The sequence below is a fragment of the Trachurus trachurus genome, assembly GCF_905171665.1.
Source record: "Trachurus trachurus genome assembly, chromosome: 6".
Lineage (NCBI taxonomy): Eukaryota > Metazoa > Chordata > Actinopteri > Carangiformes > Carangidae > Trachurus > Trachurus trachurus.
This window is the reverse complement of record NC_139897.1, coordinates 32,166,920-32,239,008: the sequence shown is the minus strand read 5'-3', so window position 1 is coordinate 32,239,008 and position 72,089 is coordinate 32,166,920. Positions and strand designations below refer to the sequence as shown.

At 41.7% G+C, this 72,089-nt stretch overlaps 5 protein-coding genes across 5 annotated transcripts; all 5 read left to right on the top strand.

Moving 5' to 3' along the window:
• Positions 1-5,259: 5,259 nt before the first annotated feature.
• Positions 5,260-6,771, top strand: LOC310987233 (E3 ubiquitin/ISG15 ligase TRIM25-like; the record flags this gene model as incomplete). The annotated part of the gene is made up of 1 exon (XM_083973423.1): positions 5,260-6,771. The coding sequence occupies one exon, from the start codon at positions 5,260-5,262 to the stop codon at positions 6,769-6,771; it is 1,512 nt and encodes a 503-aa protein (XP_083829549.1).
• A 10,559-nt stretch (positions 6,772-17,330) lies between these two features.
• Positions 17,331-18,476, top strand: LOC310987232 (E3 ubiquitin/ISG15 ligase TRIM25-like; the record flags this gene model as incomplete). The annotated part of the gene is made up of 1 exon (XM_083973422.1): positions 17,331-18,476. The coding sequence occupies one exon, from the start codon at positions 17,331-17,333 to the stop codon at positions 18,474-18,476; it is 1,146 nt and encodes a 381-aa protein (XP_083829548.1).
• A 12,005-nt stretch (positions 18,477-30,481) lies between these two features.
• Positions 30,482-32,396, top strand: LOC310987954 (zinc finger protein RFP-like; the record flags this gene model as incomplete). The annotated part of the gene is made up of 2 exons (XM_083974423.1): positions 30,482-31,588; positions 32,253-32,396. 2 exons carry the CDS (start codon positions 30,482-30,484, stop codon positions 32,394-32,396), a joined length of 1,251 nt encoding a protein of 416 aa, XP_083830549.1.
• Positions 32,397-33,330: 934 nt separating this feature from the next.
• LOC310987952 (E3 ubiquitin-protein ligase TRIM39-like) lies at positions 33,331-70,537 on the top strand (the record flags this gene model as incomplete). The annotated part of the gene is made up of 10 exons (XM_083974421.1): positions 33,331-33,435; positions 41,249-42,753; positions 57,842-57,897; positions 58,045-58,128; positions 63,412-63,507; positions 66,569-66,659; positions 66,760-66,860; positions 68,052-68,119; positions 70,037-70,115; positions 70,229-70,537. The coding sequence occupies exons 2-10, from the start codon at positions 41,256-41,258 to the stop codon at positions 70,535-70,537; spliced, it is 2,382 nt and encodes a 793-aa protein (XP_083830547.1). The 5' UTR covers positions 33,331-33,435; positions 41,249-41,255.
• On the top strand, positions 34,525-36,156 carry LOC310987953 (E3 ubiquitin-protein ligase TRIM21-like; the record flags this gene model as incomplete). Its single annotated transcript, XM_083974422.1, has 1 exon — positions 34,525-36,156. The coding sequence occupies one exon, from the start codon at positions 34,525-34,527 to the stop codon at positions 36,154-36,156; it is 1,632 nt and encodes a 543-aa protein (XP_083830548.1).
• Positions 70,538-72,089: the final 1,552 nt, after the last annotated feature.

The window sequence follows — 72,089 nt, the reverse complement described above, 5'->3', positions numbered from 1 at the left end:
AATGGTGGATACACACTGGGGACACTGGAGCTTGGGTCCATACCGGGCCGTTACTGGCAACGGGAGTGTTGACTTGTGACTGAAGTTGGGCGGGATCTGTTTGCCTCACACACTTGCCGATACAAGTCTGTACCCCATCACACACCAACAGATTTCTGCACCAGCTAGCCATGTTGTCTGTCCCCAACTAGTGCTGACTGGTGCAGACTAGACCATGACTGTGAATCATGGGTAAAATTGGGCAAAAAACTGTGTAGTATGTGTCCCCAAATTTATAGAGACAACTTCGCACACACATTTGAACCTATAGACAATTTGGAGTCACTAATATCTTTATTATCTGTTTGGGAGAAGCCTGAAAACCTGGAGACAACACTGAAACTCCAAACAGAAAGTTCCCAAGCCAAGAGACTGAACCTGAAACCTTCTTGCTGTGAGGTGACAGTTCCAACCCCTCGATCACCATTGACAACAGGATGTCACAATGAGACACATTTGATTTCATCACAAAAAAAGCTCAACATCATATAATGGTGGGGTTGTACAATATTGATATCGTTACTCTACTGATTTTGATTTTTTTGTTTTCTATCACATTGTGCTGTAATATGTCACATTGCTTCTTTCTGATATCTGTTGCAGTCTTCAATGTAACTACAACCTCTTCCACTAATATTAAATAATGTGATGTAAGATTACCTAATGTTATGTAAAAGTTCTAGTTTTGGTTTAATTGTTCTTTAGCAAGTGATGTGAAAACTGAACCATTGGTTGTACAAGCTGAGGTCGCCCTCTGGTGGAGTTAATCACAAACTGCAGATGGAGTTCAAACAAGGCCAGGCAACACAGTAACTGTACATCAGACTGTTAAAGAACTGAGTTTTAATGCAGCAATTTAAATGTTTGTTGCTTAAGTGTTCTGTTTTGACTTGTTCATTAAAGTTATTGTCTCCAATGAATAAAATAGTAGACTTAGGGTCTGCACAGTGTCCATGGATCAAACTTCCACCATGTTTGGTGCAAGCATAATGTTAGTGAGTGTTGATGGGTGTGACAGTCTCTTTGAAACAGGTTTAACCTGACACTCAAAGACGTCACATGTCCTCATGTGAAGGTGAAAGTTCGTCTGAACAACAGCAGAGCAGCAGCCGGGACGAGTCTGTTTCTCTCAGGAAAAACTAAACTGAATCCAACTGCTTTTTCTCAACAACACAGCAGAGTCTGAGCAGAACACTGGTGAGTACAAGAGATATTTGTACTGTGCTCAACATGTTACTGATGTAAAACTTCAGCTCTAGTATCTGGGCAGTCACACCAACAACCAACAACTTCAACCAACAGCCATTTTAACTGAGTAATCTGAGGAGTTGTTGAGAGAAACTGTTAAAATTAACTTTTATCTTACACAGATTTCATCCGTCTGTTTCTGTGTCATCGTCCTAACCCCAACCCACTTCAGGCTGAACTGCTGATTTGTATTTCTTTTCTTGTACAGTTCAGTTCTAGCGACTGCAATAAACAGAATCGAAGGTCGACAAGAAATGATGATTAATTTGAACCAAAGTTTTAAGCTCCCCTTGTTTCAGAGACCAAATATGTCAATAAAAGTCTGTCTACTGAGCTGCACTCTCTGAGGTGGAGCTATCAATCAATCAATCAATCAATCAATCAACAAACAACAGTCTCATCTTGTAGCTTGGCATGTCACAAAGTCACAGAATGGTCCAATCGACAGAGAGCAAAGTCCAGTGTACTTATTATTTGTTGGGATGGTGTGAGAGCCCTTTTTTGCCATTTTCTTTTAATCATCCATCTCCTCTGCAGCCTTCGCCGCGCTTAACCTCGCCATGTAGATAGTTATGGCCATGTCAGCTCGCAATATTGACATGAATTCACGAACTGCTGTGATGTCGGAACGCATCCCGACCACAGCACTTCGAGTAGTGGCGTTGTCCGCCCTCGCATTGCTCTGCTCAGAGGCCATCTTCCTCATTTTCCGATATTGCATGAAGATTCCGCATCCCAGGGTGAACATCCCAATTGTCATGAACGTGAATATGTACACGTCCTCGACATCCTCCACATCCAGTGCGGCAAGGCAGAGGACTCTCCACTTTTCCCATCCATCCAAGATGTAGCCGGAGATGAAGGTCCCGTCCGGGCATTTGGGTTCACCAGAACCTGCACGCCTTGTTGAGAACACTCTGTCAATGGCATTCAGTGACCAGCTCAGCAAATCCATCGTGGACCAGTTGATTGAACTCAGCTTGTCGATTTACAGGGCTCAGTTGAATTCTTCAGTACTCTGATCTCTCACAGTCATGTTACAGCATGCATTAGTACCCTAATTTATCTCCACCTTGTTGATAGACATTATAACAACATCCTGCACAAACAGCCTGGCTTAGACCTTTGACATACAATTTTCTCTGGTTAAACGTATTGTTTGGGTACAAAATGTTTTTTGTTATGCTCCCATGCCGTCTCAGCACAGTGTCTGTTGATTCGTGTCTCTGACCTTTATCAGCCCTCCTGTGTTATTCTGTACCGGTTAATAGTTGAGTTGACATACTTTCTCTTGAAGACATTCAGTGTCTGATTTTTTAACTTCATCTTCTAATGCATTCCATTGTTTGACACAGGATCGACAAGCAAAAGGATTTTAACGTAGTTCGAACCTTTCTTTGTCTGAGAATCTTGTTCCCTCTAAGATTGTGTCTCCCCTCTCTTTCTAGGAAAAGTATTTGCAGATTTATTGGGAGGCTTTTATTCGCGGCCTTGTACATCATTTGTATTGTGCGGTAATTTATCAAGTCATATAGTTTGAGTATTCTTGAATCCACGAATAACTGATTTGTGTGTGCCCTGTAGTTGGCATAATGCAAGATTCTCAGAGCTCTTTTTTGGAGTATTAACTCATTGAGTGCCATTGACGTCTATGGACGTCAATCAAAATCCAACGCTTGAGTGCCATTGACGTCCATAGACGTCAAATGCACTTTTCTGCGGCTGGTAAATGGGGACGCCCTCGCGGGGGACAGCTCTCCATTCCGACACCCCTCCACTTCGACACCCCGCTGTTCCGAAATAGCCCCACTTCGAAACACCGCTACTCCGACACCCCCTCCTCCCCCCCGCAGCTGTCCAAGGTGCTGAACCGCGTGACGTTGTTTACATTCTGCTTTGTGGCTTGTCTGTGAAACGTGCGCTGCTCAGGGACTGGGCAGATCTGTCCCACTTGCTTTCTCCCCGACTCCGTTGTTGGAGATCTCCCACACAGTAATAGAAATACACTTTTTTTCTTTTTCTCCCCCCCCTGCTCCGCTCGAGCACGGCTGAAGCCGGCTTGAGCTCACACGGGCGCGAGGCTGCTGCAGCCGCCGCTCGCACTGACAGCTGACTGAGGGAGATGCTTTGGTTGGGTTTAGGCAATGAAGAAAGGAGTTGGTTAAGTTTAGTAAAAAAGACCAGGTAGAGGCTTGACAGGCTAGAAGCATAATGAACATTAGGCTATATGTCATTAATATGAAGTATTTGCTTGTTTTGCAGTTAATTATGCACATGATCCGTTTGACCCCAAAAAGGAAAAAAGGATCAATGCGCACTGCGCACTGGGGGTTTCCCCCAATAGCCTTTTCGGAGTAGCGGGGTCTTTAGAAAAAATAGAAAACCCCGCTATTACGATGAATGGAAGTCTATTGTCGGAAAGGCGGGGCTTCGGAAAGGCGGGGTGTAACCGCCCTCGCGCACACTGTGAGTAATTTTGGGGCTTCTGGGATGTGTAGAACGAAGAAGACTGTAGATCAGAGCAAGAAGTGAAGAAGAAGGAGAAGACGAGCGCGATCGGTACAGAGATAAAAAAAAAAGTCGGAAAAAGTCTCTATTTCTAGAGGAAAACGACGGGCAGAGCCTGGAACAAGTGTAACGTGGAGCTGGAGGAAAGCTTAGCCACGGATGCTATTAGCATAGCTCCAGCATGAAGTGATCAGAGGAGGCAGGAAAGGTAAACTGATCTAGATGATCAGCACCAAAATGCCGAAGCGGAGGCGGATCGCGGAGTCAGTTTCACCAGTTGCTGTAAACCGACGTGACGACGAACCGAGAGATCAGCGCGGTGAGTCGCTGCCGCGGCCGCGTCCAGCACAGAGGCTGAAGACGCCACGACGTCTCCCTCCCTCCTTCAGAGACGAGGGGAAGCAGCAGGAGGAGAAGTAGGAGAGGGGGGGGAGGGGGAGGGGGGCGTAGGAGAGGCAGCAACTGCTCGTACTTGTTGTATTTTAGTCGTTGTTGTTGTTGTTGTTTTCTTGTTTTTTGTTTAGGCCTTTTTTTTTGGGGGGGGGGGGACATGTGAAATTTAATTTTCAGATGTCTTACATGTTTTTGAAGCCAAAATTAAAACGGATAAATCACTGTTTTTCTTGAGAGACTCTCTTTCACAAAAATGCATTTTTCTCAGCTTTCTAGAAAAAAAGTGGTCTTTTTGGTGCAACCAGGCTCTATTCAACTTAAGATAAATCAAGAATGGAACAAGGTACAAACAAATGGTTTTTTCCCTAGTTGAATAGAGAGTCTCCTCTTTCCTTTGAGCTGTTTGGTGTTTTCAGAGTCATAGTACAAAATACTCTCTGGGTCTTGACATATTACTCAGAATGCCCCAAAACGCTGGCACCTGGCACTGACCATTTTATAAAAGGTCTGGCACTCAATGAGTTAACAAGGGATGAGTGGAGCCTTTATATGTGTGACCCCACACCTCTGCACAGTATTGCAGGTGTGGAGAGACTAGTGCCCAATACAGCAGGTGAAGTGCTTTTTGATTTATTATTTTTTGTGCTTTCCGCTACAGTGAAAGATAAAGAGAGCTTCAGTATCAAGTCAAAGTTACTTTGAGTGTCAGCAGAGTCAAGACAAATCTCTGTTTTCTATTTCTAGGAAAACAAAACTGAGTCCATCAGAGTTTTCCCAGCAACACAGAAGAGTCTGAGCTGAACACTGGTGAGTAGCTGAGTAGATTCACTGGTACTGAAGCAAAACCTCATATGATCCGACCTGAACTGATTTGGTGACGACATAGTAGAGAGAATCTTCCTCCAGTACAAATTTTGTGTGTCACTGTCTTGCTTGTGTTACCCCATTACCTAATTGGATCGTCAGTGTGTTCTTCAGTTTGGCGCAAAAGCAACAGCAGATATCAGGCGCATTTGAATCTTTTGACAGTTTTGTTTTGTTTTCTTTGTTTTTTGTCCTCAGTGTGTAAACATGGCTGCTGCGAGCTGTCTGCTGACTGAGGATCAGTTCCTCTGCTCCATCTGTCTGGATGTGTTCACTGATCCAGTCACCTTACCATGTGGACACAACTTCTGTAACAGATGCATCACTCAACACTGGGATAGCAATGATCAGTGCTTTTGTCCCAACTGTCAAAGGCTTTACAACACAAGACCTGAGCTGCATGTGAATACGTTCATCTCTGAGATGGCTGCTCAGTTCAGACACTCAGTTCAACAGAAACCCAGCAGCAGCAGCAGCAGCTGCAGCAGCTCAGAGCACCAAGCTGCCAAACCAGGAGAAGTTCCCTGTGACGTCTGCACTGGAACCAAACTGAAGGCCCTGAAGTCCTGCCTGGTGTGTCTGGCCTCCTACTGTGAGACTCACCTGGAGCCTCATCTGACAATGTCAGGTCTGAAAAGACATCAGCTGATGGAGCCAGTGGAGAACATGGAAGACAGAGTGTGTAAGCAGCACGAGAAACTGCTGGAGCTGTTCTGTCGGACCGACCAGACCTGTGTCTGCATGTTCTGCACATATTCAGACCACAAGACTCATGATGTTGTTCCTCTGAAAGAAGGATATGAAGGAAAGAAGGTAGAGCTGAAGAAGACAGAGGATGAAATCCAGCAGATGATCCAGAAGAGACAACAGAAGATTGAGGAGATCAAACACTCAGTGAAGGTTGGTGAAGAACGAGCAGACAGAGAAATAGTAGAAGGTGTTGAGATCTTCACTGCTCTGAAGGAATCTGTTGACAGAGCCGTGGATGAATTCATCAAGACGGTCAAAGAGAAGCAGAGAACTACAGAGGAACAGGCTGAAGGCTTCATCAATGAACTGGAGCAGGAAATCACTGAGCTGAAGAAGAGAAGCACTGAGGTCAATCAGCTCTCACTGTCTGAAGACCACCTCCACCTCCTCCAAAGCTGCTCCTCCCTCAACACGGCTCCTCCCACCAAGGACTGGAAAAGGGTCAGGGTTTGTCCTCCATCATACAAGGGGACTGTGGTGAGAGCTGTGGATCAGCTGCAGGAAAAGCTCAATGGACAGAGGAAGAAGTTTTTTGTGGCTGACTTAAGGAAGATCCAGCAGTTTGCTGTGGATGTGACTCTGGATCCTAATGAAGTCCATCCCTGGCCCCAGGCTGATGAATGTAGATGTGTCTTATCAGCGCCGGGCTTCACTTCAGGAAGATTTTACTTTCAGGTTCAGGTCAACAGGTGGATTAGATGGACTTTAGGAGTGACCTCAGAGACCAACGTGAAGGGAAAAATCACACTGAGCCCCAGCAATGGTTTCTGGACTGTCAGCTACAAGCGCAAAGGTGGGTTCTTTGCTTCGGGTGACCAACCAGTCGCTCTGAAGTCTTGCCCTCTGAAAATGGGAGTGTTTGTGGATTATGAGGAGGGTCTGGTCTTCTTTTATGACGTTCATACTGCAGCTCTGATCCACTCCTTCACTGGCTGCTCCTTCACTAGAAAACTCGGTAGCACTACATAATACGGCCCGCGACTTACAGCGTACCTACCGCTCTCTTGCCGCGTAGGTTGCCGCTTATTCACACAAGTACTGAGTAACTGCAGCTCACTTTCCCCCCTGTTTCCCCCGTGCATTTACAGTGTAACTAGGCTGCGTCTTAGCGCGTAATTTACATCCTGCTTCACACCAACTTCCACAGAAGTAGAGGGTAACTCTCGCTGTTTTACAGTTTAACTAGGCTGCATCTTGGCACGTAACTCCTGTCCTACTTTACACCAAATTACACAGTAACTCTCGCTCACTCCGCCAATAATTACCCCGCATTTTACAGTATAACTAGGCTGTGTCTTAGAGCGTAACTCCCGTACAATTACGTCCTACTTTCCCCGGACTTACAGTGTAACTCCTGCCAGGTACATTAGAAATTAAATAGTCTACTATACAATATGAGCACAGTTGCAATCCATGTTTTCCAAAAGTGTCAGCAGCGACATTTCACCTCTATTTCAGAGATTTATTATTCATTATTTAATTGTATGGTTTGGAATAGGTGAGAAATGGGTATAGAGTGTGGACATTTTCCAATACAGTAACAGGCTGGCTGGTAGCAAACTTACCTCTCTAAAATGCACATCTATGAAAGTCTAGTTCTGTCATCCAAGGGCAAAACACAAACAAACAAACAAATACAGTAATACATCCACAATAATGAGTCATTCGGAGAGTTAGAAAATGTTTTTATTATTTATTAACCAGAAAACACATGACACATCCACATCCATGATCATTCATAAACTTTAAGTAGGCCTACAGTAAGTAGCCTACTGTAAGTGAGCACTGTTACCCCTCCTTAGTCTGCACCTATACAGTAGCTGTCATGCACCTACACACTACTTGTCTTAGAGTTACCCAGTAACTAGAGGGTAACGGGCTGTATTATAAAGTAATGGCTGTTACTCCCTCCTTAGTCTGCACCTATACAGTAGCTGTCATGCACGTACACACTACTTGTCTTAGAGTTACCCAGTAAGTAGAGGGTAACGGGCTGTATTATAAAGTAATGGCTGTTACTCCCTCCTTAGTCTGCACCTATACAGTAGCTGTCATCCACCTACACTGTACTTGTCTTAGAGTTACCCAGTAACTAGAGGGTAACGGGCTGTATTATAAAGTAATGGCTGTTACTCCCTCCTTAGTCTGCACCTACACAGTAGCTGTCATCCACCTACACTGTACTTGTCTTAGAGTTACCCAGTAAGTAGAGGGTAACGGGCTGTATTATAAAGTAATGGCTGTTACTCCCTCCTTAGTCTGCACCTATACAGTAGCTGTCATGCACCTACACACTACTTGTCTTAGAGTTACCCAGTAAGTAGAGGGTAACGGGCTGTATTATAAAGTAATGGCTGTTACCCCTCCTTAGTCTGCACCTATACAGTAGCTGTCATGCACCTACACACTACTTGTCTTAGAGTTACCCAGTAAGTAGAGGGTAACGGGCTGTATTATAAAGTAACGGCTGTTACTCCCTCCTTAGTCTGCACCTACACTGTACTTGTCTTAGAGTTACCCAGTAACTAGAGGGTAACGGGCTGTATTATAAAGTATTCTTTGTTATTCCCTCCTTAGTGTGCAAATACACTGTAATTGTCCTGCAACTACACTGTAGTTGTCCTAGAGTTACCCAGTACCTTCTACTACAGCTATAACTACTGTCTAAGTAGACCCAGTAAGTTAGAACAGTTTGTTTCACGAGATAACATCATCTGAAAGTACAGTAATACAAAGACAAAACTAACTGAAGTGCCCCTGACATCATAAAATAACAGATTTCTACTGGCTTTTGTTATTTACATTAAAGTTCAGTTTTGTTCATTCTGTTATAAACTGTTTCATTTAGTTTTGATCCATCTGTCTGGTCCTTCTAGGTCTAAAATAGTCAGTCAATTCAGTTTCATTTGACAAAATGTACTTTCTAAGTTAGAAGAGTCAAGTTGAAAAGATCGTTGTGATACTACTATCACACCGGAGTGTGACACTCAGTAATGGAGAATGGATGGGCTCCTCCATAAAAGGTGATCTTGATCTTGATCCAGCTCCTTGGGTCAAGGCAGAGATCAGGGTCATGGGTGGCGTGCCATCTCCCTCGTCAGGTACCATTTTCATGGCATCTCAAAAACCTCACCTGTGTAGAAACATAATTATATATTGTATCATCAACTTCATCACATAAATGCATCACTGTAAAACAAAGTGAGAAAATTAATAACTTTGAACGGTACAGTTTTTCTCATCATGGAATACTTAATCCCGGTTTTACCTTTCACATCATGAATCATTAGCCTTTTAAACCATAACTTGTGATTTTTAAGCATATTAATCAATTACAAATTATACATATTTTTTTCTTTAACTATTGAGTAAATATTTTAACCATTTAAAAATCTTCAATTTTACAAAATCAATGCTATTACTGTTTCACAACTGTAGGCTGCACCAGTACATTGACTGTTAATGTTACTCTTGACTGTATTCATCATAACATTCATGACCAACAGTAGGCTAACGTTAGCTAATGGAGCTAATGTGTACAGTGCTAACACAAATACAACCTCAAAGCAAAACAACCGCAGCACTTACAGTTCCCGGTTAGCTGGTGCAGGGGAAAACACACACTATTATCTTTAGCACAAGCTAACATTGCTAGCTGCGTTAGCATAGCTGCTTAACTCACCAAGAGGTTGATAACGCGGTGAAACTGCCGTCGCACAGGTCCTCGGTTCATCCCTCACGTCTCCCGGGGTGTTTGCTCTGTGTTTATATCAACATATCACATCGTAGACATTGCATAATTTCCCTCATTTCTCCACTTCGTCTCCTCCTGTCGTCCCTGTGGCGGTGTCAACAAGCTCCGTCCTCGCTGTGGGGTGGGACTTTCTACCTTCTCAACAGGCAACCAATGAGAAGTGAGCAGCTTCTGGTCTGACCAATGACAGATGGTCAAAGGTGAGCGACTGTGATTGACAACTTATTTCATCCTATTTGATTCTAACCTGTCTAACTACGCTGCTCATCATTGATCACATAAATTGTCAATCACAGTCGCTCACCTTTGACCATCTGTCATTGGTCAGACCAGAAGCAGCTCACTTCTCATTGGTTGCCTGTTGAGAAGGTAGAAAGTCCCACCCCACAGCGAGGACGGAGCTTGTTGACACCGCCACAGGGACGACAGGAGGAGACGAAGTGGAGAAATGAGGGAAATTATGCAATGTCTACGATATGATTTGTTGATATAAACACAGAGCAAACACCCCGGGAGACGAGAGGGATGAACCGAGGACCTGTGCGACGGCAGTTTCACCGCGTTATCAACCTCTTGGTGAGATAAGTAGCTATGCTAACGCAGCTAGCAATGTTAGCTTGTGCTAAAGATAATAGTGTGTGTTTTCCCCTTCACCAGGCTAACCCCGGGAACTGTAAGTGCTGCGGTTGTTTTGCTTTGAGGTTGTATTTGTGTTAGTACTGTACACATTAGCTCCATTAGCTAACGTTAGCCTACTGTTGGTCATGAATGTTATGATGAATACAGTCAAGAGTAACATTAACAGTTAATGTACTGGTGCAGCCTACAGTTGTGAAACAGTATGGTAATAGCATTGATTTTGTAAAATTGAAGATTTTTAAATGGTTAAAATATTTACTCAATAGTTAAAGAAAAAAATATGTATAATTTGTAATTGATTAATATGCTTAAAAATCACAAGTTATGGTTTAAAAGGCTAATGATTCATGATGTGAAAGGTAAAACCGGGATTAAGTATTCCATGATGAGAAAAACTGTACCGTTCAAAGTTATTAATTTTCTCACTTTGTTTTACAGTGATGCATTTATGTGATGAAGTTGATGATACAATATATAATTATGTTTCTACACAGGTGAGGTTTTTGAGATGCCATGAAAATGGTACCTGACGAGGGAGCTGGCACGCCACCCATGACCCTGATCTCTGCCTTGACCCAAGGAGCTGGATCAAGATCAAGATCACCTTTTATGGAGGAGCCCATCCATTCTCCATTACTGAGTGTCACACTCCGGTGTGATAGTAGTATCACAACGATCTTTTCAACTTGACTCTTCTAACTTAGAAAGTACATTTTGTCAAATGAAACTGACTTGACTGACTATTTTAGACCTAGAAGGACCAGACAGATGGATCAAAACTAAATGAAACAGTTTATAACAGAATGAACAAAACTGAACTTTAATGTAAATAACAAAAGCCAGTAGAAATCTGTTATTTTATGATGTCAGGGGCACTTCAGTTAGTTTTGTCTTTGTATTACTGTACTTTCAGATGATGTTATCTCGTGAAACAAACTGTTCTAACTTACTGGGTCTACTTAGACAGTAGTTATAGCTGTAGTAGAAGGTACTGGGTAACTCTAGGACAACTACAGTGTAGTTGCAGGACAATTACAGTGTATTTGCACACTAAGGAGGGAATAACAAAGAATACTTTATAATACAGCCCGTTACCCTCTAGTTACTGGGTAACTCTAAGACAAGTACAGTGTAGGTGCAGACTAAGGAGGGAGTAACAGCCGTTACTTTATAATACAGCCCGTTACCCTCTACTTACTGGGTAACTCTAAGACAAGTAGTGTGTAGGTGCATGACAGCTACTGTATAGGTGCAGACTAAGGAGGGGTAACAGCCATTACTTTATAATACAGCCCGTTACCCTCTACTTACTGGGTAACTCTAAGACAAGTAGTGTGTAGGTGCATGACAGCTACTGTATAGGTGCAGACTAAGGAGGGAGTAACAGCCATTACTTTATAATACAGCCCGTTACCCTCTACTTACTGGGTAACTCTAAGACAAGTACAGTGTAGGTGGATGACAGCTACTGTGTAGGTGCAGACTAAGGAGGGAGTAACAGCCATTACTTTATAATACAGCCCGTTACCCTCTAGTTACTGGGTAACTCTAAGACAAGTACAGTGTAGGTGGATGACAGCTACTGTGTAGGTGCAGACTAAGGAGGGAGTAACAGCCATTACTTTATAATACAGCCCGTTACCCTCTACTTACTGGGTAACTCTAAGACAAGTAGTGTGTAGGTGCATGACAGCTACTGTATAGGTGCAGACTAAGGAGGGGTAACAGCCATTACTTTATAATACAGCCCGTTACCCTCTACTTACTGGGTAACTCTAAGACAAGTAGTGTGTACGTGCATGACAGCTACTGTATAGGTGCAGACTAAGGAGGGAGTAACAGCCATTACTTTATAATACAGCCCGTTACCCTCTAGTTACTGGGTAACTCTAAGACAAGTAGTGTGTAGGTGCATGACAGCTACTGTATAGGTGCAGACTAAGGAGGGGTAACAGTGCTCACTTACAGTAGGCTACTTACTGTAGGCCTACTTAAAGTTTATGAATGATCATGGATGTGGATGTGTCATGTGTTTTCTGGTTAATAAATAATAAAAACATTTTCTAACTCTCCGAATGACTCATTATTGTGGATGTATTACTGTATTTGTTTGTTTGTTTGTGTTTTGCCCTTGGATGACAGAACTAGACTTTCATAGATGTGCATTTTAGAGAGGTAAGTTTGCTACCAGCCAGCCTGTTACTGTATTGGAAAATGTCCACACTCTATACCCATTTCTCACCTATTCCAAACCATACAATTAAATAATGAATAATAAATCTCTGAAATAGAGGTGAAATGTCGCTGCTGACACTTTTGGAAAACATGGATTGCAACTGTGCTCATATTGTACAGTAGACTATTTAATTTCTAATGTACCTGGCAGGAGTTACACTGTAAGTCCGGGGAAAGTAGGACGTAATTGTACGGGAGTTACGCTCTAAGACACAGCCTAGTTATACTGTAAAATGCGGGGTAATTATTGGCGGAGTGAGCGAGAGTTACTGTGTAATTTGGTGTAAAGTAGGACAGGAGTTACGTGCCAAGATGCAGCCTAGTTAAACTGTAAAACAGCGAGAGTCTCTACTTCTGTGGAAGTTGGTGTGAAGCAGGATGTAAATTACGCGCTAAGACGCAGCCTAGTTACACTGTAAATGCACGGGGGAAACAGGGGGGAAAGTGAGCTGCAGTTACTCAGTACTTGTGTGAATAAGCGGCAACCTACGCGGCAAGAGAGCGGTAGGTACGCTGTAAGTCGCGGGCCGTATTATGTAGTGCTACCGAAAACTCCACCCATTCTTCAGTCCATGTCAGAATGATTGCAATGCACTGAGTTGGCTTTTAGGACTTGGATTGCATAAGGTGGCTATATTTTGATTTCCAAAAAAGAGGACAGTCGACCTGGTGGTGGGTGCAGGGGGGTAGATCACAGACAGAGCCAGCCCAAGGTATAAGCAAACTAAGCACGCTTAGGGCACCATGGCCCCCAAGAGCAATAAACTTTGTGTAACTTCTGACGATCCCTTGGGAAATCCTGTGTATTAACAAAAACCCTTAATTGTTGTGGTTGTACTTTAAGTTGTTGTTTCACATTGGTGTTGCAGTTTGTTTAAAAGCAAAAAGAAATGATGACATGTTTACAGCAAATGCATTGGCTATTGGTTTATTTTGTTACTTTAGTAGGCCCATATGACATTTAGTACTAGGCCTATGTCACTTCAATTTACTGGAGCTTGGGCCCATACCGAGCCGTTACTGGCGGTGACTTACGACTGAAGTTTGGCGGGATCTGTTTGCCTCACATACTTGCCGATACAAGTCTGTACTCCATCACACACCAACAGATTTCTGCGCCAGCTAGCCATGCCGTCTGTCCCCAACTAGTGCTGACTGGTGCAGACTAGACCCGACTGTGAATCATGGGTAAAATTGGGCAAAAAAACTGTGTAGTTTGTCCCCAGATTTATAGAGACAACTTCGCACACACATTTGAACCTATGGACAATTTGGAGTCACTAATATCTTTATTATCTGTTTGGGAGGAAGCCTGAAAACCTGGAGAGAACACTGAAACTCCAAACAGAAAGTTCCCAAGCCAAGAGACTGAACCTAAAACCTTCCTGCTGTGAGGCGACAGTTCCAATCCCTCAACCACCATTGACATTGTGATGTCACAATGAGACACATTTGATTTCATCACAAAAAAGCTCAACATCATATAATGGTGGGGTTGTACATTATTGATATCTTTACTCTACTGATTTTATTTTATTTTTTGTTTTGTATCACATTGTGCTGTAATATGTCACATTGCTTCTTTCTGATATCTGTTGCAGTCTTCAATGTAGCTACAACCTCTTCCACTAATATTAAATAATATGTGATGTAAGATTACCTAATGTTATGTAAAGTTCTAGTTTCGGTTTAAAGTGATGTGAAAACTAAACCATTGGTTGTACAAGCTGAGGTCGCCCTCTGGTGGAGTTAATCACAAACTGCAGTCACACAAGGCCAGGCTGCGTAACATAGTAATCAGACTGTTAATGAACTGAGTTTTAATGCAGCGATTTAAATGTTTGTTGCTTAAGTGTTCTGTTTTGACTTGTTCATTAATGTTATTGTCTCCAATTAATAAAATAGTTGAGCATTCCCACATTTCATTGGAATAAACAGCAACACACTCACTTGGCATAGATTTAAAACATGTCCTGGATCTGCTTGTTTATCATTTAAAAAATCTTCACAGGTCCATGGATCAAACCTTCACCATGTTTGGTGCAAGCATAATGTTAGTGAATGTGGATGGGTGTGACAGTCTCTTTGAAACAGGGTGAAACCTGACACCCAGAGCGTCACATGTCCTCATATGAAAGTGAAAGTTAGTCTGAACAACAGCAGAAGCTGCAGCCGGGACGAGTCTGTTTCTCTCTGAGGAAATACTAAACTGAATCCAACTGCATTTTCTCAACAACACAGCAGAGCCTGAGGTGGACACTGGTGAGTACAGCAGATTCAACATGTTACTGATGTAAAACTTCAGCTCTAGTATCTGGGCAGCCACACCAACGACTTCAACCTGCAGCAATTATAACTGAGTTGATGTCTGACGAATTGTCTAGACTAGGGTTTCTCAACGGGGGCGGTACCGCCCCCCAGGGGGCGTTCTGAACTTTGTGGGGGGCGCTGGGAGCGTGAGGGCTGAGAGGGGGGCGCTCAGGCAAAAATGGGGGGCGCCACAACTTGGCTTGTACAAAGTTCATTTGAGCTCTACTTTTTTAAATTTAATGGTTCCCCAACTTTTTAAGTGCAAATAACTGACATAAATAACCTATTTTTCAACTGATTTAACCCGCAAATCTAACACTCATAATGCAGGAAATTTCCAAACCAACCATAGTGCACACTACAGGAGCGCTGCGTCAGACGGTCTGACTTAAATGACACACACACGTCTTTGTTTGTATAGGCTAGTTTACCTGTACTGAATGAAGTTGGATGAATTTTTTTAATACCAAGTAGCCTACAGCCATTAGTGTAGGCTACAGGATGAAGAGAGAGGATCAGCAGAGCTCCTCTGACAGCCCGTCCCTGCGAGGAGCAGGTGCGCCGTCCTTTTTTTTTTTAAGCGGCGCCGTCTTTACAGGTGAAGCACACGCACATGTCCGCCCGACTTTACCCGACAGGGTTTTCCTGCCGATCTAAAGTGACTTTTGGCCGCCACCTTAATAGTTACAGCGTGCATGTGGGGTCGTTCGGATTGAATGATGTTGCGTCTTGCACAAACCCCCGTTTGATGAGGGAAGCCCGTAAAGACGTCGCCTCCAAGATGTGCATTATAGAAGAGAAACACAGATTTAAGGACCTCTGACTTGTATCATTAGAACAGGTCATGTCCTGTGATTTCCACACTACTTTCATATTTAATAGAGGGGGAACAATATCATAAAGACTGACACTGAGTTTGCGAACTGAAAAAAAAAATTTAAAAAATTGAACCGCTGTGTATGTAGTTGCAGCAGGGCCTGATCAATACCCCCAGGGGCCCCTGTCCCCCCTACATCCACACCCTTAACCATCTGAGGTTCGAGGCTATTTTCTAAATTTTTTCCATTAAATTCACCTTTTTAAAGTACTTGCAGATGTAACAATACCTGGGTCGTCAAGTATACCCCCGCAGCCCCCGCATAACCACCCCTGCCTGTAAAGCTAGGTTTCCACCAATCAACAATCTTTTTTTCTTCTTTTTTTTTTTTACCGCAACATAGGGTTCACCTCATGATATCGTTTGTATTTTGAGCATTAAAACTTCCATAGTCCATAGTTTTCTTTGTTTGATATGTCAAGAGACTTTTGGTTAAGTAACCATGGACAGCTCCCTCATCATTACCATCATTACAGGCCATTTTTGTTCTAGAGAACTGTAGAAAATAAATAATTTGGGCCAAATTCTGGAAATTTGATGTCCGATTTTTGAAAATGTTCAAATCCCTTGTGAAAACACACCTTCAGTCATGAGGACGAACTGTTTTGGTGCTTGAAATATGTTTACCAGAGTCTTAGCTTCACAAAAGCAGTGAAATATAAATAAAGTAACAGATAAGTGTAGAAAACAAGTTTTGTAACAAATTGTTTGGTTTTTTTGGGGAGGGGGGCAGTCATAGGATCATGGTATGGTCAGGGGGGCGTTTGTTCAAAAAAGGTTGAGAACCACTGGTCTAGACAAACCTTTTTAGTTGTGTTCTACTGACTACAATACATAGAATCAAAGGTCAACAAGATATAATGATTATTTTGAACCAAATGTTTAAGCCCACCTTGTTTAAGAACACTGGTGAGTACAAGAGATATAATTGTACTGTGTTTCAACATGTTCAACACATGTGGTTGACTTCAACCAGCAGCCATTTTAACTGAGTCATCTGAGGAGCTGTTGAGACAAACTGTTAAAATTAGCCTAACTTTTATCTCACACAGATTTAATCTATCTGTTTCTGTGTCATCGTCCTAACCCCAACCCACTTCAGGCTGGACCCCTGATTTGTATTTCTTTTCTTTTACTGACCTCTTAAGTTTAGTTCTACCAACTGCAATAAACAGAATCGACGGTCGACAAGATATAATGATTCATTTGAACCAAAGGTTTAAGCTCACCTTGTTTCAGAGACCAAAGATCAATAAAAGCTCATCTACAGAGCTGCACCCACTGAGGTGGAGCTACAGTGAAAGATAAAGAGAGCTTCGGTGTTCAGTCAAAGTTACTTTGATTGTCAGCAGGGTCAAGACAAATCTCTGTTTCTATTTCTAGGAAATCAAAACTGAGTCCATCAGAGTTTTCCCAGCAACACAGAAGAGTCTGAGCTGAACACTGGTGAGTAGCTGAGGACATTCACTGGTACTGAAGCAAAACCTCATATGATCCCACCTGAACTGATTTGATGACGAGATAGTAGAGAGAATCTTCCTCCAGTACACATTTTGTGTAGCAATTCACTGTCTTGCTTGTGTTTCCTCATTGTCTCATTGGATCGTCAGTGTTTTCTTCAGTTTGGCGCAAAAGCAACAGCAGATATCAGGCACGTTTGAATCTTTTGACAGTTTTGTTTTGTTTTCTTTGTTTTTTGTCCTCACTGTAGACATGTCTGCTGCCAGCTGTCTGCTGACTGAGGATCAGTTTCTCTGCTCCATCTGTCTGGATGTGTTCACTGATCCAGTCGCCTTACCATGTGGACACAACTTCTGTAACAGATGCATCACTCAACACTGGGATAGCAATGATCAGTGCTTTTGTCCCAACTGTAAAAGGGTTTACAACACAAGACCTGAGCTGCATGTGAATACGTTCATCTCTGAGATGGCTGCTCAGTTCAGAGCCAACAGCAGCAGCAGCTCAGAGCACCAAGCTGCCAAACCAGGAGAAGTTCCCTGTGACGTCTGCACTGGAACCAAAGTGAAGGCCCTGAAGTCCTGCCTGGTGTGTCTGGCCTCCTACTGTGAGACTCACCTGGAGCCTCATCGGACAATGTCAGGTCTGAAAAGACATCAGCTGATGGAGCCTGTGGAGAACCTGGAGGACAGAGTGTGTCCACAGCACGAGAAACTGCTGGAGCTGTTCTGTCGGACCGACCAGACCTGTGTCTGCATGCTCTGCTATGTTACAGACCACAAGACTCATGATGTTGTTCCTCTGAAAGAAGAATATAAAGGAAAGAAGGCAGAGCTGATGAAGACGGAGGATGAAATTCAGCAGATGATCCAGAAGAGACAACAGAAGATTGATGAGATCAAAGATTCAGTAAATATTGGTGAAGAACAAGCAGACAGAGAAACAGTAGAAGGTGTTGAGATCTTCACTGCTCTGAAGGAATCTGTTGACAGAGCCCTGGAGGAATTCATCAAGACGGTCAAAGAGAAGCAGAGAACCACAGAGGAACAGGCTGAAGGCTTCATCAAAGAGCTGGAACAGGAAATCACTGAGCTGAAGAAGAGAAGCTCTGAGGTAAATCAGCTCTCACTGTCTGAAGACCACCTCCACCTCCTCCAAAGCTGCTCCTCCCTCAACACTGCTCCTCCCACCAAGGACTGGACAGATGTCAGAGTCTGTCCTCCACCATACAAGGGGACTGTAAGAAGAGCTGTGGATCAGCTGCAGGAAAAGCTCAATGAACAGATGAAGAAGTTTTTTGAGGCTGATTTAAGAAAGCAGTTTGTTGTGGATGTGAAATTGAATCCTGATACAGCTCCTGTCAGAAAATTCCAGTCTGACGCTAGACAAAAAAAATAAAGATGATAAATGTAGATGCATCTTATCAGAGCAGGGATTCACTTCAGGAAGACTTTACTTTCAGGTTCAGGTCAGCATGAGGTCTAGATGGACTTTGGGAGTGACCTCAGAGTCCAATGTGAAGAGAAGAATCACACTGAGCCCCAGCAATGGTTTCTGGACTGTCAACTTCCACCACAACCTTGGGTTCTCTGCTTCTGGTGACCCAGAACCACTTCTCTCTCTCAAGTCTGATCCTGAGGAGGTGGGAGTGTTTGTGGATTATGAGGAGGGTTTGGTCTCCTTCTATGATGTTCATACTGCAGCTTTTATCTACTCCTTTACTGGCTGCATCTTCACCGGAGAACTCCACCCATTCTTCAGTGTATGTTGGAACAATGATGATAAAAAGCATTTAACTTATGAAACCATTTCCGATTCCACATGGAAAGCCGCGAGAAAGTGCTTACATGCTTACCAGGAGGTAGACAGAAATAAGAACAAATACCGACTGGCTTCAGCTGATTTTTTTAACATGACTGGGGATCATAATGACTGCGCCAAATGAGGGATCAGAGCGTACATGGTTTGTCAAAGCAACTGAAGGCAAGAAAATGCACCAAACTCTCACGAAAACCTTCACAGGAGTGAAAGTTTTAATGTAGAGTCTGTTAAAGGGCTGTACGATCAATCGTATTTTCATTGAAATCGCGATGTCAACATGCACGATAAACACATCGCAAAGGTCGCCTGAAACGTGATGATATGTTTTATTTACTTGAACACCTCATGCAACCTGAGCTACACCGCTTGACGTAATGTAACAACAACCGACTTTGGTTGGGTCCCTCGTATACTGTACCTGAAACACATCCACGCGGCATCAGTTGGCATATTTGTCCTGACACGACTTGTATTTAGTCAACTCATAATGTTCGGAGTTTGTTTACAGCTGGGAAGCTAACCCCCTCCCTGCCCCTGACAACAGTTGTCAGGACTAATGCATGTTCAACTGGTATCATATTGAACTCTTCTCCCCTTCAGCCTTCAAAGTTCTCCTTTGAATATTTGCTACCACCACCAAGACAGAGACTGGATGCTGTCAAGCCGGGAGAAATGGTGGATACACACTGGGGGCACTGGAGCTTGGGCCCATACCGGGCCGTTACTGGCAACGGGAGCGTTGACTTGCGACTGAAGTTGGGCGGGATCTGTTTGCCTCACATACTTGCCGATACAAGTCTGTACCCCATTACACACCAACAGACTTCTGCTCCAGCTAGCCATGCCGTCTGTCCCCAACTAGTGCTGACTGGTACAGACCAAGGGGGCAGTTGTCGGTCTGAGAAGTGAAGCTCACTTCCGCGTTCAAAAAACTGCAATCCCCTCGGCTGTCGCTGGGGGCTGGCTCCAGAAGGGAGCAACTCCAATTGAGCCCCATGTTAAAATAGCCGACTTTACAGCTTAAAAAAACATATTTACAGCCTGGTACATTTTATTTTTTTGGTCTCAATCGATAGTTTCTACCCCCGCACACACTCTGAGGGGGGTGAATTTTTTTAAAACTCTACCGTTTTACTGTTATTAGGTTTAAAATTCTGGTCAATTAGGGCGCGGAAACGTTGAGTGACAGGTCCGGAGACCGCTGCTTCGAGGCCAGTGGGTGGGCTCTCGGCCGGCCAACGGCCGCACCGCTCCAAATATGGCAAGTAGAATCCAACATGGCGCGGTTCAAACCCCTGTAGTAGCGGCACAAAACAGACTCCCCCAAACCAATGGGTGACGTCACGGGTGCTACGTCCATTCTTTATACAGTCTATGGTACAGACTAGACCCGACTGTGAATCATGGGTAAAATTGGGCAAAAAGAACTGTGTAGTGTGTCCCCAAATTTATAGAGACAACTTTGCACACACATTTGAACCTATGGACAATTTGGAGTCAGAAACAACTTTATCATCTGTTTGGAAGGAAGCCTGAAAACCTGGAGAGAACACTGAAACTCCAAACAGAAAGTTCTCAAGCCAAGAGACTGAACCTGAAACCTTCTTGCTGTGAGGTGACAGTTCCAACCCCTCGATCACCATTGACAACAGGATGTCACAATGAGACACATTTGATTTCATCACAAAAAAGCTCCACATCATATAATGGTGGGGTTGTACAATATTGATATCTTACTCTACTGATTTCATTTTTTTTTTTTGTATCACATTGTGCTGTAATATGTTGCATTGCTTCTTTCTGATATCTGTTGCAGTCTTAAATGTAACTACACGCCCTTCCACTAATATTAAATAATGTGATGTAAGATTACCTAATGTTATGTAAAAGTTCTAGTTTTGATTTAATTTGATTTAGCAAGTGATGTGAAAACTGAACCATTGGTTGTACAAGCTGAGGTCGCCTTCTGGTGGAGTTAATCACAAACTGCAACTGGAGTTCACAAAAGGCCAGGCTGTGTATGTAACACAGTAACTGTTCATCAGACTGTTAAAGAACTGAGTTTTAATGCAGCGATTTAAATGTTTGTTGCTTCAGTGTTCTGTTTTGACTTGTTCATTAAAGTTATTGTCTCCAATGAATAAAATAGTAGACTTAGGGTCTGCACAGTGTCCATGGATCAAACTTCCACCATGTTTAGTGCAAGCATAATGTTAGTGAGTGTTGATGGGTGTGACAGTCTCTTTGAAACAGGTTTAACCTGACACTGAAAGACGTCACATGTCCTCATATGAAGGTGAAAGTAGTCTGAACAACAGCAGAGCAGCAGCAGGGACGAGTCTGTTTCTCTCTCAGGAAAAACTGAATCCAACTGCTTTTTCTCAACAACACAGCAGAGTCTGAGCAGAACACTGGTGAGTAGGCTACAAGAGATATTTGTACTGTGTTCAACATGTTACTGATGTAAAACTTCAGCTCTAGTATCTGGGCAGTCACACCAACAACTTCAACCAACATCCATTTTAACTGAGTCATCTGAGGAGTTGTCGAGACAAACTGTTAAAATTAACTTTGATCTTACACAGATTTCATCCGTCTGCTTCTGTGTCATCATCCTAATCCTAACCCACTTCAGGCTGGACCCCTGATTAGTATTTATTTTCTTGTACTGACCACTTAAATTCAGTTCTACCGATTTCAATAAACAGAATCGAAGGTCGACAAGAAAGAACGATAATTTGAACCAACGGTTTAAGCTCACCTTGTTTCAGAGACCAAATGTTAATAAAAGTTTGATTACAGAGCTGCACCCACTGAGGTGAAGCTACAGTGAAAGATAAAGAGAGCGTCAGTGTCAAGTCAAAGTTAATGTGAGTGTCAGCAGAGTCAAGACAAATCTCTGTTTCTATTTCTAGGAAAACCAAACTGAGTCCATCAGGATCAGGGTATTCCCAGCAACACAGAAGAGTCTGAGCTGAACGCTGGTGAGTAGCTGAGGAGATTCACTGATACTGATGCAAAACCTCACATGATCCCACCTGAACTGATTTGGAGATAGTAGAGAGAATTTTCCTCCAGTACAGATTTTGTGTATCACTGTCTTGCCTCTCTTACCTTATTGGATTGTCAGTGTGTTCTTCAGTTTGCACTGACAAAAGCAACATCAGATATCAGGCGCGTTTGAATCTTTTGACAGTTTTGTTTTGTTTTGTTTGTTTTCTGTCCTCAGTGTAGACATGTCTGCTGCCAGCTGTCTGCTGACTGAGGATCAGTTTCTCTGCTCCATCTGTCTGGATGTGTTCACTGATCCAGTCACCTTACCATGTGGACACAACTTCTGTAACAGATGCATCACTCAACACTGGGATGGCAAAGATCAGTGCCTTTGTCCCAACTGTCAAAGGGTTTACAACACAAGACCTGAGCTGTATGTGAACACCTTCATCTCTGAGATGGCTGCTAAGTTCAGAGCCAGCAGCAGCATCTCAAAGCAACAAGTTGCCAAACCAGGAGAAGTTCCCTGTGACATCTGCACTGGAACCAAAGTGAAGGCCCTGAAGTCCTGTCTGGTGTGTCTGGCCTCCTACTGTGAGATTCACCTGGAGCCTCATCTGACAGTGTCAGGTCTGAAAAGACATCAGCTGATGGAGCCTGTGGAGAACATGGAGGACAGAGTGTGTACGCAGCACGAGAAACTGCTGGAGCTGTTCTGTCGGACCGACCAGACCTGTGTCTGCATGCTCTGCACATATTCAGACCACAAGACTCATGATGTTGTTCCTCTGAAAGAAGAATATGAAGGAAAGAAGGCAGAGCTGGATAAGACAGAGGATGAAATTCATCAGATGATCCAGAAGAGTCAACAGAAAATTGAGGAGATCAAACGCTCAGTGAAGATCGGTGAAGAACGAGCAGACAGAGAATTAGTAGATGGTGTTCAGGTCTTCACTGCTCTGAAGGAATTTGTTGACAGAGCCCGGGAGGAATTCATCAAGACGATCAAAGAGAAGCAGAGAACCACAGAGGAACAGGCTGAAGGCTTCATCAAAGAGCTGGAACAGGAAATCACTGAGCTGAAGAAGAGAAGCACTGAGGTAAATCAGCTCACACTGTCTGAAGACCACCTCCACCTCCTCCGAAGCTGCTCCTCCCTCAACACTGCTCCTCCCACTAAGGACTGGACAACGGTCAGAGTCCGTCCTCCATCATACAAGGGGACTGTCAGAAGAGCTGTGGATCAGCTGCAGGAGAAGCTCAATGAACAGAAGAAGAAGTTTTTTGAGGCTAGACAAGAGAAGGTCCAGCAGTTGGTTGTGGATGTGATCCTGATATAGTCCATCCCAGACCCCCCTGGTCTGCCGCTAAACAACAGGCAGGCCTATGTGAATTGGGTGACTGTAGATGTTTATTTTCAGAGCAGCCCTTCACTTCAGGAATATTTTACTTTCAGGTTCAGGTCAGCAGACAGTCTAGATGGACTTTAGGAGTGACCTCAGCGTTCAACATAAAGAGAAGAATCACACTGAGCCCCAGCAATGGTTTCTGGACTGTCAAGGTGGGTTCCACTCCTTCACTGACTGCTCCTTCACTGGAAAACTCCACCCATTCTTCAGTCCTTGTGAGAATGATTGCCACGCATTGACTTGGTTTTTAGGACCAGGATTAGTTTAGTTTTAGTTTATTTATTTATTTCATTCATTTGTCAAACATAAAAACAAAAAATAAAATAAACAGTGACAATACTGTAACTCTTGAATGAAAGGGGGTAGAAAGAAGCGAACTTATATTGTCTACCCCTTGTTACAAAGAATTAATTCACAAATTAGATAGTACCTACATGCAGTATAGACACATATATGAATTTACTGTCACATGCGCACATGCGCACATAAATAAATACATAAACACCAATATCTGTGTATAAATCCATACAAACAAAATTTTCACACCTACATGTACACACGCAGACACTTATGCACATGTGTATACACCTTTACGTGTGGTTTTATTACATTTACACCAGGTCATATTTCTGAATCATGTTATATTTAACAATTTTTTTAAATATACTGTTTGATCTTGCTTCTTTGGTTTCCTTGTTCAGACTGTTCCATAAACTGACTCCTCTCACAGAGATACAATGTTCCTTCAGTTTAGTTCTGAATCTTGGTTTGTTAAATATCTCTGTTCCCTTTAAATTATAATGATTTTCTCTTTTTACAAATCTTTTCTGGATTTTAGTTGGTAATATTTTTTTGTGAGCTTTAAACATTATTTGGAGTATACTATAGTCAACCAGATCCTGAAATTTCATCAAATGTAACTGAAGGAATATTGGATTTGTGTGTTCTCTATAATGCTTCCTACTAATTATCCTTATGGCTCTTTTTTGTAAAATGAAAACTGAATGTATAAATGATTTGCAGGCATTTCCCCATATTTCAATACAGTAAGTCAGATGTGGAACAATCATGGAACAGTATAAAATATACAATCCTTTCTCATCTAACAACTCTTTTGTCTTATGTAGCAGAGCAATAATTTTTGACAATCTTTTTTTTGTATAGTTGATCTGTGATTTCCAACTCAAGTTCTCATCAACCATGACACCTAAAAATTTTATTTCACTGACTCTTTTAATTTCTACACCATCTATATTAATTGGAGCATTTATACTTTTTTCTCTATTGCTGAATATCATAAAGTTTGTTTTATCAAAGTTAAGTGATAATTTATTAATATCAAGCCAAGTTTTTATTCTTTCAAATTCTTGTCTAACTACACTCAACACATGTTCTAAATTTTTACCAGAGTAGAAAAAAGTGGTATCATCTGCAAACAGTATACAATTTAATATCTTAGATACATTAACAATATCATTGATATACAATATAAACAATTTTGGTCCTAGGACCGACCCCTGGGGCACACCACAGATTATATTTAATAATTCAGATTTGACATCATTTATCTGTACAAACTGTTTTCTGTTGTCTAGATAGCTTGATACCCATTTGTGTGCAACCCCTCTGATTCCGTATTTGCTCAATTTTTTAAGAAGTATAGTATGATCAATGGTATCAAAGGCTTTTTTAAAATCCACAAAAATGCTCACAAAGTAATCCTTATTGTCTATTGCAGTGGATATTTCTTCTGTTAGTTCTATGATTGCCATTGCTGTAGAGTGATTGGTTCGGAAACCATACTGACTATTGCTCAAAATATTACATTTGTCAAGAAAATCATCCAACCGATTTACAAATAATTTTTCTAGTACCTTGGAAAATTGAGGAAGCAAGGAAACTGGTCTGTAATTGGAAAAAACATGTTTATCCCCATTTTTATAAAGAGGAATTACTTTCGCTGTTTTCATACTATTAGGAAAAGTTCCTGTTGAAAAGGATAGGTTACATATATAAGTGAAAGGTACAATGACAGATTCAATTATGTTTTTCACTAGAATCATGTCTAGATCATCACAGTCAGTTGATCCCTTGTTTGCACAACCTTTAACAATATTCAATATTTCCTCCTTTTCAACCTTTCCAAGAAAGATGCTATTTACATTGTCCATGATTAGACTTCCATCTGTAGTATCACCCTTTGTTTTGGGGATGTTAGCAGCCAACTTAGGACCCACATTTACAAAAAAGTCATTAAAACTGTTTACAATTTTATTATTATCTTCAATGCATACATTTTCTTTCTCAAAATAATTTGGAATAATTGGTTTATTTTTGTGGTTTTTTATTACATTATTAATTACTTTCCATGTTGCTCTTGTGTTTTTTCTATTTTTATCGAGTAATTTACCATAGTATTCCTTTTTATGCTTTTTTATTATCTCTACTAGTTTATTTTTATACTTCTTATATCTGTCTTCAGCTTCTCGTGTCCTTGATTTTAAGTAACATTTATATAGATAATTTTTCTTTTTGCAGGCATTTCTTAACCCTTTAGTCATCCATGGTTTGTCAATAGCATCCCTCTTGGCAAAATTCATCAGTTTACAGTTTTTGTCGTACAGCACAGAGAATGTTTTCATAAATAAATCATATGCTTCATTGACATCATTAACATATATTCCATCCCAATTTTGATTTTTAAGGTCTTCTTTTAATCCCTCTAATGCTTTTTTAGATCTGTTTCTTGTTAATTTTTTTTTTTTTTTGGTTTCCTTGACATTATAGCAATAATTTTCATGTACAGCAAAAACAGGTAAATGATCACTCACATCAGTAATTAAGATCCCACTCAGTACTTTTCCATCAATTATGTTTGTAAATATATTGTCAATTACAGTTTCACTCTGAGAAGTGATTCTTGTTGGTTTAGATATCATTGGAAATAAACCCAGACCATACATTGCATTTGTAAAATCATATAAAGAGTTAAGTCCACCAGGATTATCCATATCAATGTTGAAATCACCACACAAAAACACTTCTTTAGTATGGTTTTGATCAAACAACTCTGTTATAATGTCAGTAAATGACTCCACACTGGTTCCTGGGGCTCTATAGACGCAGCTCACAAATACATTTTTTGATTTCTCATTTACTATTTCCACAGTTATAATTTCCATTACGTTATCAACCATCGCTGTCATATTACTAACAACTTTACACCTCAAGGATGAGTTGATATACAAAGCTACCCCCCCACCTCTTTTATTTCTTCTATTTACATTATATAAGTCATATCCTTCAATCTGAAGTTCATCCAACTCATCATTCTTTATCCATGTTTCAGACACAGCAATTATAGTAAAGTTTTCTTTGAACTGTTTTAAGTAGTCTTTTATTTTGGGTAAGTTACAATTTAAACTTCTGCTGTTAAAGTGGATGATAGATAGGTTTCCCTTCATCACTATTTTATCCATAAATTGGTTCTCAGTGTAATAATCACATCTGTTGTTGTCGAGGATTGATAAATTGTGGTCTGTGTCCCTATCTATGTTGTATATCTTATCATCTAAATCATCCACTATGCTAGCACAAGTGTCCATGTTTTAGTGTAAGTATCATTACTCTATCAAACACAGTTAGAACTCTGGCAATGATACTCCCTGGTGACCTCAGCATGTTCTCATTTATATTGTTCAATATATATATTATATTTACACTCGTCATCAGACTCATCAGAATGTGTGTCTTGAGACAGTTCACATTTTGGTATGTTCTCTATTCTGCTAATATATTTTGTATCCACAATGAAATAAAATTAAAAAAAAAAAAATAACGCTTCAATTTTGCTTCATTTAAAATTGAATAAGTTCTCTTGGGTAGAAGAGACACTGAGTTTCACAGGCACAAACATGGAACAAAATGGAAATGTTCTCAATATTATTTGTGTTTACACCCTTGTTAAAGTTTTTAAAAAATGCTTTTGCAAGTAAGTCAGTGGTCTGGTTTAGATACTTGAAATGTATTTGTCCATGAAAATGATAAATAAAAACAGAAATTCAGAGTTCTTCAAATTATCACAACTTCACAGCCTGGGATGAGGACACTTTCAGAAAAATATTCAAGACTGAAAACAAGGGACTTTTTGCTGAAACTCAAACAAAATGTTTTCATCAGGACGACACCAATAGCAAACAAGAACCAACACCCACACATCTGCACAATTGCAGGACTGCCTTACAATGTTGACTAATGTCACTCATGCATCATGTGAAGTAAGTCAATAAGTGGCAGTTTGTCGCCCTCTGGTGCAGTTACTCACAAACTGCAGCTGGAGGTCACACGAGGACAGGCTGTGTATGTAACAGTAAGTGTACATCAGATTTTAATATTTTTGCTTTATCATTCTGTGTTGACTAGTTCATTAATGTTAAGGTGTCCAATGGATAAGGGTTAGGTTTCTTCATAAAAAATGTCTTGAATCTACTTCTTTATCATTTAAAAAGTCTTCACTAGCCCATGGATCATACCTCAACCATGTTTGGTGAATTTATGCATAATGTTAGTGAGTGTTGACCAAGCATGGGTGTTGAGACAATCTCTTTCTCACAGGGAGAAACCTGACACGGAGAACAGCACTGAAAGATAAAAATAGCCTCAACATCACATGTCCACTGACAAAAGTGAAAGTCATTCTGAACAACAGCAGAGCAGCAGCAGGGGCGAGTCTGTTTCTCTCTCAGGAATGACTAGACTGAATCCACCAGCTTTTTCTCAGCAACACAGCAGAGTCTGAGCTAACGACTGGTGAGTACAGCAATTTTTACTGTATTTTAACACATGTTACTGATGTAAAACTTCAACTCTAGTGTCTGGGCAGCCACACCCAAGACTTCAACTAGCAGCAATTTTAACTGAGTTGATGTCTAAGAAGTTGTTGAGAGAAACTGTTAAAATTAACTTTTTCTTACACAGAATTTATCCTTCTGTTTCTGTGTCATCCTCTCAACCCAAACCCACTTTAGGCTGGACCCCTGATTTGTAAGGCAAGGCAAGACAAGGCAATTTTATTTTATTTTTTTACAAACAGTTAGTCTCAAAGGGCTTTACATGGCATCACAACAACATCCTCTGCCCTTAGACCCTCACATCGACCCTTTTAACAGGGAAACATTGGAGAAACCTCAGGGTGAGCAACAGAGGAGGGATCCTCCTCACCCAGGATGGGCAGACGTGCAATAGATGTTGTTTACAGACAAGAAAACAGTTTATAACACAGAATGTGGGAAACATGGAAATGTTTACAAGAGCTGAAGGCAGTTTCTAGTGGGAGGAAAGGCCGGGAGATCAGGCCAGCTTAAAGGGATAGTATCATTTTTTTTAAAAGTGGGGTTGTATGATCTACAAATAGCCCCTAAGTACTTTAATTGCAGTAGAAGACTCTGCACTCCTCCCGTTAGCAATGCCAGCCCATAGCCCTGCCCAGAGATTTACAACATACATTGTTGTGAACAGACCCAAAGAAACGGCCTATTTTCACGGCCTAAAAAGGGTTTTAAAAAAATAGACAGTTACATTGTTCGCTATAATATAATTTTTTCCAGCCCCTCAAAGTGCAGGAAAAATGCAGTTAACCAACTGCTGATCGGCGGGTGCTAACCCTGGGCGGAGGGATACGTGAGGTCCAAATAAAAACTGCGTTTTTCCTGCACTTTGAGGGGCTGGAAAAAATTATATTATAACGAACAGTGGAACTGTGTATTTTTTTTCAGGTAAAACCTCTTTTAGGCCGCGGAAATAGGCAGTTTCTTTGGGTCTGTTCACAACACTGTATGTTGTAAATCTCTGGCAGGGCTATGGGCTGGCGTTGCTAACGGGAGGAGTGCAGAGAGTCTTCTACTGCAATTAAAGTACTTAGGGGCTATTTGTAGATCATACAACCCCACAAAAAATGCTACTATCCCTTTAACAGCAGGGGAAAGGGGGGATTGGGCGATGCAGGCAGGTGGTTGGGGCAGAGAGATGGAGCTCCGGTGGATCTGAGGAAACACAGAGAGAGGAGGAGAGGAGAGGAGAAGGCTCCATGTAACCAGATGTGTCCCCCAGCAGTCTAAGCCTACAGCAGCGTAGCTAGCCTATAAAATGGTTCAGAGCTACCTGATCCAGCCCTAACTAAAAGCTCCGTCATAAAGGAAGGTCTTAAGCCTGGACTTAAATGTAGATTTATTTCTTTTCTTGTACTGACCTCCTTTGTCTTCTACTGACTGCAACAAACAGAATCAAAGGTTGACGAGAAATAATGATTCATTTGAACCAAAGATTCAAACTCCCCTTGTTTCAGAGACCAAAGGTCAATAAAAGCTACAGAGCTGCACCCACTGAGTTGGAGTTGAAGGAAAGATACAGAGAGCTTCAGTGTCAAGTCAAATTAATGTGAGTGTCAGCAGAGCTGCAGTCAAGGCAAATTTCTGTTTCTATTTCCAGGAATACAAAACTGAGTCCATCAGAGTTTTCTCAACAACACAAAAGATTCTGAGCTGAACACTGGTGAGTAGCTGAGGGGATTCACTGACACTAATGAAAAACCTCAAAAGTTCCTACTTAAACTGATTTGTTGACAAGATTGTTGAGAGAAGTTTTCTTGGTACAAACGTGTGTAGCAATTCACTGTCTTGCTTGTGTTACCTCATTGTCTCAGAAAATATCAGGTGGATTTCATTTTATGACAGTTTTTCTTTCTCTTTACATTTCTGTCCTCAGTGTGTAGACATGTCTGCTGCCAGCTGTCTGCTGACTGAGGATCAGTTTCTCTGCTCCATCTGTCTGGATGTGTTCACTGATCCAGTCACCTTACCATGTGGACACAACTTCTGTAACAGATGCATCACTCAACACTGGGATACTAACGTACCAAGCCGGTGTCCCAACTGTAACTAGGTCGTCTACATTAGACCTGAACTGAAGATCAATACGTTCATCTCTGAGATGGCTGCTCAGTTCAGAGCCAACAGCAGCAGCTCAGAGCAACAAGCTGCCAAACCAGGAGAAGTTCCCTGTGACGTCTGCACTGGAACCAAAGTGAAGGCCCTGAAGTCCTGTCTGGTGTGTCTGGCCTCCTACTGTGAGACTCACCTGGAGCCTCATTGGACAAAGTCAGGTCTGAAAAGACATCAGCTGATGGAGCCTGTGGAGAACCTAGAGGACAGAGTGTGTACACAGCACGATAAACTGTTGGAGCTGTTCTGTCGGACCGACCAGACCTGTGTCTGCATGCTCTGCACATATTCAGACCACAAGACTCATGATGTTGTTCCTCTGAAAGAAGGATATAAAGGAAAGAAGGCAGAGCTGAAGAAGACAGAGGAGGAAATTCAGCAGATGATCCAGGAGAGACGGCTGAAGATTGAGGAGATCAAACGCTCAGTGAATATTGGTGAAGAACGAGCAGACAGAGAAATAGTAGAAGGTGTTGAGATCTTCACTGCTCTGAAGGAGTCTGTTGACAGAGGCCTGGATGAATTCATCAAGACGGTCAAAGAGAAGCAGAGAACCACAGAGGAACAGGCTGAAGGCTTCATCAAAGAGCTGCAACAGGAAATCACTGAGCTGAAGAAGAGAAGCTCTGAGGTAAATCAGCTCTCACTGTCTGAAGACCACCTCCACCTCCTCCAAAGCTGCTCCTCCCTCAACACTGCTCCTCCCACCAAGGACTGGACAGAGGTCAGAGTCCGTCCTCCATCATACAAGGGGACTGTAAGAAGAGCTGTGGATCAGCTGCAGGAAAAGCTCAATGAACAGATGAAGAAGTTTTTTGAGGCTGATTTAAGAAAGATCCAGCAGTTTGTTGTGGATGTGAAATTGAATCCTGATACAGCTCCTGTCAGAAAATTCCAGTCTGACGCTAGACAACAGGAAAATAAAGATGATAAATGTAGATGCATCTTATCAGAGCAGGGATTCACTTCAGGAAGACTTTACTTTCAGGTTCAGGTCAGCATGAGGTCTAGATGGACTTTGGGAGTGACCTCAGAGTTCAATGTGAAGAGAAGAATCACACTGAGCCCCAGCAATGGTTTCTGGACTGTCAACTTCCACCACAACCTTGGGTTCTCTGCTTCTGGTGACCCAGAACCACTTCTCTCTCTGAAGTCTGATCCTGAAGAGGTGGGAATGTTTGTGGATTATGAGGAGGGTTTGGTCTCCTTCTATGATGTTCATACTGCAGCTTTTATCTACTCCTTTACTGGCTGCATCTTCACCGGAGAACTCCACCCATTCTTCAGTGTATGTTGGGACAATGATGATAAAAAGCATTTAACTTATGAAACCATTTCCGATTCCATCTGGAAAGGCGCGAGAAAGTGCTTACATGCTTACCAGGAGGTAGACAGAAATAAGAACAAATACCGACAGGCTTCAGCTGATTTTTTACGATGACTGGGAATCATACATAATGACTGCGCCAAATGAAGGATCACAGCGTACATGGTTTGTCAAAGCAACTGAAGGCAAGAAAATGCACCAAACTCTCACAAAAACCTTCACAGGAGTGAAAGTTTGAATGTAGAGTCTGTTAAAGGGCTGTACGATCAATCGTATTTTCATTGAAATCGCGATGTCAACATGCACGATAAACACATCACAAAGGTCGCCTGAAACTTGATGATATGTTTTATTTACATGCACACCTCATACCTGAAACCTGAGCTACACCGCTTGACGTAACGTAACAACAACCGACTTCGGTTGGGTCCCTCGTATACCGTGCCTGAAACACATCCACACGGCATTAATTGGCAAATTTGTACTGACAGGACTCATGTTTAGTCAACTCATAATGTTTGGAGTTTGTTTGCAGCTGGGAAGCTAACCCCCCCTGCCCCTGACAACAGTTGTCAGGACTAATGCATGTTCAACTGGTATCATATTGAACTCTTCTCCCCTTCAGCCTTCAAAGTTCTCCTTTGAATATTTGCTACCACCACCAAGACTGGACGCTGTCAAGCCGGGAGAAATGGTGGGTACACACTGGGGACACTGGAGCTTGAGTCCATACCGGTCCATTACTGGCAATGGGAGTGTTGACTTGTGACTGAAGTTGGGCAGGATCTGTTTGCCTCACACACTTGCTGATACAAGTCTGTACTCCATCACACACCAACAGATTTCTGCGCCAGCTAGCCATGCCGTCTGTCCCCAACTAGTGCTGACTGGTGCAGACACTTTATTATCTGTTTGGGAGGAAACCTGAAAACCTGGAGAGAACACTGAAACTCCAAACAGAAAGTTCCCAAGCCAAGAGACTGAACCCGAAACCTTCTTGCTGTGAGGCGACAGTTCCAACCCCTCGATCACCATTGACAACAGGATGTCACAATGAGACACATTTGATTTCATCACAAAAAAGCTCAACATCATATAATGGTGGGGTTGTACAATATTGATCGTTACTCTACTGATTTAGATTTTTTTGTTTTCTATCACATTGTGCTGTAATATGTCACATTGCTTCTATCTAACATCCACTGCAGTCTTCAATGTAACTACAACCTCTTCCACTAATATTAAATAATGTGTGATGTAAGATTACCTAATGTTATGTAAAGTTCTAGTTTCGGTTTAAAGTGATGTGAAAACTAAACCATTGGTTGTACAAGCTGAGGTCGCCCTCTAGTGGAGTTAATCACAAACTGCAGCTGGAGGTCACACAAGGCCAGGCTGCGTATAACACAGTAATCAGGCTGTTCATGAACTGAGTTTTAATGCAGCGATTTAAATGTTTGTTGCTTAAGTGTTCTGTTTTGACTTGTTCATTAAAGTTATTGTCTCCAATGAATAAAATAGTAGACTTAGTGTCTGCACAGTGTCCATGGATCGAACTTCTACAATGTTTGGTGCAAGCATAATGTTAGTGAGTGTTGATGGGTGTGACAGTCTCTTTGAAACAGGGTGGAACCTGACACCCAGAGCGGCACTGAAAGACAACGTCACATGTCCTCATATGAAAGTGAAAGTTAGTCTGAACAACGGCAGGGCAGCAGCCGGAATGAGTCTGTTTCTCTCTCAGGAAATACTAGACTGAATCCAACTGCTTTTTCTCAACAACACAGCAGAGTCTGAGCTGAACACTGGTGAGTACAGCAGATATAACTTCACTGTGTTTCAACATGTCACTGATGTAAAACTTCAGCTCTAATATCTGGGCAGCCACACCAACGACTTCAACCAGCAGCCATTTTAAGTGAGTCATCTGAGGAGTTGTCGAGACAAACTGTTAAAATTAAAGACCGGGTAAACCAAATTCAGTATTTTTCTTCTTATCATATTAATTAGGCCTTAAATGTGTCCCTCAAAACATGTAAAAAATGGTTTTGCCATTCATCATTTCCTTGAGGAGCTAGGCCTCAGAGACTGTTCTGTGTGCAGGTTTTGAATGGGCAGGCTTAAGTCGAAGGCCGCTTTATGTAAAGCGGCTGTACATAAACCCGCCCCCTGCTCCGCTCTGCATATTTAATACATTTAGCCAACTGACTTCTGTGGTTTTCCGTCCCACTTGCTCTTGAGTCTAGCTGTAACACGTGAAACAACCAGCTAACTAAACGTAGGTATGAAAAGTCAAAAAATGAACTTACTACTACTTACTTACTAAAAATTAACTTTTATCTTACACAGATTTCATCCGTCTGTTTCTGTGTCATGGGGGGGGGGGTCCGACCCGTGCAGGGAAGTTGGCTCAGGCTGCAGCGGCAACACCATTCATCCTGAAATATAAAGAGAGCTCAGTGTCAAAGTTAATTTGAGTGTCAGCAGAGTCAAGGCAAATCTCTTTTTCTTTTTCCAGGTAAACAAAACTGAGTCCAACACTGTTTACATTGTGGGTGCCTTCTTCAGCTACCTTAGTAGGTAGCTGTAACCTTAGGCCAGGAGCAGATGTCATCAGGTGGTGCACAACCTTCACTGAGTTTTTTTTCACAGGGTTTTCTCAACATCACAAAAGAGTCTGAGCTGAACACTGAGTAGCTGAGGAGATTGACTGATACTGATGAAAACCTCAAAAGTTCCTACTTAAACTGATTTGGTGCAAGGTTGTGGAGAGAAACCTCTCTTAGACAAATGTATTTAATCAATATCTTTTTTTTTACTTGTGTAAACATGGATTTGTTCTAAGATGAAGTAATTAATTTTTTTTCTCTTCACATTTCTGTCCTCAGTGTGTAGACATGGCTGCTGCCAGCTGTCTGCTGACTGAGGATCAGTTTCTCTGCTCCATCTGTCTGGATGTGTTCACTGATCCAGTCACCTTACCATGTGGACACAACTTCTGTAACAGATGCATCACTCAACACTGGGATAGCAATGATCAGTGCTTTTGTCCCAACTGTAAAAGGGTTTACAACACAAGACCTGAGCTGCATGTGAATACGTTCATATCTGAGATGGCTGCTCAGTTCAGAGCCAGCAGCAGCTCAGAGCAACAAGCTGCCAAACCAGGAGAAGTTCCCTGTGACGTCTGCACTGGAACCAAAGTGAAGGCCCTGAAGTCCTGCCTGGTGTGTCTGGCCTCCTACTGTGAGACTCACCTGGGGCCTCATCGGACAATGTCAGGTCTGAAAAGACATCAGCTGATGGAGCCTGTGGAGAACCTAGAGGACAGAGTGTGTCCACAGCACGAGAAACTGCTGGAGCTGTTCTGTCGGACCGACCAGACCTGTGTCTGCATGCTCTGCACATATTCAGACCACAAGACTCATGATGTTGTTCCTCTGAAAGAAGAATATGAAGGAAAGAAGGCAGAGCTGGAGAAGACAGAGGCTCAAATTCTGCAGATGATCTGGAGAAGACGAACGAAAATTGAGAAGATGAAACTCTCAGTGCAGCTAAGTGAAGATCGAGCAGACAGAGAAATCGCAGAAGGTGTTCAGATCTTCACTGCTCTGAAGAAATCTGTTGACAGAGACCAGGTTAAATTCATCAAGACGATCAAAGATAAGCAAATAACCCATGCGAAACAGGCTGAAGGCTTCATCGAAGAGCTGGAACAGGAAATCACTGAGCTGAAGAAGAGAAGCACTGAGGTAAATCAGCTCTCACTGTCTGAAGACCACCTCCACCTCCTCCAAAGCTGCTCCTCCCTCAACACTGCTCCTCCCACCAAGGACTGGAAAAAGGTCAGGGTTGGTCCTCCATCGTATGAGGGGACTGTGGTGAGAGCTGTGTCTCAGCTGCAGGAGAAGCTCAATGAACAGATGAAGACGTTTTTTGCAGCTGAGCTGAAGAAGGTCCAGCAGTTTGCAGTGGATGTGACTCTGGATCCTGATGTAGTCCATCCCAGACCCCCTCAGCCTGCCTTTAAACAACAGGCAGGCCTATGTAAAGGGGGTGACTGTAGATGTGTCTTGTCAGAGCAGCCCTTCACTTCAGGAAGATTTTACTTTCAGGTTCAGGTCAGCAGACAGTCCAGATGGACTTTAGGAGTGACCTCGGAGACCAATGTGAAGAGAAGTATCAGACTGAGCCCCAGCAATGGTTTCTGGACTGTCAGCTTGAAGAGCGGAGGTGGGTTCTCTGCTTCTGGTGACCGACCAGTCGCTCTCTCTCTGAAGTCTGATCCTAAGAAGGTGGGAGTGTTTGTGGATTATGAGAAGGGTCTGGTCTTTTTTTATGATGTTGATTCTGCAGCTCTTATCCACTCCTTTACTGGCTGCTCCTTCACTGGAAAACTCCACCCATTCTTCAGTCCATGTGAGAATGATGGTGTTCACATCCATTCATTTGGTGTATCTGTTTTTGAAACCATCAAGAGACAGGTTAGGATGCCATTTGCCCATGAGATATGGGAGGACTGGAGATAACATTAAAACTCCAAACAGAAAGTTTCAAGGCCCAAAGATTGAACCTGAAACCTTCTTGCTGTGAGGCGACAGTCCTAACCCCTCTACCACTATGGACACCAGGGCGTCACAATGACTGGGTTTACATGCACTTCAGTACCCCGGTTTTAATCAGGGTTTTCAAGTATCCCGTTTTTGATCAAATTTGGGTTATGGTGTTTACATGAACTTAGAGAAACCCAGTTATTCAATGTAACTACAACCTCTTCCACTAATATTAAATAATATGTGATGTAAGATTACCTAATATTATGTTCGAGTTTCTGTAATGTCCTTTAGCACGTGATGTAAAAACTAAACCCTTGGTTATAGAGTAAGCAGAAGTCGCCCTCTGTTGGAGTTAATCACAAACTGCAGCTGGAGGTCACACAAGCAATGGCTGTGTATGTAACATAGTAATTGTACATCAGACAGTTAATGAACTGAGTTTTAATGCAGCAATTTTGATGTTTGTTGCTTAACTGTTCTGTTTTGACTTGTTCATTAATTTTAATCTATCCAATAAATAAAACAGTTGAACATTCCCATGTTTCATTGGATTAACCAGCAACACACAAATGGCATAGATCTCAAGGTATCACTGTACAGACTTAGAGTTCTTCACTGATCAAAGGGATTAAAAAATGTACTGGATCTGCTTCTTTATCATTTAAAGAGACCCCGAGGAGTTTGTTTTTGGTTATGAAAGAGTCTCATATTAATGTGGATGAATCTACGTTTACATTACCCACACTTGTTAATGGGTCCATCCTTGATAAATATATCATTTTATCTTTATAGTTATTTTGATATTATTATTTAGCAGTCGACTTGCCCAACATTTCCTAGTTTAGTTTATTTACATGGAAACCTCATACCTGTAACCTGAGCTACACCGCTTGATGTAACGTAACAACAACGGACTTCGGTTGGGTCCCTCGTATACTGTGCCTGGGCATCAATTGGCATATTTGTACTGACACGACTCGTGTTTAGTCAACTCATAATGTTTGGAGTTTGTTTACAGCTGGGAAGCTAACCCCCCTGCCCATGACAACAGTTGTCAGGACTAATGCATGTTTAGCTGGTATTCATATTGAACTCTTCTCCGCTTCAGCCTGCAGCTGGAGCTCATCACCGGTCGTCACTGTAGCTATTGGGGCAACGCCACAGTGGAGCTGCGGGAGAGCTGGACATCACCGTGGCTATTGGGGCCGCACAGACTGTGAAAGATGTGTGTACTGTGTATTGACTATTTGATTTATTGTGAATGGCTCTTCCTGGTATGTTTGAAATTGTTCTGTGTTCTGCCAGAAGCAATTTAGGGGCCGGTATGTAGGAGCCATTTTAGCTTTTATTTTGTTGTTCTCTATGTGGCGGGTTTATTGTGGTAACCTCCGTTGACACCGGAAGTGGCGTCACGTACTTCCGGGTCGCGGGGGTGATTTAAAGCCAGGACAATCAGTGCCAGGTGTTGCTGGTCCAAGGCACACAGTTTTTGACCGTGTCATTGTGTTGTTTTGTGTCCTGCCTGCCACTACGCAAGGTATTGTGTTGTTGATAAATGTTATTTTTTACCATTGGAACTGGGCACTTTTGTTTGAGCGCACACGCATGGGTCCAAACACCGAAGACCAGCCGCCGTGACCTTCTTTCGATCACTGGGACGGGACGAAGGCCACTTCAGGGCCGTTACTGGCAATGGGAGCGTTGACTTGTTACTGAAGTTGGGCAGGAACTGTTTTCCTCACACAATTGCCGATTCAAGTCTGTACCCCATTACACACCAACAGATTTCTGCACCAGCAAACCATGTCCGTCTGTCCCCAACTCGTGCTGACTGATGCAGACTAGACCCGACTGTGAATCATGGGTTAATTTGGGCAAAAAAAAAACTGTGTAGTGTGTCTCCAAATTTATAGAGACAACTTCGCACACACATTTGAACCTATGGACAATTTGGAGTGACTAATATCTTTATCATCTGTTTGGGAGGAAGCCTGAAAACCTGGAGAGAACATTGAGACTCCAAACAGAAAGTTCCCAAGCCAAGAAATTGAATCTGAAACCTTCCTGCTGTGAGGTGACAGTTCCAACCCCTCGACCACCATTGACATCAGGATGTCACAATGAGACACATTTGATTTCATCAGAAAAAAGCTCAACATATAATTCTCCTGTAAATTTGCTTTATCTACTGTATACTTTTTATGTTTTTTGTTGTTGTTGTTCCACTTTTTAATATGCTGTTTTATATATATCTTTCATGTGCTAATAAAAAAAATAAAATCGTATGATGTTGGGGTTGTACAATATTGATATCACTCTACTGATTAAAAAAACAATTATATCACATTGTGCTGTAATATGTCGCACTGCTTCTTTCTGATATCTACAACCTCTTCCACTAATATTAAATAATATGCAATGTAAGATTACCTGTAATGTTCTAGTTTCGGTTTAAATGTTCTTTAGCAAGTGATGTGAAAACTGAACCATTGGTTGCACAAGCAGAGGTCGCCCTCTGGTGGAGTTAATCACAAACTGCAGCTGGAGTTCACACAGGCTGCATATGTAACACAGTAATCAGACTGTTAATAAACAGAGTTTTAATGCAGCGATTTAAATGTTTGTTGCTCAAGTGCTCTGTTTTGACTTGTTCATTGATGTTATTGTCTCCAATGAATAAAATAGTTGAGCATCTCCATCAGAGGTTGCGCTAGACTTTTTCGTCGCCGGTCATTTTGACTGACGGGGTCATAAAAATTCCGTCATAATCTATTTTTACCGGTCACTTACATTTTTTAAAAATGATAATAATGCCATATTCAATAGCATTCAATTTTAATTCATGTTTAATTCATATCAAGTCCAAACAAATTTAACAGAGAATGCTCCGGAGCAGAGTCGGCGTCAGAGCACATCTAACCGTGGGTCATCAGTGAATGCGGGGTCACTTTCTGCCACTCAACATCTAAATACAACGTTAGATGACATCAGTTTTCTGTCAACAATCAACATGCTAACCCATGTGTTATACCAAAACATCCAAAGGAGCACGTTTTCACATAGGCATCGCATAGTGCACTGGCGTTAGCTCTCTCTCTCTCTCTCTCTCTCTCTCTCTCTCTCTCTCATTTCTCTTTTACGCACGCAGCCATTGCGCATCACTGAAACAACTGAAGCTATAGACCACACAGCCAGATGCAGCACAAATTCAGACAGGACAAAACCCACTCAGCTTTAAGTGTTATAAACAATGCCACGGCGGGCAAAATACATTAAAAGAAGTCTTAACGTTACCTTTAGAAGAGTTGTGCGCGGCGAGTGTGTGAAACGGTGATGTCCTACCCCCACCGCTCTACCTGTACCGAGACACACCGCTGTGTAGCTACAGCTACGTAACTTAACAACAGCTGACTACTGTCGGTCCCTCGGACACTGCAGCTGAATCTCGCCCGTTAAATCATTATCGACCGTCATATTTGCACTGACACGACTCCCAGTCAACATTTAATCCACTTGAAGGAGTTTGAACACTGCGGGGAAGCTTTCTGTCTTCTTCTCTGTTGTTAGTGTTTCTGTGTGGCAGCGCTACAGCGCCACACACGCTCCACACAGGCCTAGAGGATCTACTACAGCGTTTTCTACTGAGCGCACCAGCCAGCTGTGAGGTTTTTTTTTTTTTTTTTATCTAATTCTCACCGTAGTGACTTTGTGACATTGTATATGTTTTATAACGTTATCCACGCTCCATTTATTGATTATCCGCCGGCTTCATCGTAAACAAATGCACATGGCCAGACAGCCATGGCTGTGAATTGCAATCTGTCAAAATGACGGATGGCCTCAAAATCTTTCCGTCATCGTTTTAAAACAACGGTCAATGACGGAAAATATCCGGTTAACGCGACCCCTGATCTCCATATTTCATTGGAATAAACAGCAACACACTCACTTGGCATAGATCTCACAGGTATCACTGTGCAGACTTAGGGTTTTTTTTTTTTACTGATCAAAGGGAAAAAAATGTCCTGCATCTGCGAAATCATTTAAAAAATCTTCACAGGTCAATGGATCAACCTTCCACCATGTTTGGTGCAAGCATAATGTTAGTGAGTGTGGATGGGTGTGACAATCTCTTTGAAACAGGTTGAAACCTGACACCCAGAGCGCCACATGTCCTCACATGAAAGTGAAAATTAGTCTGAACAACGGCAGAGCAGCAGCCGGGACGAGTCTGTTTCTCTCTGAGGAAATACTAAACTGAATCCAACTGCTTTTTCTCAACAACACAGCAGAGTCTGAGTTGACAACTGGTGAGTACAGCAGATATAACTTTATTGTGTTTCAACAGGTTACTGATGTTACTAAAACTTCAGCTCTAGTATCTGGGCAGTCACACCCAAGACTTCAACCAGCAGCCATTTTAACTGAGTCATCTGAGGAGTTGTCGAGACAAACTGTTACTGTTATTTAAAATTTGCTTTTTTCTTACACAGATTTCATCCGTCTGTTTCTGTGTCATCGTCCTAACCCTAACTCACTTCAGGCTGTACCCCAGATTTATAGATGTATTTCTTTTCGTGTACTGACCTCTTAAGTTTAGTTCTACCGACTGCAATAAACAGAATCAAAGGTCGACAAGAAATCATGATTAATTTGAACCAAAGGTTTAAGCTCACCTTGTTTCAGAGACCAAAGGTCAATAAAAGCTCATCTACAGAGGTGCACCCACTGAGTTGGAGCTACAATAGGAAAGATAACTTACTGTTTGTGTCAGCAGAGTCAAGACAAATCTCTGTTTCTATTTACAGGGAAACTAAACAGAATCCATCAGAGTTTTCTCAACATCACAGAAAAGTCTGAGCTGAACGCTGGTGAGTAGCTGAGGAGATTGAGAGAGAAACCCGAAAGGTTCCCACCTGAACTGATTTGGTGACGAGGTTGTAGAGAGAAACCTCTCTTAGACAAATGCAATTAATCAATTAACTTTTTTTTTTACTTGTGTTAACATTGATTTGTTCTAAGATGAAGTAATTACATTTTTTTCTCTTCACATTTCTGTCCTCAGTGCAGACATGGCTGCTGCCAGCTGTCTGCTGACTGAGGATCAGTTTCTCTGCTCCATCTGTCTGGATGTGTTCACTGATCCAGTCACCTTACCATGTGGACACAACTTCTGTAACAGATGCATCACTCAACACTGGGATAGCAATGATCAGTGCTTTTGTCCCAACTGTAAAAGGGTTTACAACACAAGACCTGAGCTGCATGTGAATACGTTCATCTCTGAGATGGCTGCTCAGTTCAGAGCCAGCAGCTGCAGCAGCAGCTCAGAGCGACAAGCTGCCAAACCAGGAGAAGTTCCCTGTGACGTCTGCACTGGAACCAAAGTGAAGGCCCTGAAGTCCTGCCTGGTGTGTCTGGCCTCCTACTGTGAGACTCACCTGGAGCCTCATCGGACAGTGTCAGGTCTGAAAAGACATCAGCTGATGGAGCCTGTGGAGAACCTGGAGGACAGAGTGTGTCCGCAGCACGATAAACTGCTGGAGCTGTTCTGTCGGACCGACCAGACCTGTGTCTGCATGTTCTGCACATATTCAGACCACAAGACTCATGATGTTGTTCCTCTGAAAGAAGAATATGAAGGAAAGAAGGCAGAGCTGGAGAAGACAGAGTCTGAAATTCAGCAGATGATCAAGAAGAGACAACAAAAGATTGAGGAGATCAAACGCTCAGTGAATATTGGTGAAGAACGAGCAGACAGAGAAATAGTAGAAGGTGTTGAGATCTTCACTGCTCTGAAGGAATCTGTTGACAGAGCCCTGGATGAATTCATCAAGACGATCAAAGAGAAGCAAATAACCCATGAGAAACAGGCTGAAGGCTTCATCAACAAGCTGGAACAGGAAATCACTGAGCTGAAGAAGAGAAGCTCTGAGGTAAATCAGCTCTCACTGTCTGAAGACCACCTCCACCTCCTCCAAAGCTTCTCCTCCCTCAACACTGCTCCTCCCACCAAGGACTGGAAAAAGGTCAGAGTCTGTCCTCCATCATACAAAGGGACTGTAAAAAGAGCTCTGTTTCAGCTGCAGGAGAAGCTCAATGAACAGATGCAGAAGTTTTTTGTGGCTGACTTAAGGAAGATCCAGCAGTTTGCTGTGGATGTGACTCTGGATCCTGATGAAGTCCATCCTGGTCCCCCTAAGCCATATGAATGTAGATGTGTCTTATCAGAGCCAGGCTTCGCTTCAGGAAGATTTTACTTTCAGGTTCAGGTCAGCAGGTGGTCTATATGGACTTTAGGAGTGACCTCAAGGACCAAGCTGAAGGGAAAAATCACACTGAGCCCCAGCAATGGTTTCTGGACTGTCAGATTGAAGAGCAGAGGTGGGTTCTTTGCTTCTGGTGACCAACCAGTCACTCTCCCTCTGAAGTCTGATCCTAAGGAGGTTGGAGTGTTTGTGGACTATGAGGAGGGTCTGGTCTTCTTTTATGACGTTGATACTGCAGCTCTGATCCACTCCTTTACTGGCTGCTCCTTCACTGGAAAACTCCACCCATTCTTCAGTCCATGTGACACTGGTCGCCTTGGATTAATTCGGTTATTCCAACCAGAGTTATATTTACATTGAGTCATCAGCATGTGTGTTCTTGAACAATTCTAAGAAACATAAGTAGCCTAATTAAGGGCCCGTCCACACGAACGCGGGTATTTTTGAAACCGTGTGTTTCTCTACACGGTTTGGCCTTTCGTCCACACGTAACCGCAGTTGTCGGCTCCTGAAACCGGAGTCCAGGGTGAACTTTTTCGAAAACTCCGGTTTCAGCTTCATGTGTGGACAGGAAAACCGCACATTTTTCATAAATCCCCTTACTGTTGCTAGAGCACGTCAAGCTTCTCGACGCTGACCATGCGCTGACCGCTCAGACACTAATACAAAATCGCGTGGTCACCATATGTAAACATAATGTTGATATGGAGAAAACAGGCTTTTATCAAATTGTAAATTGCGGTCATTTCCCCACTGCTTTGCTTCCTCGTCCTGTACATTTGTTTTCAATGAAGCCTTTCAGAATCAATCAGTGGATCGATGGATTATCGTTACGATGTGTGTATTTTTGTATTTTCGTATCTGTCATAAACAAGAGATTACGGGCGGGGTGTGTTAGTAGCGCGGACTCGTCTCACGGTGCCGGTCAGTTTGAGCCTCCACTCTCTTTGTACAAGTTACAGCTGCTTTCCTGTTAGGAGTGATATCGCCACCTACTGCTTTGGAATGCACATGACATTGTTTTAGACGGATTTGCGGTTTCATGTGGACGGAGTTATTTTTTATCACACCGGTGGTGTGTTTTTTTAACCGGGGTCCATAAAAGTTCGGTTTCAAAAATACCCGTGTTCGTGTGGACAAGGCCTAATAAGAGTACTCAATAATTTACTACCCTTCACACTTCACCAGCTCTCTAGGGAGGATGACCAAGTGCTCTGTTGTGAGTCCAGAAAAAAAGACAGATGATATAATACATTTCCCAATACGATACCGCCATCTAGTGGAGATTATTACAAAGTGCAGCTGAAGGTCACACTAGAACCTCTATCAGTTGATTGTTACCTTTTTTTCCTGGTTGTGATAAGTGACTTGATTTAATTGTATTTCCTCAGTCAGTTCAGCTTCAGCTTTCATCATTTTCTTCAGGGAATTCATTTTCTAGTTTGACAAGATGATTCAGTAAAAACAAAATTTGTGGCTAGAGTTATGAAACTCTAGCCAGGCTGAGGCTGCACTTGAAAATAAGAATTTTGTTCTTAATTTGCTCGTCTGGTTAAGTAAAGGTTAAAGAAAAAAAAAAGAAAAAAGAAATGAAATCAAGAGAAGCTAGTTAAATTGAATGATGTGAGCATACACTGCGGAACCGGGGGGGCCAGGGGGGCCATGGCCCGGGTAACTTTTGTGCTCTGATTATTTTATGAATAAAAGCTGTAGTAAAAAGTTATAGCCTATCTGTGTTTTTAAGAGCCCAAGGCACCACCACCACACACCGTCACTGCTGCCGATAAAAAATAAACTGTCACCGAGTGCTGCATTTTGATTTGAATTCGTGAGTCTATCAAGTGCATTGTTTATCAATAGGCTACGTCATGCGTGAGTGTCTGAGGCGTATCACGAAGCGAGCTCAGCCTACCCGGGGTTACTCAGCCTATCCAGCTGAACCTATCCACAACGCTGTCACTCTGGATCAGCGGTACCACGACGCTGGTTATCAACTCGGTAACTCAACCCTGGCTTGTCTTATTGTGAATCTGTGAACGTGCACGTATAAAGGACGGATTCAAGGCAGCAGATCAATCACAACCATGAGCACCGACGCGTCAGAGAGAAGCGAGGTGAGCGCAGCGCACCTCATATTTCTCCTGTGAGGAAGAAAAAAAAAAAGAAGAGTTTACATTTATTTAGAAGAAGTTTAATTGGTGCTGATTAAACTTGTAAATGAATGCTGCTCTGGATCCGATTCTTTCCTTCTATTCTGATTCTTTTAAACAGTGGCCACTGGCCAAACAACAGAACCATTTTATTATATTAGACTAGGCTAGGCTATATATTTTCCATCTTTGCTGAGCATAAGGTTTGTTCTGAATTAAATAAAAGCCTGTCCCATATAGACGCGTGTCTCTCTAGACAGGTCCGCTCCGCGCACATACACACACACACACACACCCTCCCAAAAAAAAAAAAAAAACTGTTGTCAGAAGTCCGGGCCATGAGAACCGGCAGCCTACCTCTCGTATGGATAATCAGCGTGATAATCCAACGGATTTGATCTGTCCCGGAAAATCCATTGTTGTGATAGACTCATGTGTTTTCATAATGTTTCATAAAGTGGATACAATCACCCCCCCCCCCCCCCCCTCCTCCTGCTTGACTTGAAATTATGGCCCCCCCTTGTCCAGAGGCGTTCCGCGGTCCATGGATGTGAGGACTCAATTTCTAATGATATGTAGCCTAGTACCCCACTAATTTTGTTTTTTGTGCTATTCTGTTCAGAAAGTTCATATTTTTGGTTTATTCTATATTTTGCTTGTTCGTTTTGTATCCACAATTATAAAAAATACAATAAATAATAATGAAAAAGAGACATTGCATCAATTTGCTTCCTTTGAAACTGGATACATTCTAATGGGTAGAAGAGATATTGAGTTTCACAGGCACAAACATAATGGAAATATTTTATGTGAACCCGCAGTGTACTCTTATACAAAAAAACAAAACATGCATTTCAGGTATAGACCGAGTCGGCAAGCAAGGAAACGTCACTTCCGGTCAGGGCCGTGGGGGAAACAAACCGTTTTCCCCATACACACTCATGCAAAAAGGCGGTATTTTAAACCTTTGTCAAACGCTTGTCCGCTGTCATTTCTTGGTTTGAATCACTTGTATATGCTGTCAAAGGGCTATATATTAAAAAACTTATCATGATCGGGTCGATTGTTGTCCGTATATTTATATTTATATTTATATTACGACAACAATCGACCCGATCATGATAAGTTTTTTAATATATAGCCCTTTGACAAGTGATTCAAACCAAGAAATGACAGCGGACAAGCGTTTGACAAAGGTTTAAAATACCGCCTTTTTGCATGAGTGTGTATGGGGAAAACGGTTTGTTTTCCCCCACGGCCCTGACCGGAAGTGACGTTTCCTTGCTTGCCGACTCGGTCTATAGCGTCAGCCTTTTCAGCATTTCTTCAGTTATTTCTTCAGCCTTCAGTAATGGTGTTACACTGCCTTCAGCATTACATGCATTTTCTTCAGAAAAAGCTTTTTCTAGTTAATTTTCTGTGGTTGGATTTTCTGAATAAAGTGTAATTGACAACTTTTTCTTAATAAACATCATGTAGCTAGCAGTTTAGTAGTCAAACTATAGCCTAGGCTAGTCATTAAAAACATGTAGGCTATTAGGCTAGTTCATATTAAATATCCCAAACACCTTTACTTATAATCATTGTAGTTTTTGTTAAATGTTGGAAAGCGGATGTTATCATGTTTCACATTGTCAAGCTTTAGTGTTAAAACTGTTGAGAAGTAGAGTAGGCTTATCTTAAAGTCCCTGAAAAGTGACACTAGATTCGTCTTCTGAGTTAATCACATCCCAGACAGATGTCTTATTAACCATCCTGCCAAATGTTCATGCGAGAAAAATTTGTTTAATAAGTGAAATTAGGTTTTAAAATCATGACAAAATGAGGCAGTTCTCTCAGCTCTGGAAGCTGGGGGCGCATCTGCTACAGGCACCGAAGCCCCGCCCACATGCTGAGCTTCGTCAAGTTTCAACTGTCAATCAAATACAGACCAGCTACGCTAATTTTGTTCTGTCACATCGTACCCGAACAGCTACGGGTTTGAACTATGTACGCATGAGCCTGAGTCTGAGTCCAGCTCTTATCTGAATGTTTCAGATACACACCTAGCAGTGAGGGAAAGTAAATATGCTGACACTAGCGTGGCTCGGCGGCTAACGCTAGCGCAGCTAAGCCCGCCCATAAAAACCTAGACCACTGAAGCAGAGTGAAACGGTTAAACCCTAAAACTCTAAAATTAAGCACTTTACCAGCATGTTTCAAGAGTTTCGTGTTCATAAATAAACCAATGAAGGAAGAGGAAACAGCAGACATATGGTAAAAAGATTTAGATCTTCACCTCATCGCTCCGTGCTCCTGAAATACTACCAGTCGTCCCAGCCGTGATACACAAGTTTCTTGGTCCTCGGAGGCCACCGTCAAAACAGAATCTGAACGCTGCATGCCACAGTTTTACGCACAAAGTCCCTGTATAGTGAAACTGGAGTTTTGTTTCAAAATATATTAAAAGTGTTTGAAATGTATTGATAAAAACATGCAAAGGGATTACTTTCTGTACTGTTTTTTCCGTTCGGGCTGCCGTACAAATATAGCGGTGCAAGATGGCAACACTCTCTAAATCAAGACCCAAGAAGAATTATATGGCTACGAAAACCAAACGAATGGTATTTTATAGCAATTATACACTTATAATAATATATTCAAGGATATAGGCTATAATGTTATTCAGATTTTGCCAATAAACTTTCCAAATATAAATTACACACTGAAACTTTAATGCGAAACTGTGTATTTAAATAAAGGATACATATGACGTGTTTAAAGCGGAAAAAGGAAAACAATGCCTTACGGAAGTAACTGTGCACCTACCTACCTACCGTCTACTTGACACAGGTAAATGTGAAGGTAGAGAAGCGGGTGGGCGCAGCCTGTTTCACTCCTCCCTCTGAAAACACGGAGCAAAGCTGCTGTCAAGGCAACCGCACACAAAATGGCGGGGTTCCGGTGTTGGATTTTCAAAATAAACCTCACAGCGACAAACATCTTTGATTGTGACATCGTGTGCAGTATTTTTCCAAACTAAAACGAATATATAATTATCGGTAATAGACAGTATACTGAAAAAACGGCAGTCGTAGTAGCACGTGTTCGCGCTTGTCAGTGTTTTATTTCCCGGCCATGCTTTTACTCTGAAGGCAGGGCTGTTTCTGTGGGATCTTGTGTGTGTGTCTGTCTGTGTGAACTAAAGTGAAGTTGTGTTGATGGAGGAGGGAGGAGGGAGAAGGTAGGAGGGAGAGGGGGGAGAGTTAGCGGTGTGATATTTCACTCTTCACGCTGTTGTTTGAACTACTTCACTTCAGTTCAGACAGACAGGTCAGTGCGCGCTCCGCTTTGCAGGAGGAAACTGCATGAAAACACCCTGGGAACTTTTTTTTATTTATTTTGAAGTGAAACAACTACCGGACAACTCTTTCTTTTTCTTTTTTTTTCTTTTAACTTTTCCCCCGGGATGAGAGCAGCAGTCACTGGTGGCTGCGTGCACCGGGGATACTATCCAGAGCGCCGGTAACTGCGTGCGCACCCACCCACCGGGAGCAGCAGCGGTGGTGGTGGTGTGTGTGTGTGTGTGTTTTTTTTTTTTTTTTTTGCAGACAGACAGGACGGTAGGAAGAAGAAGGATGCTTTTTTTCCCCGTGAAGAAACTGCGGCGCAACGGCAAATACGTGCTTTTCGGTGCGATCCTGCTGGTCGGAGCTGTGGCCGTGTACCATGAGATGGTGGCTGCACGCGCATGGAGCGACCTGAGTGAGTGTGTGTGTGTGTGTGTGTGTGTGTGTGTTTGTTCTGTATACACCTGATGAAGCGATGCATGCATCATTTGGATTGTGCACGGGATGATCGAGCGTATCATGGGGGAATAGAATAAAAGCAGGACAGAGTCATAATAGGTTTTTATAGGTAAAAAAACAAAAAAAAAACTTGCAATCAAGCGCCTGCAGTGACAACTTCCTTACTTTTGTTGACTTGCTTATGATGTTTGTGTTGTCACAGATCATAATAATCATGGTTCCTCTTAGACACTGCAGCTTTCACTTTTTTGTTGACTATAGCTTTAGAAAAAAACAAGAGACCACTTTCACAAATGTTTCTTAAAAGCATCTCTACATGTATGACAGTCATTCTTTTCTTTTCTTTTTTAAACACCAACACAAACACAACTCATTCTACTTAATGAGACACTAATGATATCATCTGGTTTTATAGAAAGATGATAAAAACCACTGCTGGGATTAAACATTGACGTTATCCCACAAAAACCGATTTATAAACTCTTCCTGAGTTAAAATATCCTTGCTGTGTTGTTTAGGAATGAATATGAACATGTTTTTTTTGCATTATTATTATTCAATGTCTGAAAAGACTTGATATTTTTTGTTATTTAGACTAGTTTAGTCATTTTCAGCCAATAAAAGCTCTAAATGACAATATTTTTATATCAATTTTGGGAGAAATGTTGTCGGTAGTTGATGGAATAAAACAAAAACACATACCTATAAATAGTAAAACCAGAGAAACTGCTCATTTTGGGAGTGGTCAGTATATTTTTTTAATTTCCGTCCACCTCCTGTCCAACTTAACACACACAAAAAAATCCCCTAGAATAAAATCATGTCATGGCAGCATGACAAAGTTGCAGCCTCAGAAGTGACCACAGTGAATCATCAACCCTCTGACACACAGTCAGCACTGGTTTGTGCTGCAGTTTTATAATAATTTACTTGCTTGTTATGTTATTTAATGCATTATCAGGCACCACGGGTGTCTTTGTGCGGCCAACTGCATGTGAACAGGAAGCGGGTGAAACAACACTTCCATTTAAAGCTGTGGTTCTCAAACTTTTTTACACAAAGGGACTCTGAAACTGACACAAATTAGACCACAGACCTATGGGCAAGCCATTTTAACTTTTAAAAGCCAGACTGGATATTTGTTGCAGATATCTGTAATTCAGTTTTGGCTCTAGTCAAAAAGAATATTCCCGATATCCGCAACTACAGTACATTCTTCCTATCCATAATTGTTATTTCAGATATCCACAACTACGTTCTTCCTAGGATAAATGGCGTCACTTTTGCCATTCATGTGTATGGGGTTTGTCATTACAGATATCTACAATTCAGTTGCAGATATCCACTATGTGAATTACAGATATCTGTTAACTGAATTATGACTAGTAGCAACTAATTCCAGTTTGGGATATCTACAATTTGATTCTGACTAGTCATAGTTCCATGTATCTACATGTCCCTTTTCAGATTAAGTTTTGACATAGGCAAAATGAAGTTGTAGATATCTGTGAATTATGACTAGTCAAAATGACGTTGTAGATATCTCAAACTGGAATTGGTACTAGTCGTAATTCAGTTACAGATATCTGTAATTCACATAGCGGATATCTGCAACTGAATTTTTTTCCTAGGAAGAACGTAGTTGTGGATATCTGAAATGACTATTGTGTATAGGAAGAATGTAGTTGCGGATATCGAAAATATTCTTTTTGACTAGAGGCAAAACTGAATTACAGATATCTTGAATGAAAAATCCAACTATTCAAAATGTAGCCTAGTTACGACAAGTCAGAAAGACGTTGTTGATATCTACAATGTTAATTCCGGATAGTCAAACTTAGCTTTTAAATGTTAAATCCCCCGTTGGACAACATTTTGAAACAAACACCAGTTGTGAGAGCCACTGATTTAAAGAAACTGAGTGTGTGTGTTGAGGTTTAGACAGACAGAGAGAGGTCATAAGGTCGGATCACAGGTTCACACACTGAGGAGGAAGTCTGAGGAAGTGTCTTGTCTGCTGTTTGCCGCACTAGTCGCACCTCGGCTCACCGCCATCTGTTGCTGTGTCATCACACCAGGGTGCGATGGATGGAGATGTTAAACAGTAAGAAAACAGTCGAGCTGGTGAGACGCCGTAACCACACACAGACACACAGACACACACACACACACACGCTGAACAAAGCCTGGCATGTAAACACACGCCTCAGACCTACATTACAGGACTCGCCTATATGTGCACACACATTCCTGGGCTGCAGCCCCTCGTCGTCACACTGGGACTCTCTCTGTCTCTCTCTGGGGTGAGGAGGAAGACCGAGACGCGTAACAGGCAGAGATGGACAGAGTACTCGACCCCATGCTTTGAAATTTACTTAGAGTAAAAGTAAGAGTAAGAGTAAATTTCTTATTTTTCACATCAATGAATTACTGTATTTTTTTCTAAATGAATTTAAGGATCTTTTAACACTTGTTAGTGAGAATGAACTCTTTGAAAGCAGCTGCACTGATGTGCTGCTTTTAGGGGTTAGGGTTTCCTTCTCTGACAAACACAGCTTGTGTCCAATAGGATTTTAGAAAGAAAAAAAAAGAGCAGACCTGAAAGTAACGAGTACTTTTCATCCTTCCTAGAAATTAACTCCAGTAAAAGTAAAAATATTTGTCTTGGAAATGTATTCAAGTAATAGTCTACTTGCCAGCCCATGGGCCCCATTGTGAACCCAGAAATGTTGAGTACCCCAAAGTTTTATGTTAGAAATAGATAGTATGGGTCCCCAGTATTCAGAAACTGCCGGATGCTAATTTATATATATTGGGCAATTAGCATAACTGACATAATTAGCATAAATTAGCATAATTGCCTATATGGGCAATATTTCAACAAAATTGACTTGGCTGATCTGGGCAATATTGGAGTGGTTTTAGGGGTTATTGATGATGATGAATCAATTTCTGACATTTTCAAAATTCAAAATGGCTGTCTAAACTGGTAGTGACCAGATTTAAACTGCCAGTGGGCCGATTTTGATGGATTTCAATCTGGTCCCTTCCGGTTTAGACAGCCATTTTGAATTTTGAAAATGTCAGAAATGGATTCAGCATCATCAATAACCCCTAAAACCACTCCAATATTGCCCAGATCAGCCAAGTCAATTTTGTTGAAATATTGCCCATATAGGCAACTATGCTAATGTATGCTAATTATGTCAATTGTGCTAACTGCCCAATATATATAAGTTAGCATCCGGCAGTTTCTGAATACTGGGGACCCATACTATCTATTTCTAACATAAAACTTTGGGGTACTCAACATTTCCGGGTACTCATTGTTGGCAAGTAGACTATAAGAGTAATAAGTACCAAAGAAATCTAATACTCAAGTAAAGTACAAATCCTCTGGATATGTACAGTACTCAAGTAAATTTACTCTGTTACTGTCCACCACTGGTAACAGGAGACAGGCAGGAGGAAGTGTTGGGCACGAGGAGGAAGATATCACTGTGTCGCCATTGTGTGAGGTTGTCATGGCGACGGAGGGTGTGAGTGAAGAGTGTGAGTAAAGAGTGTGAGTGTGAGTGAATGTGTCGAAAACTGACATCTGAGGTTGATGCAGTTGATGCAGTGGCCGACATGACATGAATTGAATTGAATTGACTTGAGACCTTTAACATACGGAGCCTGTGATTGGTTCTTGGCAAATGTGGATTGGCAAGACGGACGAAAGCAAAAACATTTCCCAAGAATGTTTTCATTCTTGTCGGAGGTTCAAAGACGATCAGATACCGTCGTAGTTCTGATCATAACCGGACAGCGTCTGGGAAACCGAAAGTAGGAAATGCTGGGCGAGTCGACCACTAAGTAATAATAACAAAATAACGATCAAGACAAAACAAAATATTTATCGAAAATGGGCCCATTAACAAGTGGTAACGATCCATCCACATTAATATGAGACTCTTTTAAAACCAAAAGCAAACTCCTGGGGAGCTTGTTTGTATCAAAAGGGATCGTCTCTGGGGATCAATAAAGTTGTTCTTTTATTGGTTAAACAGTATCTGCAAAAGTTTTAGTGACGTTTTGGCGTGTTGTTGAGACTGCTTGATGAAAAACTGTCCCTGAAGGCAACGTGCATCAGAGGTTTTGCATGAATTTCCCTCTAAAACAACTCTGTGTGGTAACGTTGTGTTATTATCTCATAGCGTGGTGAATGTGCAGGTCACAACTTGTCCACCAGAGCGTTGTGGAGTTGTTGGATTGTGTATTTGATGAGTTTGATGAGGGAAACCAAAGAAATCGCATAATGAGCCTCCGTAGCGTAGCTCTGAGCAGCTCACGGCTCTGCTCTGCCGTTCTGAAAATAGCTTGCACAGTAGAGACATTTCACAGGAGGCAATTGATGATTTTTGGAGACAGAAAGATTAAATATCATCTCAAAGTCACCAAAACTTCACTTAGCTTTACTGCTATGGCTGTCGGTTGCCGCGAAACGGCGATAGCGACGGGCTAATTTCTGTTAGCCTGTCTATGGAGTTTTACATTATACGTTAGCATTAAGCTAGCGGACTTTATGCTTAGTTGTGATACTGGCTAACATCTAAACATGACAATATGTTGCCTCAAATACGTTGTTGACTGAACTTAGAACAGATGTAGACATCCTTGTTAATTTTATCCACGTTTAGTTGGTGTTGTGGTCTACTGCATAACTTTATCCAGAGCAGACACTTCTCTCGGTTGAGATGTGGCTTGGGAAAAGGTAAAAAAAATCCACCCCGTGGCCCAACCTCTCGGGATGTCGTAGTTGCATGTACCCCATGCACACCGTTTGACCATTTTAAACTTAAAAAGTCAAGAAAAAACATATAAAAACGAATGAAAACTGACTAACTGCAATGCATTTCAATGGACGTGGAAGCAGAGAATGTCCGAGGGTATGGGCTAGCTATGCACACTGTGATTGGCTCATCGCGTTTGGGGGCATGGCTTACCCATAGGTCAATTAAAGGTGTACAGAAAAGAAAACTGAATTTGAGCCCACTGTGGATCATAAAATTAATGTGATAACTCATCTATCAGACGTTGGAGGCCAAACTTTGTACAAAATTCTATTTTTGAGTAAATCCGGGATGAAAGTGTGTATTTTTTTTTCCGCATTGGATAACGCAGGCACACGGATTATACGTCAGCCTGCACACGATTCACCAGCCACTGATATTGGCTCCGTAATCCGTCATTCAAACGTCTGAGACACGCACACACACACGGAGCTCGGTCTCGCCCCAAGCTTTGAATATCCCGCCCGCTCGATAACGACCAATCAAATTCGTTTTCCTCACTCGGGTAAACTCGTGTTGCAGCTCGTGACAACTCGGCGCGACAAACAGGACAAACGGCCATTTCTGTACACCTTTAAAGTTAACAAACCTACTGCTATGACTCTAGGGATTATGGCAATGGGCCAGTTTGCCACAATATTGAACTATCCCTTTAACTAAAAAGCTCCATGTATTGATTTTTTTTGCCGGCTTGGTTGTAAACAAATGCACATGGAGAATAGGAGCGTTAGCAACACAGCAGATTTCTCCTTTAAGGCTTCAGGCTGGTTGCTGTGGGTCTTGGAGGCTTGTTTTTCCCACATGTAGGTCACACTGGCACTGAAGATCACAGATAACGTATGTAGTACTGAGTTAATGAGTGTCCCAGGGCAGAAACGGCTTCCTGTGTGTGTGTGTGTGTGTGTGGGCTTTTCCTTTAGCACCGGGCACCTCCCTCGCCCACACATGGTGAAATAAATAAATAAATGATCTCTGAGTGGAGGAGGAGAAGTCGACTGTTCAGCAGACAGACGGTGCTCTGCTGCTGCCAGCTTACTTCCTGTCTGTAGCTACTGGAGCTTTTACACAACGGGTGTGATTGATTGCGTGTGTTAAGTGTGTTGATAAAACCCACAACAACAGAAACCAAACCTGCATGTGGCCCAACAAACACGTCCGTTTTTTTTAGTTAGTTAGTCGGTGTCATGAAAGTAAAGTCTGCAGCTTATCTATCAACCGTCTCATCATCGTTAACTGGAGCGTTTCAGTCCTGAGTGAGTGAGTGAGGCAGTGAATCTCACAAGACGAAACACGTCAGCAGGAACAACAACAATAAATGTTAGTTAGTTAGTTAGTTACCAGGGTTCCTACGCAAGTATGGAAAAGTATGGAAAAGTATGGAAAATGGAAACTATTGTATGGAAATATATTTATTTTATTTTATTTATCTTGGTTTGGTCTTATCTGAAGTTATGTGGGTTAATTTTGTGTGCGCTATTGTATCTAGCTACAATCTCCTGGACATTATTTGGTTGCATAATGGCATACCCATTCAGAATAATGAAAACAACTGATAAATTGCATGATTTTTTTATATTAAGCACGTCTGTTTACTTAAATATCACAAATTATTTGATTTTTTTTTTTTTACCGAGAAATCTGGAAATTAGGGTCTGGAAAAAGTATTGGAATTTGGAAATTTCAAATGTGTAGGAAGTAACCTGTAGTTAGTTAGTTTCATTTATTGTCCCCGATGTGGAAATTTGTCTTTGGTCTCATAAAAAACAACAAGCAGGACAACAACAACACAACAACACTCACACACAGACATCTTCAGGGCAAAAAGCAGGACAGCAGGGGCAGTTACATTAAAACACATCAACAGGACATGGTGGTCAATGCCCCAATTGACCCTTCGCCAACTCCTCCCACAAACGGCTATTGTCCAATCCTACGTTAGCAACCGTAACTATAGGCCTGGCAAGCTTTCGGCAGTTGAGTCATTACGTTTGCTTTTGTGGACACATTTTGAGACTAGGACGAAAAACATTTGTTTGTAGAGAAGGATGTTGTTGTTGCTGCTACTGCTACTATGGCGGTGGCGGCGGCGGAGGCAGCAATATAGACCCTTTCAGAGAGTATAAACAAAGACAGGAGTGGCTCATTAGAAAACGCTCTGGTACACTAAATGGAATGGAGCCTTAATTAGTATCCTTGGTAACACCTGTCTTTGTTTATACTCTCTGAAAGGGTCTATAGAGATGTTCAGATACGAGCTGACTTTTTTTTCGACTTGAGCAAGTGTAAATATGGGGATTCTCTCTATTATCTCAGAACAGTTTATGCAGAAATTTGCTGATATTTCCTTTGAAATCGATACCAAATACTGCCAGGAGCATGGCTGGGAGTGAAAGCTTGCCTGGCGTAGCAACAGTAACCAAGGGGGGCGGGGCTTACGCGAAGGGTCAGTTGCATTAGGAATAAAGGAATTTAAAAAAATATTACAATTTGCCCTTGGTACTTTGTAACGTCGTCTACCAGAGGGAAGAAGTTCAAACTCCCTATTGAGAGGATGAGAGGGATCGTTTGCTATTTTGACATCTTTTCTCCTACGCACTTCCTCCTCGTACATACAACTTAATGGTTTCTGTGTCATCCCTATGATTTTTGAGGCTAGGTTTATATTCTCTGCAGCTTGCTTCTTCCTATTATGTTTAGATTACTGTAGCTACCACATTGCCATGTTAAAAGTTAAGTTAAATACAAAAAGAAAAGGAAGTGTGGTGAACAGAGTGAAGGAGAACAGGCAGCAGCAGGATCGAGTCTCGGTAGGAAGAGGAAGATAAACACTCTGCTGCTGCTTTTCTTAACCTCCACTCTAGAATTACTAGTGCTGCCAAAATGGTCCACTACATCTCCAGGGCGTGTGTGTGTGTGTGTGTGTGTGTGTGTGTGTGTGTTTGGAGATCTCCACCCTGGTGATAATGACAGAGTCGCTGTAACCCCGGCGCTGCATTCACTGACACCACAGGCTCGTAAAAGAAAAAACAACCCACTCGTCGGCTGTGTTTTAAAAACCCTACACACACACACACACACACACACACACACACCCCTCTAATTTTAGAGATGACGACACGGCACGAAGGGCTGAAGGGAGGGAGATACCGTTACCAGCCAGCCAGCAGCTGGTTGGAGGCTTTAAAGGGATAGTTCAACATTTTTGGCCCAAATTGTGCCCATTGCCATAATCCCTATAGTCATAGCAGTAGGTTCGTTACCTTTTAATTGTCGGTGCAAGCTGTTATTAGAACGGTGGAGCAGAGCCGTGAGCTGCTCAGAGCTACGCTACGAATGGAGGCTCATTATGGGATTTCTTGGTTTCCCTCATCAAACTCATCAAATACACAATCCAACAACTCCACAACGCTCTGGTGGACAAGTTGTGAGCTGCACATTCACCACGCTATGAGATAATAACACAACGTTACCACACAGAGTTGTTTTAGAGGGAAATTCATGCAAAACCAGCTGATGCACGTTGCCTTCAGGGACAGTTTTTCATCAAGCAGACTCTGTATTTACCTCAACAACACGCCAAAACATCACTAAAACTTTTGCAGATACTGTTTAACCAAAAAAGAACAACTTTATTGATCCCCAGAGACGATCACTTTTGATAGAAACAAGCTCCCAAGCAGTTTACTTTTGGTTTTAAAAGAGTCTCATAATGTGGATGAATCGTTACCCACTTGTTAATGGCTCCATTTTCGATAAATATATTGTTTTGTCTCTATAGTTATTTTGTTATTATTACTTAGTGGTCGACTCGCCCAGCATTTCCTACTTTCGGTTTGGGAATAACACCGCCCGATCGCCTTTTATAATCAGAACAACGACGATATCTGATCGTCCTTGAAACCTCTGACTTTCCTTCTTGATGAATGAAAACATTCTTGGCAAATGTTTTCGCTTTCGTTCTGTTATTATCTCATAGCGTGGTGAATGTGCAGGTCACAACTTGTCCACCAGAGCGTTGTGTTGTGGAGTTGTTGGATTGTGTATTTGATGAGTTTGAATGAGGGAAACCAAGAAATCCCATAATGAGCCTCCGTAGCGTAGCTCTGAGCAGCTCACGGCTCTGCTCCGCCGTTCTAAAAATAGCTTGCACCGACAACTAAAGGTAACGAACCTACTGCTATGACTATAGGGATTATGGAAACGGGCTAATTTGACAAAATGTTGAACTATCCCTTTAAGTCTACTACATCCATTCGTCAACACTTGAGAAATAAATGGACAAAAGCATCTTGTGGTGTAACAAAGGCTGGAAACCACCCGCCCCGTTAGTTAGAGCCGTTTACACCATGTGCTTCCTCTGGAGCTCTCGCTGCCAAACTCCAAATCCAAACTGGGTCTCTCTCTTAGTAGATTTGCATTTTAATTCTGCAATTTAGAAGAACACATTTTGTTTGAATGCAAAGTCAAGATTCACCTGACTGGAGCAGGAGCTTGCAAATCTCTTTAGATGGGGATGCATTATAGTATTTGCATTTATATTATCAGGCTGCATGATGAGTGCATGAGCTGCTGCTGCTGCTGCTGCTGCTGACGACTGTTGTCACCCACTCCCTCAGGTATGGCCCCGTATGTCGACGGCAACAGCTGGAGAGCGGCCATGTTTGACAAATGGGTAAGGACAGAGGACGCTGCTGCTGCATGGAAAAAAAGACTAGAAATATGGTGACGCAACTGTGTGTGTGTGTGAGTGTGTGTGTGTGTAGGGAGGAGGAGGAGGTGTAAACACTAGACAGTGAGTTAAATTCTGTGGCTTTTCCAGGTCAGAAGAGACCAACAGCCCAACGACAGGGAGGATCCAGCTGCATGGACCAGCAGCTACGCTCCGCAACCATGGAAACAAGAGGTGTGTGTGCATGTGTGTGTTTGTTTTTTGTGTGTGTGTGTGTGTGTTCTGTGACCTCTCTTGAACTCTGCTTCACCTGCCCAGACCTGCCCCTGCCCCGGCCGCTTCACTGTGTTTTTTCCTCTGTTTCCTGTTTGACCAGCGTCAGTCTGCAGCTCCGCTTCGTTTCTCTCCTCAGGTTTCCACTTCCACTTCTGTGACGTCATATTCATCAATCAACTCAAATATTTACTTTTACAGCACTTTTCATGCATAAATTGGAGCCCAAACTGCTTTACAATTTAAAAAAAAAATGTAAAGAAAATAAGGAAAGACCCCACCCGCACACAAACACAAACACACACACAATCAGTGCTCATCTTACGTCACGACAAAATGAGGAAACGCCATGAGGAACGGTAAATAAAATTAGAAACTGTAAAATAGAATAAAATCAAATAGAAAAAGACTGAAATAGATGACACAACATCAAAAGAAAAGCTACGTTAAAAACTAGGAAAAAATAATATAAAGTAAATAAGAATAAAAATATGAAACTCAAAATGTAGATAGATAGATAGATAGATAGATAGATAGATAGATAGATAGATAGATAGATAGATAGATAGATAGATAGATAGATAGATAGATAGATAGATAGATAGATAGATAGATAGAACCAGAAGGAAAATATTTGACCATGATGGTCCAAAGGGAAAAGTGCAAGGAAGATAAGTAGGATACAAAGGGGAAGTATATGATAAAATATATCCTATAATGTCTAAAACAATAGAATATACGCTACAAGTGCAAAGGGAGCAACCTGGACATCGGTTAAATACTCTGCTACACCATTTGAGTGCAATACATAATTTAAAAATGATATAATACGAATGCAAAACGGCCAAAACATAATTTAAAAATATAAAAATGAGGTGTGTTGTTGTGCTTGGACATATTATATAAAAGCCTGAGTAACAGTATTATTCATATTCCAGCTGTTTGCTGCTGTGTAATCACTGTCACGTGAACTGAACTGTAACAGTTTAGGAAAAACCAGGGAAAAAAAGTCAGTGCAACTGAGTGTAACAGGTGTGCAGAGAAATCCAAGAGAAATCCCAATCATCTAGCAGGGTTTACCTCCAAATGCATTAACCCCAGGATATGACACTTCCACGGCCTCTAGAACCATTATCCAACATTTTAAACATATATAAAAGTCTGAAAAGCTGGAAAAGCATAATAGGTCCCCTTTAAATGATCAGCATCATATTAACAACATGACATTTAGGGAACGTCTCAGACTTGTTGCTCATGTGTCTCATTTCAAACAGCGGTTTCCTTTAACGGCTGCTGCAGTGAATTCAGACTAAACAGTTTCTGCTTCATCCAGAAGCCGAGACGGCGTCCAGGTGAAGGACGGACACACAGAGACACACACAAACACACGTCCTCTCTGACCTTCCACAAACAAATGAAGCTCCTCAGATTCAAATGGATTTAATAAGACGTAGAAAATGAAAGTAAAGAGTGAAAGAGAGTGGTGATCGGTGGTTTGACTCACTGAGCTGAACCGACAGTAACCTGATCAACAGGTGGACACACACACACACACACACACACACACACACACACACACACACACACACACACACACACACACACACACACACACACACACACACACACACACACACACACACACAGACACACACACAGGGTGAGATCAGATAACGCGGCCTCTTTAGCAGATGTCACAGTGGTGTGTGTTTACAGGACATCTGGGAGGGAGTGTGAGTGTGTGTGTGTGTGTGAGTGTGTCACACCTTCCTGTTGGCTTCCAGTGAAGTGATCATGTGGCTCCATTGTTGCTCCACTTCCTGTGATCCTCCTCTTCACCTGTGAGTAAACAGATCTGACTCTGAGCTACCGACCGCTCCAGTCTGCAGTACAGACCGCTAACTAACCCGTTCATACCGGTGGAGATGTGAATACGTGACAGTTGTTATAGTTTCTCCTCAGGTGGTTCTTTGCCTCCGTGTATAACACACACCTGCTCAATCAGTACCTTTACATGACTGTAATTAAAAACTAATTATTGCCTTAATGCGAATATAACTGGACAACTGACGTGCATGTGAACGTGTTAGTCCGACTAATATCGGAGTTCTATAACTCCAGTTAGGACACCCAGATGATGCAAGGCAAGGCAAGGCATCTTTATTTATATAGCGCATTTCATACCAAGGCAACTCAATGTGCTTTACATAAAGACAAAACATTTAAAAAAAAGAAAAAAAAAGAGAAGCATAAAACAGAATAAAAACAAACACAAAGCACGTGAAAAGAGAAATGTTTTAACCTGGATTTATTTTAGTGCGATTGGAAATCAGTTTTCTTCTGCATGTGTTCACCTTTATCGGAAACTGGACAACGCATGTGCAACAGTAAAGACGACACAAAGTGGAGCACAGAAGCCGGTCTGAACCCAGCTTAGAAATATTTTTTAAAAGTGTTGTCACCACAGATTGAGTGCATTTCACACAGTGCAACCAGCAAGAAGATGTGTTTTATAGATAAAAAAAAAAAAAAAAAAGAAGTCAATGGACCGACCCGACCCCGGTCATGTGTATTGGCTATAACCTAAAGTGTTTTCAGCCTGAACCAGCGTGTCTGGTCGGGAGCTGAAGTTGAGAACTCTAAGGCTACGTTTACATGGAAACGATCTGAACAGAAAACACAAAAGTGGCGTTGCATTCTCTTTTTTTATTCCGCGTTTAGACGTTTAGCGTTTTTGGGGAGGAAATCAACGTGCACACGGTGACGTCTGCACGCCTGTATACAACCCAGAATTTTTTCCTCTTCTTCTTGTTGACTTCTTTCTTGATTGTAATGCTGCCGTCCGTGTCGTCCACAGGTCAGAGCAGTCGGCGTTTTCACCCTTTACACGGGGACGCAACGGTTAAGATTTCCACTCTCCACTTTCCACTTGGTTTCACTTTTTTTGCGTTTTCAAGCCCCCAAAACGCCGTCGCCGTCTAAACGAAAGGCACATCCGATTAAATATTTTGCCGTTTTCATCCGCGAGCGTTGTTGTGTAAACAGGGTCTAAGTTACTTATATCCAGTTTTTTACTCGGTGACAGAAAAGTCAACTGGACACCTGTTTAGAGAGGATGAAAAGAGCTGTGATGTTTGATCCTTGAGGTATTTTGACCAAAGCATATTACAGACACGTCTTTAAGAAACCTGGGAACTATTTTAATCTGTGGAAAAGGGGCAGAATATGTCTCCTTAGCCACTTGTTGAGGTGACTCCACTCTGCAGCATCTTTTTCCGTGATGAAGACAAGAGTTTGAGTCATTTCTCACATCCCCTGGTCTGTAAGGGCCTTGAATCACTGGACAAGAACCAGCTCCCAACAGTCCACACAACAACTGTCAGCAGCTTCATGTGAGGATGTGATCGTCTTTGATTCATCAGCACTTCACTCACTGTGGTGGAAACCCTCCACACACACTCACACACACATACACAGATACACACATCTCAGGTTTCAAATAAACCACAACATCTGCAAATCTGCACATCAGAGGTAAAAAGTTGGTGAGCAAAGTGATTCATTTTCACACATGCACACACACACGGGACGAGGAAGGAAACCTGTTGGGTGAAAGTTAAAAGCCTTACTCTTATTTTTAGAGTATCTTACACTGTAAAAAATGGACTGTGGTATCACACTGGCATAAAAAATGGTTTGCCAATAATGTTTTTTGTTTAGTTTTTTTTGTAAATTTGCAGTAAATGGCTGTAAAAAGAAAAGAAAGACTAGAGGTTTTGGTTGTAAATCAGTTACAGCAATTTATTGTATTTTTTTATTTGAAAAGAAAAGCCGTTGACAGTAACTCAGTTTATGGTCTTACCTTAATACTACATTAATACGACAACAAGCTTTACAGCTTAGCAGGCAGCGTCGTGTCAGAATAAATAAAAGAAAATGAGTGTAAACACAAAGAGTGTAAATGTTTGCAGACAGAGACTTCCTCTGTGTTTGCAGACTTCAGTGTGTTGACACAACGCTCTGTTAAAACACAGCTACACGTCTTGGTAAAGATTCATCTGTCAGTTGTGTCTGTTGGTTTCAGTCCAGCCACTGGTACCAGAAGTTATTTGCTAAAGAAGCGGGAAAGTGCATGAGGTGACATGGTGTCTGCAAGAATCTATCGTATCGTGAATTATTTGCAGCGAATTATTAATTAATGTGACTGGAACAGAAGGTAAGATAACGCCGTGAACTGATTTATAATCAACTGCTGCTCTGTAAACCCATAATCTTCTGTTTATGACGGTTAAGACTACACAAACACACGCGCCGTAACATCGTATATGTTATGTAACGTTATCCACCGCTCCATTTATTGATTTATCGCCAGCTTCGTTGTAAACAAATGCACGTGGCTGAGAGAAGCGTAAAGAAAACAGCGGAAAAGCGAGCGGACTTTTTTTAACTTCCCTTCAAACCTTTTAAACCTTTTAGCGATTCAATTTAAATTGCGATTCTACGATATTGCCGATTCTCTCGATTTTTAGTCTTTAGCATTTCTAACATTTATCTGCACACAAATACTGTAGGAGCCTATAAATTAACATACTCCATTATAAAGTGAACTTAAACCCTTTTCAAAACCTGTACCCTCAGTATGTAAAAAAGGCGAACAAATGCACATTGCACAATATTAAAAATTAAAAAAAAAAAAAATTCAATTTTTTTAAAGCGATTTTTGAAAATAAAAATCGATTTAAAAATCGTCAAATAAGATATCGCAATATTTGTGAATCGATTTTTTTCTCCCACCCCTATATCTCATGTTACAACATGAAAACCTGCGACTTATGTTCAAGTGCAGCCTATATTGTACAAAATGTATTTTCTTTTTAAATTTAGCTGGTGCGGCTTATATTCAGGTGCACTCAATACTCTGAAAATTACGGTACACAGATTGGGGTATTAGCAAATCATATAGTTGTTTGTAATAATTTATAATATTCCAAGTTTTTTATAGCTTTTCTGTCTTTCATGTTTTGTAGTAGTAGCTGCATGTAATATCTGGTTTGTGGTTTCTATTTTAAAATCATGAAAATGTGTTTTTATGGATGACCATTTGCATTTATGGATTGTGTGATTGAGTTTGACACAGTTAAACACTGTAAAATGACATATGACAGTGAATGATTGTAAAATATTACTGTAGAAACCTCAGGTCTCAGTGACGTTGTCCCTCTGTCCTCTGTTCTCGTCCTGCAGTACATGGGACAGGTCAACCTTCACGTCTTTGAGGACTGGTGTGGCAGCTCCACGGACGAGCTCCGCAGGAATCCACACTACCCGCTGTATCCTCACGTAAGTCACATCTCTGTCTCAACAGCGACTCGGCTAGGGTTGCAAAATTCCGGGAATTTTCAAAGTTGGAAACTTTCCATGGGAATTAACGGGAATATATTGGAATTAACGGGAATATATGGGAATAAACGGGAATAAATGGGAATAAATCAGAAATTTACAAAATTGAAGGTTGGCCCTTAACAGGGAACTTAAATATAGTTGGAGAAAATATATTGTAGCATAATCTTGGCTAAAACAACCAGATTTAATGCAAGTGCACTTGAATATCGATGCTATTCCTCCATCACATGCACACAGCATACTGCTTACTGCAGGGCTAGTGAGGCCACGCCCCCTACATGCACTGTGCATTCCTCCATCACATGCACAGATGATTTCTTGAACCCTGGACTCCTTTCATTTAAAGGGACAACAAGGAGTTTTTGAAAGTGAAGTGTTTTCACACTACATTTCCAATGAGCCTCCACGCACGGTGAAATTCTTGGACCGGCGTAAGACGGACGAAAGCGAAAACATTTGCCAAAAATGTTTTCATTGATCAAGAATGAAAGTCGGAGGTTGGAAGACGATCAGATACCGTCATTGTTCCGACCATAAACCGCGATTTGGTGGCGTTAATCCCATGACCTACAGGGCAGCATCTGCAAAACCAAAACTAGGAAATGCTGGGTGAGCTGACCACTAAATAATAATAATAACAGTAATGTAGTTCATCCACATTAATATGAGACTTTTTTATAACCAAATAAAAACTCCTCGTTGTCCCTTTAACATTTTGAATGGGATTTTTTTTTTTTTTTTTGGGGGGGGGGGGGGTATTTTACTCAACATTCATGTTTTTGTTGTTCAAACAAGAATTAAAACTTGATAAAGTCCTTTTAATTGTATTATTTTGCACGGATGTCTGCTTATGACAAAACTAAATACTTACATATATATGTTTGGATATGATACAGCTTGTTTAAATTACCCCCAATTTCTAGTTAATTCCTATAAATTCCCAATAATTCCCATACATTCCCATAATTCCCGCGGAAAGAATATTTCCAAAATTCCCCAGCTTAACTTCCCATGGAAAGTTTCCGGAAATTTACTGGAAATTTTCCGCCCCTTTGCAACCCTAGACTCGGCAAAACAACCTGCCATTGTTCCCTGTTTCTCAGGTATCGCTGCATCTGTGACGTTTCATTCCGTGTAAATAGAGACCGTCACGGTCCACAGAGCGCTCGGTTTTGATAAATACTGCCAAAGACAATTCACAAATAGACAATCAAAGTGCTAAACCCTTCACCGCTTGGAGCCAAATGTTTAGAAATCACAGAAGGTATTTTAACCAGTGCTGCCTTCAACGGTTCTGTGGAATGAAGATGAACACGCTTTGGCTTCTGATTGATATCTGACTTCAAATATAAAACTGGTTTCGACAGCAGAACTCGGTGCAGATGGGCAGTCGACACTCGCTGAGTCATGATCAGTGAACGATAACGCCAAGTGCTGCCATTGTTCAGCTCACTGCCACATCAAACGCTCTGCAGTGTTTTCAGAGAAGACGTTGTTGCACCAAGGTTATTACAGTTCAGACATTTTCATCAGTGTTTATTTGTTTGTTTTTTTTATTTCATGTTAGTTTTAGTTGAACCAGTGATGACGCAGTTTTAAATGAGCTCTGTGGTGTTTTCTTTCTGCATCTTTAGCCATTTCTAGCAAATCAGAAAATGCACGTTCAGCTTTTAATCATCTTCTTCTCGTGGTTTATATAGCAGCAGCTGATGGAGGCAGGATGCAGTGTTCATGGGAGTTAGTTTTCCTTTGTTCATTGTAGTTTTTATTTAGTTTTGTTCATTGTAGTTTTTATTTAGTTTTGGTCTTTTTAAAGGGATAGTTCAATTTCACTCATTACTGTATCTACTCACCCTCATGTGGACTAAGGGCTGGGAGATTTTTGCGTTTAAATAGGCCTACCGAATGAAAACATATTTATGCCTCACTTCTATGATCTGATGATTATTATTTCACTTTAATCGACTTTATGATCATATTGGAACCAAAAATACACAAAGATCACACTAAGAGTAGTATCAGCTGCCGCCATCTCGTCACGTTACATGTTTCTTCTATTGTTTTAAAACCATCATATCTCTGGTTTGACACGGTCTATCGATGTCAAACAAAAACTGGTTGAGAGTTTCACATCTGCAGTTTCCAGCGAAGTTGACAGAAGCGCTCCATGTGACCTCGTGTTTTTGTTACGGAGCTTTAAAAACATCACGCGATCTGATCATCAGATTCACCGCTAGTTTTAGTCTTAGTTTTCCAACACATACAAAATAGTCCAAGCATAGGCAAACAAAACAAAACACACACACATGGAGTTGTTTTCAGACATATTGTATTGTATTTTATTAGCACATAAAAGATATATAAAACAGCATATTAGAAAGACATACAAAGTATACAGTAGATAAAGCAAATGTGCCGGAGAAACCAAAAAAAAACCCTAAGGGTTTGTCAAGTGGTCCTCCAAAAGACAAACATTCAACATAAATTTAATTTACAGAATGAAAAAAACAACATAAACATTCAACATACATTTGTTAAGATAAGCATTCAACATAAATTTATAAAGATAAATGTTCAACATAAATTCAGTTTACAGTCATGTGAAGAACAACATAAAACAATTAGAAAAAGAGAGAGAGAAAATCAAAGGTGATGTAAAATGTATGTGGATTATGCATTGCTCAATTGGGCCAATAGAAAGTGAATTATTTGTTTCTTAAATTAATTTATGCTTGTGCAGTTTCTAAGGTGGATTGGTAATGAATTCCAAAAGTGCGGACCTCTAAATCTAATTGAGAACTGAGAGAAAGTAGACTTGAAAAAAGTGGGATGAAGATTATTTGCTGACCTAGTGTTGAAATTATGAATCTGGGAATTGAACTGAAATACTTGTGAATAGATTGATTGATAAACAAAAATACATATTTGAAAAGTATTTACAGCAAAAACAGGAAGAATACTCGAACCGTCATGGCTGCTTCTCCTCTGACTCTTTCAGACCAGGACCGCGGTGCAGAAACTGGCCGTCTCGCCTCGATGGAGCGACTACGGCCTCAGGATCTTCGGTTATCTGCACCCGTACGCTGACGGTACCTCACCTGCTTTTACATCCAGTGTCTAGTCTGCTACCACACCAACGTGTCCTACATGTCCCCATGCTGTCTGTCCCATCATGTCTTTGTCTCTCAGGAGAGTTTGTGTTTGCCCTGAGCTCCGATGATAACTCCGAGCTGTGGCTCAGCACAGATGAGTCTCCCCTCAACCTGCAGCTGCTGGCCTGGGTTGGAAAGGTAAGCCTGCCTGTTAGGGATGGAAACAAGTAATCGACTATCGATTAATTGTCGATAAGAATTTAATCGATTAAATTAAATGAATTGCAGTTAATCGATCCTTTTCAATGGGAGTTTTACTGTAAAATGTAAACAAGCAAAGCCGACATAATGTAGAGGATCTCTGTGTAAACGTGTGGAAAGCACTGCAGCACACAAGGGAGAGAGGGAGACAAGAGGTGAAAAGAGACAAAAACACTGTTACCTAGTTGTAGCTATAGCATACGGGACTCAGGCTGTACCATCGCTAACACACAGAAACCAGTGAGTAACGAGTCAAAAAGCCGGCGACACGGAGCTGCCTGAGGAGTTTTAATGCAGCCTGAACGCAGCTCAAACCGACCCGGTGCCTCAGCACGGCGACCAAGCTTTGGTAAACACACCAGACCCGCGCTGGTTTACAGTATCCTGCCGTAGTTTAGCCGGTCGGTACCGGAGCTAATTAGAAAAAACAAAAAAAGTGCTCGTCGCGGTGGCGCGGAGAACAGCGGAGTTTCCTCTGCTGCAGCTGAACAGCTGATATGTGGTCAAGACGTAGTTACAGACCTGTCACTGTCACAGGTGTCTCACATCTCATCTCATTATGATAGGACTTCAACCTCAGAGCTCTCTGTCCTCAGACTGTCCTGACCTGTCCCTGAACATCACACAGAGACAACATGGAGCTGCCTGAGTTTTATTAATGTTTACATCAGGCTGAGTTCAACAAATCAGTTTAGCTACTGTGATTTAAGTAGCCTAGTTAAATACAGTAATCATAGTGTAGTGGCAGGAAAGACCATTTAATCTGTAGATATTGTGTTGTTCCTATATAAAAATGGGTCACATTGGACCCTCAACATTATTTAAAGGTTAAATAACGTGTTACTTAAACATTTTTCATTGTGCTGTGCTCTTAAAATAAACTAACAAATACTAGTGTAAAGTCCTATAAGGAATGTTGAGATTAAATTTTCCCCTTAAATTTAGGTTCTCAGGAAAATCGCCGCTTATCAGTAAGGTCTATCAACTATCGATTAATGAATTATTCGATCATTTGCATGCCTAGTGTCTGTCATTGTGCGTTCATCAGTGCGTTTATCGTTTCCTCATTTCTGCCTCGGTGTTTTGATCTGTTTGCATGTGTGTGGTTGTTTGTTTTTTTTAATCCAGGCTGGCACAGAGTGGACCGCGCCGGGTGAGTTTGAGAAGTACGCCAGTCAGACCTCCAGACCAGTTCGGTGAGTTTACTGACAGTTCACTCATGCGTAAATCTGTCAATTTGTAAAAAGTCTTTAGAATTTAGGTCCAAGGCAGAGTAGGACACGTAAATAAGACTATTGAGGCGATGTAATGGTGATGTAATGGTGTTCTTCTTATTTTACTACAGCTTTTGTTGTTGTTGTTTTCCTACTGATGCTCCTCTTCCTCTTCCTGGTTTTAAATGTGACGCTTATTGTGTCACTTGAAGGGATAGTTCAACATTTTGGCAAATTGGCCCATTGCCATAATCCCTATAGTCATAGCAGTAGGTTCGTTACCTTTAATTGTCGGTGCAAGCTGTTTTTAGAACGGCGGAGCAGAGCCGTGAGCTGCTCAGAGCTACGCTACGGAGGCTCATTATGGGATTTCTTGGTTTCCCTCATCAAACTCATCAAATACACAATCCAACAACTCCACAACGCTCTGGTGGACAAGTTGTGACCTGCACATTCACCACGCTATGAGATAATAACACAACGTTACCAGACAGAGTTGTTGTAGAGGGAAATTCATGCAAAACCGCTGATGCGCGTTCCCGTCCGGGGCAGTTTTTCAGCAAGCAGTCTCTGCATTTGTCCCATCAAGTGGAATAAAATAAAATAAAACATATCTACTTCACCAGCATCGATTTTTCTCTAGTGTCTAATCTCTCTGCAGCTCTGCTAACCACACTGACACGGACGCCTAAACACCAGCATATCTAATCTAGTAACAGAAGTCTGATGGCTTACTGGGAATCGAAACAAGCAACATGAATGTGGTGGAAAAAATGAGACTAGTGTGTGGTTTACCAAAACAGGGCCGGCAGCGTTTTACACTGCACAGATAATGAAACTATCAGCAATTAAGATCAGCACCAGATTACAATTTTTCTAGTGCAAAAGTTATATTTAACAAGTGTGTTGCAAGTGTTTGACTAGCAAAACAAATGACTGTGTGTTTTCTTTAAAGAAGTACATTATGTCTAGAAGTTGTAATTTAGAGCTAAACCCAATTTGTTCTTTGTTTTTCTCCCAAAATAACATAAAGTTCATACAAGGTTAAAGTGCTGGGTACATAGAAAAGTAGTAGTCATAATGAATGGAGTCATATTAAAACCATTTTCATTACAAAGAGTTGACTTCTGTTAGAGTTACGTGACCACAAAATCTGTCCGTATGCCAACAACACTTTGTTTCTTCTTCAAAAAGTCAAATCTGAATTCTTATTCCTCCACATCTTTTCTTATTTTATTTAAATGGTTACAGAAAACCCCTGAATTTGGGGCGTTTTTAAAACTTTTTATTTTTTATTTTACCACTTTCTTCTAGATTTTTTTAAAACTTTTTAAAAATGTTACCACTTTTTCTAGATTTTTTTTTTACGTCTTTTGAGAAATGTTACCACTTTTTCTAGATTTTTTTTTTACTTTGAGAAATTTTTACCACTTTTTTCTAGAAATGTTTAAACGTTTTGGGAGAAATTGTACCTTTTTTTATATATATATACATATATTTCCAATAAATTCACGCCACTGGCCATAATTTAGTGTGGCTTGTTGCTTTTTACCTGCCATCATTGTTGTAGTGCTGTGCTCTTTGTCTCTTTGTCTTTCCATCTCCTTGTTGCCTGTCATGTATTTTAAATGTTGAAGCAGTTGCTGCAAAAACACTTGCCCGTTTTGGGACAATAAAGGAATTTCCCTTTATACTTACAATAATTTGAACGTACATTGACTAAAAAAGTAACGTTCTTCAGTCTCAGAGCAAATATTTGTGTATTTCTGGTGTTTGCTTCAAAGTTTTGTCCATTGGGGGTCCGTGGTCTAATTTGTGTCATTTTAGGGTCCTTGATGTGAAGAAGTTTGAGAATCAGTGCTGTAGATGAACGGTTTGTGTTGTGTTGTGTGTTGACAGGCTGTCTGCTGAGAGGAGGTACTTCTTTGAAGTCATCCACAAGCAGAACGACAGAGGGACGGACCACGTGGAGGTGGCGGTGAGTCGCTGCAGCAGCTGCTTTCTCTCTCCTCTCAGCTCCAGTCTGCTCTCCTTCCTGATCCTGACTCTCACTTCCTTTCTGATTGTTTTGTGTTTTTTGTTTTATCACAGTGGCAGCTCCTGGACCAAAGCCTCAGGTTCATGGTGATTGACTCCAAGCACATCTCCCTCTATGTTAGTAAGTGTTCAGAAGGCCACGCACCACAGTCCTGCAGCCTGGAGACACATCACTCATCTCACCCCGTTTCCACCCAGCTGGTTCCAGTGCTGGTCCAGAGCCACAGCCGGACCGGACTGACCTGGTGCCAGTTCTTTGCTGTTTTACGGCCTAAACTCCGGCTGCTGGCTCTGAAAACCGTTTCCAGACAAGCACCAACTCCTTACTGGTCGATTAACGTCTCACCTCACAATCAGCTGTAAGACCATCTAGTATAAAGATACTGTAGATGTTATTAGTATCTTATTACGTTTGTCTAATTGAATCAAAACTTCGCTCCTCAAACGTGGTCGACCAGACCAGACCAGACCAAGTCCTCGGCAGAGACCAAACCAATGCGAGACCATCTCCAAGACCATCACTGTCTTCAGTCCCAGTCCTCATAATAATCATGTGTCTTGATATTTACATTATTCCTCCTCAGCTACAAAGAAAAGATGATTTGATGTAAAATCTAAACCATATTTAATGTGAACAAAGTTTGTATTGAACAGAAGAACACAGCACAGAACCTGCTGAAGTCTCCTCCCACTGTTTTTCAGATGGTTACACAAGCAGATACTTTAGTACAACTATTTGAATTATCTAAGGGACAACAAGGAGTTTCGGAAAGCAAAGTGTTTTCACACTACATTTCCCATGAGCCTCAGCGCGCACGGTGAAATTCTTGGAATCATTTGCCAAGAATGTTTTCATTGATCAAGAATGAAAGTCGGAGGTTTGAAGACGATCAGATACCGCGGAGGCTGTTTATCTCGTCACAAATCACAAACACTTCTAGCTGAGACCTACAGTACAGTCTATGGCTGAGACAAACAAGTCCCAAGCAAGCCCCTGTCTAACATGAGGATACCTGAATGTAGTGAATCACAGCAGCAACAGGAGGAATCACTCGTTCAACTTACTTTTAGTGAACATTTTAATTTGTTTCCAGATTGAGTTTATTGTGACTTTGCTGTTAAACTTTGCTGTTCTTCTGTAGAAACATGTAGGCTACTGTAGATCAGCAGTGAATAAACTCATGTTGGCAATAATTTGTTGACACAAAAGAAATGGCAATTAAGACAGGATACAGACACCTTTTACAAAGTGGATAAACCTCAAATATTCATGATTTTGCTCTTAAATCACACCAGATTGCTGCATTTCAATTTACAATGCGCAAAAAATTTCCGCCGGGGGTTTACTACCCCCGGACCCCACGGGGACGGGTTGCTCTGTGCCATACCTTGTCTAAAACTGAAATTACGCCACTGGTTTCGACCATAAATGATGCCAACTGGCGTTATTCCCATGTCCCACCGGGCAGCATCCGGGAAACTGAAACTAGGAAATGCTGGGCGAGTCGACCACTAAATAATAATATCAAGATAAAAAAAACTATAAAGACAAAATGATATATTTATAGAAAATGGAGCCATTAACAAGTGGGTAACGTAGATTCATCCACATTCATATGAGACTCTTTTATAACCAAAAGCGACCTTCACCGGGTCTCTTTAAATTTATTGAATTACGTCACATAAACCAAAGTGAGAGAGTAGATGTATAGAAGTAAGATGCCATGTCATGTGCAGCTGTGGTCTTGACTGGTCTGAGTCCAGCTCGACCAAGACTGAAACAAGACCGAGACCTTGAAGACGCGGTCTGGAGAAACGCCAGTGGACCCGGTTCAGCGCTGGAACCAGCAGCCGTTTGTTGGTGGTCGGGGGGTTTGAGTAGATCCTAATAATTGTATTTATTTATTATTTTTAT